The 71,739-nt window shown below is 38.7% G+C and overlaps 5 protein-coding genes across 6 annotated transcripts in view; 1 reads left to right on the top strand and 4 right to left on the bottom strand.

Moving 5' to 3' along the window:
* Positions 1-14,292: 14,292 nt before the first annotated feature.
* LOC145787328 (serine protease HTRA1-like) lies at positions 14,293-27,371 on the bottom strand. Of its 2 annotated transcripts, XR_014291385.1 has the most exons (8): positions 26,918-27,371; positions 25,525-25,639; positions 19,560-19,646; positions 18,576-18,779; positions 18,137-18,272; positions 17,400-17,574; positions 14,531-16,592; positions 14,295-14,417 (listed from the first exon to the last, which is right to left on the bottom strand). XR_014291385.1 is itself a non-coding variant. In XM_082599051.1 (7 exons), the coding sequence occupies exons 1-7, from the start codon at positions 27,319-27,321 to the stop codon at positions 16,424-16,426; spliced, it is 1,290 nt and encodes a 429-aa protein (XP_082455177.1). In that variant the 5' UTR covers positions 27,322-27,371; the 3' UTR covers positions 14,293-16,423. The 2 variants fall into 2 exon arrangements, 1 of the variants encoding a protein (XP_082455177.1); XM_082599051.1 differs by having other exon boundaries at positions 14,293-16,592.
* Positions 27,372-40,591: 13,220 nt separating this feature from the next.
* On the top strand, positions 40,592-42,868 carry LOC145787973 (uncharacterized). The gene is made up of 4 exons (XM_082599812.1): positions 40,592-40,718; positions 41,050-41,256; positions 41,591-41,717; positions 42,318-42,868. Exons 2-4 carry the CDS (start codon positions 41,113-41,115, stop codon positions 42,350-42,352), a joined length of 306 nt encoding a protein of 101 aa, XP_082455938.1. The 5' UTR covers positions 40,592-40,718; positions 41,050-41,112; the 3' UTR covers positions 42,353-42,868.
* A 5,117-nt stretch (positions 42,869-47,985) lies between these two features.
* Positions 47,986-50,618, bottom strand: LOC145787922 (NXPE family member 2-like). The gene is made up of 2 exons (XM_082599759.1): positions 50,074-50,618; positions 47,986-49,332 (listed from the first exon to the last, which is right to left on the bottom strand). The coding sequence occupies exons 1-2, from the start codon at positions 50,616-50,618 to the stop codon at positions 48,369-48,371; spliced, it is 1,509 nt and encodes a 502-aa protein (XP_082455885.1). The 3' UTR covers positions 47,986-48,368.
* An 11,868-nt stretch (positions 50,619-62,486) lies between these two features.
* On the bottom strand, positions 62,487-62,843 carry LOC145787920 (NXPE family member 3-like). Its single transcript, XM_082599757.1, has one exon. It carries the CDS (start codon positions 62,841-62,843, stop codon positions 62,487-62,489), a length of 357 nt encoding a protein of 118 aa, XP_082455883.1.
* Positions 62,844-68,582: 5,739 nt separating this feature from the next.
* The window catches only part of LOC145787919 (NXPE family member 2-like), a 3,348-nt gene continuing 191 nt past the window's right edge, over positions 68,583-71,739 (bottom strand). Inside the window, exons 1-2 of the mRNA XM_082599756.1 lie at positions 71,209-71,739; positions 68,583-69,543 (exon numbers count right to left, since the gene is read on the bottom strand). The exon at positions 71,209-71,739 is cut by the window's right edge and continues 191 nt beyond it. Coding sequence (XP_082455882.1) covers positions 68,583-69,543; positions 71,209-71,739 — 1,492 coding nt within the window. The remainder of the gene's footprint in view (positions 69,544-71,208) is intronic.

Here is a 71,739-nt window from a genome sequence, read left to right as displayed (position 1 = left end):
TCAAAGGCATTATAGGTAAAATATAATAATGGCGTTAAAGATTCGGTACGCTTTTTATTTCCTTTCAAACGGGGACTTGCACAACTTGCCCCGGGCCCGTTGCACAACTTGCCCCGCCTTCCCCTGCGGTATACCATTATGCAAATTTGCAAAACATCAAATTCATCAAAAAACAATTGAAGGGAGTAATGGACACTACACTAACGAACCAGTAGAATGCAGTACTATCGGTACATGGCTCTAAAACTGCAAAACTAAAACTGCAAAACTGAACTAAAAAGTACTGATTAGTGGTAGTCTGGTGGTATAGGCTACACAAATTTAAAAGAAGTATTTGTTTTGCCCACTTCGTTGTCCAAATATATCTACAATGCGATTGACATCCACTTTAATTGTTGTTGGTCTTTCCAAGTGCAACAAAGCTAAGTTTAACAGTCGTGTTTGGCCCATTGTTGATCTCAGATATGTCTTCAATCGTCGTAATCCGGAAAAAGACCTCTCAGCTGAACATGAAGTTGCGGGAACTGTTGCTAGAATTTTTGCTGCTTTGGAAAAGTGGGGCATAGTTTTATCTAATCCATTTGAAATTAGGAATTTTGTACATTGTACAACAGTTTTGATTTCTCTGTTGCGAGTGAGTTGGTGAAAAAGTTGATATTCCTATTCCAAGAAATCCTGTTCCAAGGTCTAGAATTCAGATATCAACTTCAAGCTTTGTTGGTTGGCATTATTTGTATCTTCCGAAAATTCTCCTTTTGAAGACTGAGGAGAGAATTTGGGCAATTTTTCATATTTGGGCAAGATTTCACACCTATCTATTCTCCTTTTAGGATAGATAGGTGTAAAATCTTGCCCAAATATGAAAAATTGCCCAAATTCTCGACAGATTGGGGGTGCGATTGCACCCCCTGCACCTCCGGCTCGTACACCTATGCTCACACGTGTAGGCCTACCAGCCATTTCTTCAGTGTTGTTGAACTACGAAGCCTTGCAAAACACACTTCAAAATTTCAACAATGCGAAATCATTAGGCCTTTATTCCCAATTATTGCAAGGCAACACATAGGTAGGCTACTTTGCATTGCAGCTTTGTCAAGTTTTATTCAAACCACTTGAAAACATAACTGGCCTGTTGCAGATCAAGTCTTATACCATCAGCGAAATGATATAGCTGGTTGAAAACTCAAAAGTTAATTACCAGAGTCCTAGAAATGAAGAACAATTTATGCAGTGATACAAGGAATTTCAGCGGAAAATGGCTAAAGTCCAAATTTCAAGAAAGCCCTGTGAGCAAAGTGCTTCCCATGACCTCGCTTCTCATTACAAAAGGCAGTTCTATGCATCTATTGACAGCATAGTGCAAAGCCCCACCCACCGCTTCAATGGCGAAAAAATTAAAACTCACCAAAAGCATAAAGAAGTTTTAGTATCTGGCACAGTCAACGACAGTGCTGTTACAGCGTTGGAACGATATGGCTTCGACGTGAAAATTTTGGGCCAAGATTTAAGCCACTTCCATCAGAAATTTGGGCCGATCAAGTATGTGTGCGATGTTCGAAACAAGTTAATGGGGCTTATTATTGTCAAAGAGTTTTATGCCAGTGTGGAAAAACTTGTAAAATTGCTATTGGTCAATGGCCCTTCTTCTGCAGAAGCTAAAAGATCGTTTAGCTCGCTACGCCGCTTAAAAACATGGCTCCGAAGCACAATAACTGCTTTAAAGACTCAATTCCATTGCCATGTGCCATGCCAGAAGTCCATGGCCATGCCCTTTTCCATCAAGTGTATTTGGATAAAATATGTGTTGATGAAATCTGCAAAGAATTTCTATTCAACAATGCACAAAAATTTAAAGTCTTTGGCGACTTTTGACTGTTCTGCTTAGAATAGAAGCAGTGTAGCCTACCGGTACACAGTGTTTTGTTTGAGTTGAGGTGTTCGTTTATAATGTTATTTCTTTGTAGTTTTTGTGAGATTTTGGCACAAGATATTACCTGTGTGCAGTGACGTTCGGTGGCTTAAACCGTTGGGAAAACAACTTGGAAATATGCTGCAGCAAGGTAGTAGGCATGAAGGGCGTAACCGTCGGGCGAAGCCCGAAGGCGTGTTGCCGAAGGTAACACTTCCAGCGGGGGGTCTGGGCCGCTGTAAAAAGGACAAAGGCATGACTATGAAAGCTAGTAGGCTAAACATGGCGAGGAGACATCAAAAAACAGCAACAATCTTTTTGCCTTTATGATGCTGTGCTGTGTACCGTAACGAGAGACCATTCCGTGCGTATGACGAGTTAGTCTTGCGAGTGTACGCATTGACGTCACTGGGAAAGCAACTCTAACCATAACGCATCTGATTGGCTAAGCAGCTGGTGACGTTTTGCAAAACGAGTGAGGATTGGATAAAACGAAGGCGTTTTTTGACGTTTTTGAACATGGGAAAAGCAACTTTGAAAGTTGCTTTCCCTGAAGCCTCAGGAGTTGTTTCTGACAGGAGCGTTTGCGTTAATTGGCATTTATAGGCAATACATGCGGTTTGGTGAGGACTTAGACTACTCACAAGTGTTACGAGTAATTCTAGTCACGAACACAGTAATTTTCAAGTTAAAATAGACGTGATAAAAATAATAAGAAGTTAAGTCTAGAATTCAGTCATTATATTTTGCATAGTTTTCGCTCAGGTAAGCACTGCTTTCCCTCACCGATCGTCACTGCCTGGGTGTTATACCTGTGTGTTATAGCATTTTTTGTTTAGTGTTATCACTTACACGGTGCAGATGGTAGACCTTCCTGTAGTATCGATCAAAATGTCTCCTTATTTTCAATTCTTGTAGAAGTTAATGCACTTTAGCTTTTTTTTCTGAGTTGAATGTAGGCCTAGACCCTAGAATTAGATGCTGAAACGTTTCATTTCACTGTGGATGTTATGGCACAATTTGTAGTGCTGTATTCATGTAATTGTAAATTAAGTTATAGACTATAGCTCTGACCTTAAGGCTTTTGACCTTTCAAATCTAGCCTTTTAGCGTCTGAATTGCAAAATTTGGAGGACTTGAGCCAAGGAAGAATACAGAGAGGAATTTTGCGTACGTCCCCTCTTCCAGTCAAAATTGTCTCAAAACCTCAATAAATGTGGCAAATGTTAAAAAGCTTTTGCTCGTGATTTTAGATTCGTTGAAAAAAATTTTCGATTTTAAATCGTGCTGAAAAGCAAAAAGTTTGCGCCCTCGGCGCGAAACATGCAGCCGAAGACGCTGTATAAGAAACTGAAGATTTCAGTAATCGAACGGGGTCTGGGGAGCGACCTTCCAGAAGTATAATGTGTTGCGATAATCCAATATGCCCATGTCGATGTCAAAACATCGTTCCCGCCCGTGCTTAAATTATCCCCCACTCTCAGGAAGTGTCCGGAGCCCCTGATGTCAGCCAGTGGCGTAGCTAGGGAATGTGCCGTCAGGGGCGGATTCAGATTTTGCCGCCCCTTCAAGAAAAAGCATGTGAAAATGAAATGCGTTTTTTATCAGATTTAAATCAAAAATCGTAGTCTGAAAGTGCCGCCCGGGGTGGTCCGCTCCCCCCCCCCCCAGCTACGCCACTGATGTCAGCACTACATGGTGTAGCTGAACCAGCAACGTACACTGTTTGTCGAACAACTTGCATTATCTTCATTATGTTCCTTCCTCGTATTGAGGGTTGGATAGTGGATACAGTGAGCCATTGTCCTTGACCATGAGCTGTTCGCACTGTATTTTGATAATTTTGTCCATTTAGTGATGTTTGTTGTCCAAATCATTCTTGGTCCGCCTTTGTTTCTTTTACCGTTTATCTTCCCTTCTATTAATGATCTTTGTAACGAGTTTTGCCTTAGCCTATTGTGTTTCCGAAATATAGTACAGTCAACTCCGCTTCATTCGGACACTTTGGTTCCGCTCAGTTTTGGCCGAATTAAGCGGAGAAACGGCTTTGTTTGAATTGTATCATGGTCAATTGGTCATGCGTAAAGGTAAATAATAAATGAATTGCAGCTGCCCTATACTGCAGTAATTGGCACTGATCGCATAAAACGCACAAGAATTATACCTTCTCTTTCAGGTTAGTTGAACTGTACAGTATTTCAATACCAAGCGATTCAACAAATATATTGCTGTGTAACTATGTGTGTGTTACTAACACACACATATAGCCTTGGGTTAAAATAGAAATGGTACAATAATTCTTCAAAGACTGTGTCCTGTGTCCAAATTAAGCGGAGAATTGTCCGAATTAACAAGAGTTTTTTATGTGCAATTTTCACTTTTGTTCCGTTCCCGAGCATTTTGGCTGAATAAAACGGTTGTACGAGTTATCCGGTGTCCGAATTAAGCGGAGTTGACTACTTCAATTTTCTTCTTTTGACTGTATTTGTAAGAGAATTTTGCTTGAATTGAATTTGGATAATACGTCATTTTAGGCCATTGAAATTTCGGAACAAGGATATTTCAAACACCTTCAATCTTGCTGCTCAGAAGCAGAACACTTTACTCGAGCAAAGGTAAAATCAACGACCCAAAATAACCTCGCCGAATGCTAAGATTAATGACTTTGTAAGAATGTAGGCTACAGGTTACTGTAGGTTACAATTACAAGACGAAACCAGGAGCCACATACAATCAGTGACGTGCGGTGAGGTTCCCAGATGGTGAGGCACTAATTTTTTCAAGTCACTTTTACAATAAAATTTTTTAACAACAAAAATGGTATCATACTAATGAAAAAAATTAGCAGCATGCTTTCCCATTTATTAAAAATAAAATCCATGCGCCTATCCTTTTGGACTAAAACGTTTGTGACTTTGTTGCATAGACCCTTCTTTAGTCCTAACATTATCACTAGATATTGAAAACAAAGAGACAGGAAAAGCAGAAAAGGCAATTTTTAAAGCATAGCCACACAGCCACTTCTTTTTTGAGCAGCAATCTCTTTGAAAGTTGCAAGTTATTTTTTTTTGTTCCGTTGTCTGATGCAAACCTTATAAATTTAGAACCGGTCTTCCTTTATTTATGACTTCAACTTTGGATTGAAAGTTTATTTTTTTTAAATCTCTCAGATTTGAAACTAAATCTTCCTCCATTTTTTAGTTAAATTTTATAAGAAACAATCCTTTACACTGCAAGAAGTCACATACCACGTACTATGCGGGCATTCCAGCTTGACGAAAAAGGTTTCATAGCTGTGACGTCACATTTGAGGCAAGCCTCAAATCGTAGCTAAATCGTTCTTGATGATTTCTGGGCGACTTGCGAAAGAAAAAGGCACGCATAATGCAGTGTATGGAAGTTTTCTGATCTGTAGTGAGGCACAGCTTGGCGTTGCCTCTCGCGTATTTCAACGATTTTGACCACGTGAACGCTCGATAAGAATATCGCCACAGAAACAGAAAAAATTAAAGCACAGTTTGGGTGTAGAAACATAAAATTTGAGGGAAAGGGGGCACGACTACAGCAATTCACAAAATAAAAGCACCTAAAACGTGCAATATTTACTACTTTTTAACAAATAATATTTATTCTGTGATAACCGTATCTTTGATATAAATTTTGCTTTGCCAGATGTTGGCAGGTGAGGCACTGCCTCACCTGCCTCCCCTGACTGCACGTCCCTGCATACAATGATCTTGGGACGAATATTCGTCTATCGTAAGCCGTTCGTGTTTAAATATTTTGTTTGGGAAGCTTTATGCGACTATTTTGAAATAGAAAGATATTTATTTTAGCAAAATGTTTTACGAACAGTCAAAATTTCTCTAAAATAATTGCACGAGTTAATAAAAAACGATTCAAGTATTTTTGACAAAAAAATCTTCATGTTTGTCTTTGGTTGGTTGGTTTTGAATCTTTATCTTCGGACCAGGGCCTCCGAGAGAAATCATGACTGGTCGGGAAACAATACAAAAAGTGGGCCCTAAAAAAACATTTTTCAGCAAAAATACAAGTGACGAATTTGTATCATGCCTCGCATCATGTGTCTTAAGTGGAACTTGGCTACTTTCCTCATCGCCTCATCGTGAAATTGAATTCCTTTAAAGTTTCGATTTTAAACAGCGTATATATTTATATGAAAAAACTGCTTTCAATCTGAAAATCAACAAAAATCACTCGACTACACTTGGAGCAAAATTGCCATTGTTGCTCAATATTTTCTCTTGAAAGAATTGCAGTGAAGTTATATGATGTTCACATGCACACCTCATACATGGTGCCTTTGGCCATGGCCGTTGGGAGGATAATTTAGGTCCCGTACCAAAACGATTATGGCCCCAAATAAAGACACTTCCAAGAAAAATGCACCATATTCAAAGAATGCATTAGTTTGTGCAAACTCTCTGGTGTTTGGGCAGTGTGGGCGTATTTGCTGATGAATTCTTGTCTGTTTGTTGTGTGGAATCCTGGAAGAATCGCTTTTGGGTGGGCGATAACGTCTCCTCCTTTAACAAGTTTGCGTCACTGCATCTGCGTTGGCTTCAGTCAGGTTGTGAATCGAAATTGTTATAGGTGGTAATTTTAGTATAACTTACCGTAGATAGAGCAATAGGGATTGTAGATCATAGGGATGCGAAACTTCATCCACTTTTGGCTTATCCGCAACACTAGAAGGGTTACGTTTTTTTCTAATTTACAAAATATTTTACTTTTTTTGGGTTATATAAGAAGATTTAAGTTGGTTTTAAAGTAATTTAAGGTTTTTAGTTGAAAGCAAGCCTGCAGTAAAGCGTAAAAAAATGTCAAATTGGCAATTGACCCTTCTAATGTTGAAGGAACAACGGAGTTGCGCGTCCCGTAATGTACCGTCCCTAATAGAGGAAGAATTGGAAACACACAGACACAGTGCGGGCAATGAAAATAGCTCAAAAAGCATTCAATCCATTTTGAACCTTTTGCAATGCAACGTTACGGATCACAGCATCAAATAATAAAGATTTTGAAAGGTCTAATTTGATGCACAACATGCATAAACTGTTCACTCGGTTTTAAGTCGTGGTGGAGCGTAAACAAATCTTACAAATTTCTGTGTGCTAAAACCGCGTTTTCAACCTGCAACCGTTGGAGGTACTGGTTTACGTAACAAATTTTCAGAGCAACAAAAATATTTGGAAAAGTGTTTCGAAAGTTGCAATCAATGATTTCCTTGAGCAGATATCATGAGCCTGAGGTGATGCGTTGCGGTTTGCAGTTCAAGTTTGCTGGGTAGCTTTCTTTTAAAAGTAGCCTACAAACTTATCCAAAATGTCATTGTTGTACAACTTGTTTAAATTTGCTCCACATGCTTGCAACTACACATCAGATATAGGCCTACAATGATATTTCCATAGAACTTCAAACCTATCGATATTTTTGAGTTTGTTGATACATTTGTGAATAAACTACCAACAGCTAGCGAATCCTTTGCAACATAGCGTGCAGTAGAATAAATTTCGTTTGTAAGATTGACCTGGTGAAGCGGAGTTGTTGTAGCGTTCCGTCCCCAGAAAAATAAAATCTTTTTTTTTTAATTCATAGTTCCCATAACAACTTAAGCTTGCGAGTAACCTACTTTCCAGCTTTCTGTAACATTGATTACATCTTCCTTTAACTTCATTAAATCCATCAGCTTATTGTCCATTCGTCGTCGTCGTGTGGGCCTCCTCTGGGGCCGAAAAAACATTGCACAGTTCTTTATCGCTGCATAAATAGGTTAGTAGAGTGAATCTCGCTTAGACCTGTGATCTACATAATGCAGAGAAGCACAGGTTTGAAACTGCTCAGGTAGGCTTCTTGGAAATGGGATAACTTTCTTTAAAATTTCCTATCTGGCTTGGCTGCAATTGAAGATGACATAAGCTTATAGCTTATTAGACTACTCAAAACTGATATAATATTTGGACAACACTGCACACCATGAAGTTCAACTCTAGTGCACTTAAGCAATGACATCCTTAAGCAGAAAATAGGCAAGAAGGGTTTACTTCCTTCAATCTTGCTTGGACACTTTTCCAAATATGTTGGATTCATTATCATATGCCTGGCAAACGCAGTTTTTCATGTCAAGGTACAGTTGGTCAAGCAAACATAATACACGCTTAGCCAAAGCAGCACTAGTTTTCAAGTTAGAACAAGACAAAATGTTCAGTGATACTGAGATCAGCAGGCTTAACAGCAACAGATTTCACGCGCTGAAGCAGTTTAACATAGCCGGACTCAAAAGGAGAATGGTTTGTTCTTGATAAGAAACATCTAAAGCAGCATCTACAATGATCGAAAAATACTTGTAACTACGCATTTCATTCAAAAATTTGTTTATTTTTAAGTTGATAAATTTTTATTTTAGTAGTAAAAATGGGCCCCCCTCAAAAGTGACAAAACGAAAAACTACTCGTTTTTCCTTTACAATGTTATGCTAGGGGGGAAAGTAGCCCGACTTCCCCCCCCTCTCGGAGCCACTGCTTCGGACTGACAAAGCCTTGATAAATAAATAACCTATCTCGATTCACATTGAAATTTATCAATCTAATTTTTTTTATTAATTAACTAGGCTATTTGAGTGAGTAGTGTTTACTTCGAAACATTGCATCATTTTGTCAGCTTGTATAGACACAAAAAAACTTTTCACTCCCTTAATCTCCAACTGCACCGAGTTGAACGAAATGTGGGTGAGCGAGCGAAGCGAACTCAAAATATTAAAAAATGGAAAAAAGTTGTAAAACTACAAGCCGAAAAAGGCTGCACGAATAAATATGAGTGGGTCGTGGGCCCCTAGTTAGAGGTAGGCCCCCATTCGGAGGTTGGGAATGCATACGGCCTTGCATGATTTAATTAGTTATTAATTTGAGCTTGTGTAGTATTTTTTTTAAAGTAAAAAAACATTAGACAGACTAAAATGAGTGGGTAATTTAATCAGGCCTTAATCAGCCGTGCCCCCCCACCGGCCCAGTCAGGGGGTACGGGGGCGGTTAACACGGCCCTGACCATGGTATGCCAAATTACGAATTTTCGTGTTTGAGAAACATCAGTAGCCTATATGGCCCCAGGTCTTCTGTACACTACGACAGGGTTGTCAGACAGCTTTTGAGAAAAAGAGCCAAATAATGTCAAAAAAAGGGCCAAACTGGGTAAAAAAGAGCCAAATTGTTCAATAATGTTAATAACGTTGCTAATAAAACATAATAACGTTAACAACGTCAATAACGTTACAACATTACAACAACACAGTCTACCGTACATTCTAATCTACAAGAACAATTCCAAATCTTCATCTTCTACAGTGTTTCCACTCGAATCTTTGGCATTGGCATAAACATTGTCAGCTAAACACTGTCTAAAAAATCGTAATAACACTTTTCAGTCTCAATTTCCGAAAGACATTTATTTAAATAGCTGGTTTGATAGTATGTGCCAACTGCTTCCAAAAAGAGCCAAATATTGAAAACAAAGGGCCAAGGGGCCAAACAATTTTTTTGGGGGCCAACTACCTCTAAAAAGGGCCAAATTTCACAAATTTGGCCCCAAAAGGGCCAATCTGGCAAGCCTGCACTACGACCAGACGTTCGGAAGCTTCAACGAGGGAAAACACCTTGGTTTAAAATTAGTCAGATCACCAGTTTTGGGTTTACTTCAGGTTACTTGGTTTCGCTTGAGTGACTATAGCTGACCGAATGTAGCTTATCGGGTCTGTCAATCATTAACATTGTTTTTTACGGTAACCTACATTCGTGTTCTATCAGTGTGGTATGAGTCTGTAAATAGTGTTATTTTCGGGCTGAAAAAGTTTTTTTTTTAAACTTAGCCCTGGTGTTTTCGCGTATTTGTGGAGGCTCTCAGCCAATGACGCAGCCTGGTCACCGAGATTGACAGAGTAAAGTGATTAGCTGTTGTTGCGTGAAAATTTGACAATTGTTTCACTGCAAAGTTAACCTTTTCTCCTTTTTGTTTGGTATTCTGGAAGATTTTTTTTTGAAACGGTAATGTTGAAAAACAATACAATATCCTAATCATGACGAAGACGCACGACGGCACAAAAAGACAGTGCGTTATGCGTTGCCAAATCAGACTTTGCTACGCATCCATTTCAATATTGACTGATATCAGTAGACCGTATGGTCGTTTCGTTGTCTCCCTGTCAATATGAGAACTTGTGCCACTTGTGCAGTGTTTCTACAACTTGCATATTTCGAACATGTACTTTTCTGTTTCTGACAAATAAAGCATAAATCGATTGATTGATTGAAATTGCACTATTTTATTATCGCATGGTCTACTTCTACTACACCCAACATTTTAAAAATAGTAATTTTCAAACACTGTTTTATCGATACATATTTTAAGCTTTTTGGGATTGCCATCTTTTTCTTTGATTGGTGCCAAACTCGTGCGTTTGCCTTGTCGTCCTCTTCATGTTCGCGCCAGAATTAAAAATAAAATTGAATTGACCATCATGCTGGCATTGTTTGACATCACTAACATCCTTCGGGTTCATTGCTCTATGACGACATCTCGAGGCGACAACACTCGCAACCACATTTCAAACGCAACTTCCCTGGCAACAGTTGACTTCTGCAACCTGTTGATATGGAAATACCTAAAATGTCTGTTCTGTTTTTTTGTTTTGTTTTTTTTATTTGTTTTTAGTTCTGTTTTTTTATATGTTTTATATATTTCTAGTTCTGTTTATATATATGTGATGATGCTTTAAACTTTTATACAACGCCACATTTAACAGCCACACGTTGTTCTCATCACTTCACACACAGTGTTTGTACACTGGGCGGATCTAGCAAGTAATCTTAACGGGGATGATTTCAACAAAACAAAATGATGTAATCCGACCTTGCAAAGACACTGTAACTTTTCTCTGTTTTAGGGAGAGGGGGTGTTCCCCCAATCGCTTCCCCTGGATCTTCCACTGGTTGTAAAGAAGTAACCTATTTGAATTTAAATATAGGCTAGTCTAGCCTCGGTCAAGTATTTACTTAGTCGGTCAATTATTACTTACAAAGCACCTGGGCTGATTCGTTTATCCTGAGTTCCAGTGAATCTAGATTCCACACCAAAGAACGAAATTAATCAGGTCTCGCCGTTGTCTTTAAAGTTGTTAAGTCTTCTGCTCCCAGTCTTCGTAAGATTGGTAAAAATACTTTCTGCAAAAAAATAGACCATAGAAAAAATGATCGTTGTTTAACCGAAGCATTGTTTTTCAAACTTTTTGTTGTTGCGACGGCTTTGGAAATGTTCACTGGACTTGCTGTGCAGCCAGCGATAAAAAATTCATAAGGTTAACTCTGTTTATTTGTGTCTCCAGCCTTCATTTTATATGTAGGTGTTCTGTTACCGCAACTGAGTTTAGATACGAAACGGAATCATTGTGCGAAGCCATTGGAAAATTGAAACGACGAATGCGCAGGATGTCGCGACGCACAGTTGGCATCAACTGTACATTTTTTTGCGTGAAAGATTATGCGGCAGCACAAGCTGCAATCATACTTCAGTCGATCTCTCCTGATAATTTGTGGCGTTGCGAGCAGGGCCGAATTTAGCTGATGGGGGGCCCGGGCACTTTTAGATCGGGGAGCCCCGTGCAAAAAAATTTGTCGCGCCTTCGGCGCGAAAAGCCACCTCTACATTTACAATAGCATTACTCCACCACTGCAGAGCATTTTGCAGAAACTTTGAAGGCTGAAAGAAAAAGATAGCACAAAATTACATTTTTTCCACTCAAGGGGGCCCTTAAAAAGTCGGGGGGCCCGGAGCACCTGCACCCTCTCTGCCCCCTTAAATCCGGGCCTGGTTGCAAGGTTGAATAATTTCACACTCGAAAGTCACATGGTGGTCTGTTACGTCTAATTTGTTGACTTGTAACTGTATCGCAGATACGGCACAGTAAAGCTCGCAACTCTACTGTATGGTGCACTTTGGCCCACAACACATCTAAGCTTACAACTTGATTGTAACCTAGGTCTACTCCATTTACTGCAAAAATAGCCTATTGTGAGACACTTAGGCTAAGGGTCCATATACTAAAATATGTAGGTTAGAATGGTTTGTCAAGTTTTTTTTTTTAATTTGCAATAGGCTAGGTTAGTTCAGTGGTTAAGTGCCCGAGTCAAGATCACGCGGCGCGCTGGTTCAGTTCTTGGGGTGTCCGTTTGAGCAACGCATTTCAGGACTGCTCCGAACTCAGAGACACCTAGTGCATGGAATAATTCCCCCATAATAACACTTCAACCACAATCGGAAAATTCACTCTGCCAATCTCGGTAACTGGCCCAGCATCAAAAGCCTCTCCAAGTAAGCTTATGTAGGAATAACGACATGTAGGAATAACCAAACTACCAGCAATAAACTATCAGAGGCTTTGTCAGTTCGAAATGAAGATTCAAAACCAACCAATTATTCCTTCGTGAATTTTAAGAATCTTACTTCTGCAAGCACAATAATCGTAGTTACAATCACAATCATTAGAACGATGCCGGAAAAAATTTTTCCTCTTTTTCCCAATAATTTGCAATGTCTATCCGCTGATTGTCTTCCGACAGGGTGTGAGCCTAGTAACAAAATATGAGTCAAAATATTAAGTCTACTGTATTAGCCTACCTAGGCTATAATAACGTATGGTAGGCTACTCTAAAAAGAGTTAAGTTATTAGCGCTGCAATGTAAAATAAGCCTACACTTTGTTTTAGAGTGTTTGAAATTGTCTCATTCGTCTGAGTGGCATAGGCTTAATTAATAGGTCTAAAAAACAAACTGCAGCAGGGACGTAGTTACAAAGACAATTTTAGGGATTAAAAGCAATTGTTGGAGGGGCAAAAGTCATTTAACATAAATTACAATGGTATTAAAACATTGTAAGAGTACTGAAATATTTTTGAAGAGCAAGAAAAAGTGGGGGAGGGACGATTGCCCCCCAAGCCCTCGTGGCTACATCTTTGTAGGAGGAAGAACCAGTAATTTATTATCCGGAAAGCAGGGTCGTAGAGAAGATAATTTGAGCCGTTACCAAAAAGAGGCCCCAAAAATATGGAAACTTTAAAAGCAAAAAATGTGGTGTAGCCTGTTGCTAATGCAAGCTATTACTGCCACAAAAAGATTGCGGAAATATTTATCTTCGGACTGAAAAAGTATATTTGGCAGCTTGATGCTAGCAGTTTTTCATAGGCTAGCCTACTTAGCTATTGTAGCCTATAGTTAATTTGAGTCACTGACGCATGTCTGGTCACTGAAAAAAGTTTAGGGTTTTTGAAGAGTTGTTGCCTGTAAATTATTTCACTCACTATATACATGTATAGGCTATAGCTGGATAGAGATGAGTTTTGTTTGAACGAACATCTCGAAAACTGAACAATCATTGCTTGAAGTTGTCTTTTCTTCGTTCGCAAAATCAGTCGCCGTTTCAACTGTTGGCAGCAACCGTTTGTTTCACTTTGTTAAACCTACCCCACGCTCCCTCTCTCATCAACCTCGCTTCAGAAATCACCTTCCAAAAAGAGTGGCGTCTTCTTTCTAGATTCCTCATCTTCAAAGAAATCTCATCGACACTGCTATCGGTCGTATCACTCCAAGCACCAAAAGAACCAGGTCTTGTTTCTGATTCACTTTGTTCTGATGGTCCAGGTTGCGATAAAGTACTCGAAAGCGCGGTATCAGTTGCCATATTTCATGGATAAAACTATCACTTTAATGTGACACATTGAAAACTAACATTACAACTGCATTTGTAGAATATTCTGAATTGCTACTTGAGCAATTCTGATTTCTATTGAGGCAATTGTGACGTAATAGCTAACTTTGAAGTGTTGTTGCCAGGAAATTATTCCATTTTTCTTGGTGCTGTTGAATAGAGAGCAGCCCGAAATGCGTTGCTCAAGCGCATACCTCAAGAGCCGAACCAGCGTTGCGTGATCTTAAGTAAGCTACGGCGCTTAATCACTGAGCTAACGGGACTGACATTTTTAGGGGGCCGTAGCCTTTTCAAGGGAACTAGGAGCTTGAAGAAGCCACCGCCTTTTATTTGGATATAACTTAGTGCGTTTGTGGGCATGCTAACGTTTGTATAACAATCTAGAGTTGGTGCCACGAAGATCTCATTGGTAGCCTGCTGGGTTAAAATAACCCTTTCAACGGCCTGCGTGCTGGTATATCGCTGCTATCTTTTTTGTTCCGTTGATAACGAAAAATAAAGTGATATGGTAGATAAATTATTCTGTCCGCTAGGTATCGCTGCTGTACACAAGTAGGCTAGATAGTAGATAGTACAACAAATTGTGAATAAGCTGGACGAGGTTATTTAAACACTTTTTATTTTTTCTTTATTGGTGGAATCACGCAACACCAACACAATAGAATGCAAACATATAAAGACATATTTTAATATTTAAAAGCCTGCAGTATTTGAATCAATGCAAACAATTGATGTGCTGGCTGAGGAATGCAGCCTACCTAAAGCGCTGTGCTTTTCAAAAGCAAAGTCGGGGCATATTGGGGGGCAGTTGTTTCTCCACTCCAAAAGCAAGTTCATAGATCAAATGACCATTTAACGACAAGGTAAGCGCGCACCTCAACACGACAGCTCGTAGACAACGTTACTTTGTGAAGTTAAACATTCGCAAAACAGCCTCTTTAAAAATATTGACCGGAGCAAACGAAAAACGATGTTACAGTAACACTATGATCGTAAAACTTTTTTGTAACAAAGTCGGCGTAGAGAAAATTACTTTAAAAAGCTTGTTCAATTTTTTTTTGTACTTCAAGTTCGAACAAAGCACAGACACTGGCTCATTTAGTGATCAAAAAATCTACTGATTAACATATCACTTCGCTACCTACTCTTTCACTATGCACCGACCTTAATCCGGTGATTAGAATCGCCGATTACTGATCTATTGATAAACTTTGCGCAAACTGATTCTTAATTAATTTATCAGACGATTAGCTTAACAGACCGCAATATCAGCTGTTGGTGTAATCAACCACGAATGAATCTTTCACGATGAATGAATGAATCTTTCATGACGAATGAATCTTTCGCGATGAATGAATGAATCTTTCATGACGAATGAATCTTTCGCGATGAATGAATGAATCTTTCACGATAAATGAATGTTTTCTGCGTTATGGTCATTTTCGTTTTGAGGACATAACGAAACAAAATACGCTAGATAGGATTTCGACATTAAACTAAGGCATCGCAACAAACTTTCCCTCAAACCACAGCTCATGAGCGTTGTTTCGGAAATGATAAAATATTTTTGAAGACAACATTCTATAAAACAACAAAAGTATAAGTTCACAAATTAATAAATTGTTGCACCAAAATCATTAATTATTAACTTCAAGTAACATCGTAAGCTGGTTGGTCCACAATCTTCCAACTGACAACAAGAGCTTGCTGTGCACGACAATGTGTTTTGAGGTTGGATCGACTTGAAAAGTGATGGTAAATTTTAAGAGTAATAATAATGTTAAAGTTTTATTTATTGTCGCTCTACAACTGCTAAGGTCTTTCAGCAAATAGAATCATTTTTAATTTTATATCAAATTTACGATGTCACCACATTATTACCCGACTTATCACCACTGTATCATGCAAGAAAGAACACAATCGGTACCGTTTTTAAAGGCTTCGGTTTGACCGGCCTGAAATCGATCTCAGATCTACCAGCACCAGAGCCGAACATTAGGAGTAAAATTTGGAAGTATCGAAATATTAGGCCACACAGCAACATATGTTTCGTCCTTTGCGACAGCATACCGCACGACGAATAGCAAACACAACAGATAACTGAAAGCAACAAAAGACTATTCGCTAGTCATCGAGTCAATTGCCACTATGTTGTCATAACAAAACACAACCGTGTGCTCTCGAGCAGTGTTGAACCTAGGTTCTTTCGAGCCTTGCACAAACGCTCTCACCACTCGGCTGCCGAAACAGAAAGTAATTCACGCTATAGAATGGGGTCTGCGCTGCAGCATCGTAACGAGTAGACTGCACTGTATTACAGAAAGATATACAAAACAAAAAGTACTTAGTAGTGTTTTCAGTATCTTGCAATTGCATCAGACAAAATCAATACATTTCATATTTCAAAGGATTGCTTAACAAAGGGGTCTAGACTTCGACAAAAAATAGTCAAAGAATCATGAGTCGTTGCTTATTTTAACTAAATTATCTAACACAAAATAAGGACAATACAATACATGCTACAAAAACATCGCCAAGGGAGAGATGCAATTAACAAAATTTACCAAAATTTTGTTCGCAGTTCAAGCTTAGCGCCCAGTTAAATCTGCTTAACAAGGTAGCAAGCTAGATTGGCAGAGAAGTGCAACCAGGCCAATAGTTCTGCTCGACAATTATTCCACACGGAGTTGGCTAAGAGATAGACAGTGAAAAAAGTCAACAACAAGTAATATAATAATGAGTTCAATGCACAACTTCTTCCGCAACAACCCGCACCACAAGTGACTCATTCCTTCTTCTTACAGTTATGGTAAGAACTTGGTTTCTCAACAGGCAGTCTGTAACATCCTTCGTTGTTTTAACTGTTCTTCCATTGATGTGGGTGATCACGTCACCGGGTTGCATGCCACTCCTGGTAACCATAGCAATGATGTTATGGGATGCTGTGCGTCAGTTCACTGTGTTTTTATTTCTGACAATCACAGCGAAAAAGCAACACATCTCAAACAGCAGAGGTTTGGAAAAAAGAAGAAGCGACAAAACGCGAAACAGCAAGGTAGGCAAAAAAGACTCACATTTAAAGAAATTCTGCCGCGAAAAAGTCATTTCACAAGGCCTTGCAAGTTTAACGAATGCAATATAGTGGACACTTGGACAGTAATAGTCAAAACGATGCGGAAATATAAACAGGTTGTATACCCAATTTTTTTCGAACACTGAATTAAGTTTACCTCACGCAGATAGTAGTCAGTCGGTTGTGTCCCGCACCATAAATACGGTAGTGAGTTACATGTGCAATTTAGGTTTTTAAATTCAATCCATGAAAAATAAGCTAAGGTACGCAAGTCATACATATCAACTCAGCAATACTGTTACGCGATGCTCATAAACACCTTCTTGCAAATTAGATTTAAATTATTCTTAATAAAAGCGTAAGGAATGGTGACACGACCAAGCCCCAATGATTCGACTCTCGGGGTGTGCGCTCAAGAAATACATTTCAAACCAGATTTCGATTCAGAAGGACCTAGAGAATGGAATAATTCAGACAACATTTCTACACCATACGGGATTTTCACTCTGTCAATTTCGGTAAGCAGGTCTGGGTCAACGATGCAAAGTCTCTACAAGTACGTGAAGGTGCTAGGACTCTTCTAAAGAAGCTGTCTCAGCGAGAAGATGAAAATTTCCTTATGCATTAACATGATGTAGTACTTACATGGCAGCAGGCGAATCTCTTTGTACCCTGTGAACATAGATGCCTTCCGCCACGTCGGGAAAGTTCGGATTTCTCATTCTAAGCTGCATCGCTATATCAGGAGTGATAGTCAACATGGATATGCCTATCCACCTTCTATGGGACTGTGCCGGGGCTGGGTAACCTTGGTGGGAACCTGAGGTGAGAGATTAAGAGAAGTGAGCAAATCTGCAGTAATATTGGAACAATGCTCGGAAATTAGATCGAATGCAGATACCAGTAACTGAAAAGCCTGAGTTAGTGTCTTATCGTGTCATTTGGTTGCCTCCTTTGTACTGAGTCACATCTTATCCGGTACTTGAGTTGCAAAATTTAGACGTGCAAATGTTTAGAGATGACCAGAGGTGCGATATAACTTTTGAAAGAAATGTAACCACTCGAGACGAAATCACAAATAAGACAAAAGCAAACTGCTGGAACGTCTGGTCATTCTGACCAAAAGAATCAAAAACACAAAATGCAGAGAGAGAGAAAGTGTTCGGCTTCTGCATATTGGGCTTTTTATTCTTTTTATCAAATCACAAGTATTTAATTGCGAATGCTCAGTAACAAGGAAATCATTTGGCAACAAAAGTCACACTATCAAAATCAATTAGCAAATAGCAGAGTAACACGCTTCAATCAAGATATTCTACAAACAAACAATCTTAAGACACAACAAAAGGAGTTCTAACCGTGATTTTGAAAAGAACACTCACCTTGTTGAACTTGGTGAAGAAAATCCTTTACACAGTCAATTGGAATGGCAAAGCCAATGCCAGCAGAGGCCATCATTGTATTTATTCCTATAGCCTGTCCATCGAGATTGACCAATGGGCCACCAGAGTTTCCAACCTTCGTTTTCAATAATTCACTTACATTAGTTTGACTTAAGCTAGAGGCCATTTCATAATTTCGAGTTCTACGACAACTCACACTACCAGAGCCGATCAATTACGAAACAACGCACAGTCGGATTCACTTAGTACATTTTTAATCTTTCTCCGCTTCGGGAGACCACCGTCCCAATAGAACCAATTTATCTTGGCCAGTATGTGGTGAAGTACCAAATTAAATGTCGTCACTGTGCTACCGAACCAGTTTTTCTTCCTCTGAACGCAGTATTTTACTGTAAGTGTAGTTGAAGCAAACACTCACATTGATAGTAGCATCAGTTTGAATGTATTCCATATCCCTTCTTTCTTCATTGCGGAGTCCAAGCTCCTTTCCAGGCCGGCACATATTACTGACAATCCCGGCAGTGACGGTATTTTGCAAAGCGAGAGGACTTCCAATAGCAACAACCCACTCTCCAGGCCTCAAATCCCTTGCGGTGCCAAGAGCTATTGTAGGTAGATTTCTCTGTAAAAATTGTGGTGTTAAAAACTAGATATCAGTTCAACTGTAGCGAGTGCCATTCTCTTGTTTTTGAACCCAAACCAAAAGATGCTTCTGTACACAGCTTCTTAATTTTACACATTTTTTTAGTGCACAGATAAAGAGATAAAAATAGGAGTTGATTTTTCTTGTTTTCACAAACATCGCATACATTCTACTATGAAGATTAATATACTTTGTCAGCAATTGCTGTTACTTATTTGTTAAAGCATACTTCCTTTAATTGTGAGGACTGAAGTGCAACTGTGATTGATTTGTGCAGGCCAACGACATATCAGTGCGGTCAATTCAGAGACACCATTGAGATATCCTGTTTAAGAGATGACCGTTTTGGTACCAAGCAGACATTCTCCAAAATGGAGTTTCGGAAATGGTTCTATTTGTTTGGGTAATTTGTAGGGAAAATTTAAGTAGGCAATGCTCCTATTTAAGTCTGAGCTGTGTTTCAGTGAGGTGAATGTACACTAGCTGTTATCTTGCAGCATCAAAACGGTCATCTCCATAGCAGTATTGCTGCACCAAAACATCCCACTCATTTCATGTTGCACTGTCACATGAAATGTAAACCCAATTCACACTGCTACAGTTAATCAAAACATGTACATACAATAGGAAACTACAATTAAGCTATTTTTTACATAGCAATGTTTGAACAATGAATATTTATAACCAAAAATGACAATCAAAGTCAGCAAGATCTGTTTTACAAAAATGTGTTTTAGTTGGTTAGGTTGCATTTCTCACTGCTTCAATCTTGACAGCGGCAATGTCTCTCGCTTCATCGATCCCCACAACTCGACCCCGGAACTCTCTTCCATCAGGCAGTTTAACCTGCAAATTTGAATCGATAACATTTTGTGTCAACTAAAAAAGTCTTTACACAAATTTGATGAAAAGTATGTTTAAGCTGGTGCATTTACACAAACAACAAATGCCATTGTCACCGCATCACATATTTAACAGCACATAGCACGGGTATTAGTAAACAACAAAAATGTGTGAAACCCATGGGTAGGCTACTCATGAAACACAAACGATTAAATCAATTGTAACTAACTGTAAAATTTTTGTGAAAGTTGTGGTGTAGCGCGTGTCGTCACGCACCACATCTCTCTTGCCGACAGCGCAGTGTGGGTTTGCCGATTGCCTGGCTTGGCTTCTCTTGGTTTCTTTCGTGTTGGTTCATTCTCTAGTTTTCAGTTAACAGTGTAGCAGTGCAATCGACAGTTTAAGTAGAGTCTTGTTTTAGTTTGTCATTTAATACTTTCTGTTAACATTCTTTAAAGCTAGTTTTCAACTGCAGGATATTCACGTTTTAAGTTTATTAAAGCCTACTTTACTGAAATGAGTTTGTTGGTTTCAATGTAGGTCATGTCAATTTAATAAACTTATTTAAGCAAGAATCAGAAAGATGGACAGACATATTCCTCGTCCTAAAGACCTTTCAGTTGATCCTAACTCCGCTGACGCTCCTACTATTTTCAAGTTCTGGTTTCAGACTGTCACTGACTACATCGCTACACTTGAAGAGGTTCGCCAGGAAGGAACTCCTAATATCAACAAAACTAGAATAATACGTAGCTTCTTGTCCCCAGAGGTATACCTCTATGTCGAGGAAGTTGACGACTATGATGCGATTGTAGATACTCTCAAGAGAACATACGTAAAGAAGAAGAACAATGTCTACGCCAGGCATTTACTAATCAGCCGAAAGCAAGCCAGTGGAGAAACGGTCTTGGAATACCTTAGAGCGCTGAAATTACTCTCTAAGGACTGCGCTTTTGACGACGTTTCTGCCCAAACGTATAAAGAGCAGCTTATTCGGGATTCTTTCATAAATGGCTTACAGTCTCCTGTCATCCGCCAACGTCTTTTGGAAGAGAATAACATAGACCTTCAACGTGCTTCGGAACTGAGCGACAGTATAGAAAGAGCACAACAACAATCTTGCATCATGGGGAGAGCTGCAAACACTTCGATAGCCTCAACGACAAATTATGCGCGAGAAGGTAACAACATGCGTCCAGAGCACAAGGATCACGACGTTTCTGCAGCCACTTCCAAGTCCAAGGTACAAACCAGAAAATCATGTTACTTTTGTAACGGACCACTCCATGACCGTTGGTCTTGTCCAGCACACAAACAAAAATGCTACAATTGTGGAAAACTAGGGCATTTTTCCAAGGTCTGTCGCAGTAAAAGTTCATCAGTATCTCTGGCTTCTGCTGCAGAAAACCTAGTTGCTAACGCGGATTCTCTTAATTACTCGTCAACGCCTTCCAGGCACAGAGGCCCGTTATATTTTGCTGGAGCTCCTAACTGCCTACATCGCACAGTGGTGGACGCTTTGGTAAATGGACATCCAGTTAAAGCCTTGCTGGATTCAGGTGCCTCGGATAACTTTATTGATAGAAAATTGGTAAACAAGCTGAAGATAAACCTTACGAAACAACCTCATACTGTGACCATGGCGTCGACCCATCACTTGGTCAAGACCGATGGCTGCGCTTGTTTGCATCTTGAACTCCTCGATAGAAGTTATCCAAAGATTTGTTTCGATGTCATTCCAAACTCTTGTGCTGATGTGATTTTAGGCCAAAATTTCTTTCAAAAACACGAGAAAGTCACTTTTCAGTTTTGTGGCCCCGAAAAACCGCTTGTAATTTCCGCAGCAACACCGAAGCTCGTAGCACTTACCTCAGCTCGCGTGGATCCACCAAGTCTTTTTCAATACATGCAACTTAATTATAAACCTGTTGCAGCCCCTTCCCGTTCTTATTCAAAAGATGCCGTCGCATATATTGAAAAGGAGGTGAAAAGACTATTAGCCGAAGACATAATTGAACCTTCAAGATCTCCGTGGAGATCGCAGGTGCTTGTTGTCCGGAATCAACATAAATGCCGCCTTGTGATCGATTATTCACAGACCGTCAACCGTTTTACACTTTTGGATGCGTATCCCCTTCCGCGAATTGAAGACATTGTCAACAAGGTTGCAAAAGATAAAATCTACAGCTCTCTTGATCTGCGGTCCGCTTACCACCAAGTTTCCCTCTTGCAAGAAGAAAGACCATTTACAGCATTCGAAGCTCTCGGCCATTTGTATCAATACAAAAGACTGCCCTTTGGTGTAACAAATGGAGTTGCTGCCTTTCAGAGAGTTATGGATGACTTCATCAAAAGATACAATCTGAAGAAAGTTTACGCCTATTTAGATGATCTGACCGTTACAGGGGAAACTGTACAAGAACATGATGAAAACTTGAATGCCTTGCTTGATGCTGCAGAAAAGAGTGGATTTACTTTTAATAAAGACAAATCGAACATTAGACAATCTACAATCAATTTACTTGGCTACCAAATCTCGCACAACCAAAAGAAACCAGACGCTGAACGACTTCGACCACTGTTGGAAATGCCCCCACCAAAAACTCTGAAAGAATTGAAAAGAATTTGTGGTATGTTTGCATACTATGCCAAATGGATTGAAAGATTTTCATTGAAGGCTGGTCCACTCTTAAAGGCTGTTATACCTTTGGACGAAAATGCTTTGAATTCTTTTAAAACACTAAAGGAAGAATTGGCGGCTGCTAGTCTGGGAACTATTCGTGATGACCTAAGTTTCGACATCGAAAGTGACGCTTCTGACTACGCTATAGCCGCAATCCTCTCCCAAGGCGGTCGCCCTGTCGCTTTTATGTCCCGCACCCTCAGTAACTGCGAACAGAAGTATCCGGCTATCGAAAAAGAAGCTACAGCAATCATTGAAGCCGTTCGAAAATGGGCCCATTTTTTAAAGGGTCGCACCTTTTCACTTGTCACCGATCAGCAATCGATCTCGTATATGTTTGATAGACGCAACCGTGGGAAGATCAAAAATAACAAAATTTTGTTGTGGCGCCTAGAGCTAAGCCAGTTTCATTACGAAATCCGTCACAAGCCCGGAAAAGAAAACATAGCCCCTGATGCACTATCAAGAGTGTCTGCAACTCTGAGCCCTGGAAAAGACTTGCTTTCTTTACATGAATCACTTGGACATCCAGGATATGTTAGATTGTATCACTTTATTCGATCCCGCAACTTGCCGTACACCAGCGAAGAGACTAAAGCAATCTGCAACCAATGCCAAATTTGTGCTGAACTCAAACCACGTTTTTACAAACCACCAAGAGGAACTCTTATCAAAGCGACGCACCCATGGGAACGACTATCTGTTGATTTCAAGGGTCCTGTTAAAGGTTTGAAGCCCTACCTGTTAGTGATTGTAGATGAATATAGTCGCTACCCATTTGTGTTTCCATGCAAAAGAATGTCTTCCGAGTCCGTCATTGATTGTTTAACTAACTTATTTTGCCTGTTTGGTTTCCCTGCTTACATCCACAGCGATCGAGGAACTGCTTTCACTAGCCGAGAGATCAAAGACTTTCTTTCTACGCGTGGAATAGCTACTAGTTGCTCATCACCTTACCATCCTCAAGGAAATGGACAGTGCGAAAGGACAAACCAAACGGTATGGAAAACAATAAAACTTCTTTTGAGAACGCACCATGTTCTGGAGGACGATTGGGAGAAAGTCCTTCCACAAGCTTTGCATTCTATTAGGTCATTGCTATGTGTCGCGACTAATCAAACACCCCACGAGAGGTTATTCTCATTTGCACGACGAGCCATGTATGGCATGGCAATGTCTTCGTGGCTTTTGGACTCCGGTAAAACAGTTTTATTGCGACGCTTTGTGCGTAATAAAGGTGAACCTGTCTGTGATCCAGTAATATTACTCAATGCGAATCCTACTTATGCTCGTGTACGATATCAAAGTGGAAGAGAGGCGACTGTTTCGACCTCGGATTTGGCACCCTCTCCTCAAACTGAGGTTGATGCAGAAGAACGCCTTTCTACAACGACGGATCTTGCCTCAAATGTGCCGGATGAACCTGAAATCCATAACATACTAACAAACGATTATAACACGCCGTCAACAGACGATCCTTCGAATTTAACTACTGACGTTCGCGAAGGCAGTAGGCCTACTTGTGATATTACAAACCCGATCACATCAACTAATGAAGGGTTTACCGACAACAGTACACCTATCTTGAGACGTTCTACTAGAATTCGAAAGTCACCAGAAAGATATGGCTTCTGAGTCAACATCTTGTCTGGTCCTTTTCGAAATTTATTTGGCTGGGGAGAATGTGGTGTAGCGCGTGTCGTCACGCACCACATCTCTCTTGCCGACAGCGCAGTGTGGGTTTGCCGATTGCCTGGCTTGGCTTCTCTTGGTTTCTTTCGTGTTGGTTCATTCTCTAGTTTTCAGTTAACAGTGTAGCAGTGCAATCGACAGTTTAAGTAGAGTCTTGTTTTAGTTTGTCATTTAATACTTTTTGTTAACATTCTTTAAAGCTAGTTTTCAATTGCAGGATATTCAGTATTCACGTTTTAAGTTTATTAAAGCCTACTTTACTGAAATGAGTTTGTTGGTTTCAATGTAGGATTGTAGGTCATGTCAAAAGTAAGGTTTCGAAAATACAGTGTTGGCATAAGTGGATTATGTTTGAATTTAACAAATCTATTAAATGCAATGGGCTTTATAGTAGGCTATGATATAACCTATAAGCTAGTATCTGACATTACTATATATCAGAGTCTATTCTAAAGTGAGTCTCTATATTGCTTTGTATTTAATTGATGGTGCTGCTTTATAGATTGGTATAAATCAGGGGTTCCCAACCTGAGGGCCATGGCCCCCTAGTGGGCAATGGCCCTCATAGTTAGGCATTTTTTTCTTTTTCTCTTTCAAAGCAAAAGACGAGAAGAGTGCCTATATATATAAGTTCTAAATTCAACACTTATGTTTAACTGTTTCTGTGGCGCGTAGGATACGTATCGCGCTGGTGCTCCAGAGAGAATGAGTTTGATACTTCGCGGAAGCGCTTTTTTTTAATTTTTAACTAAACTTGGCCCGAAGTGACTCAATCGTTAGGTTTCTGCAGTTTTGCGGTCAATTTTTAATTTGAGTAGCCTACAGCCCAATTTATTATGTCTTTTTATATATGAGTAATAAAGTTAGAGTTTTTTAATTTTTTTGCATTTAAGAATTCAAGAAAATTAAAAAATAAAATTAAGTAATAAAGTTAGAGTTTTTAATTTTCTGGAATTTGAGAATTTCTCTGGGTAATTTTCCGTTTGTCATTACATTTTTGCGTCGTTCGGCAAACACGGTCACATCCTCTTATGACGAACGGAATATTATCCAGAAAATTCTTAAATGCAAGAAAATTAAAAAACTAACTTTATTACTCATATTTGAAAAGACATAAAAAATTGGGCTGTAGGCTACTCAAATTAAAAATTGACCACAAAAATGCAGAAGCTTAACGATTGAGTCACTTCGGGTCAAAATTTAGTTAAAAATTAAAAAAAAAAACGCTTCCGCGTAGTATTGAACTCATTCCTTCTGGAGCATCAGCCCGATACGTATCCTACGCGCCACAGAATCAGTTGAACATAAGTGTTGAATTTAGAACTTATATTGGCACTCTTCTCATCTTTTGCTTTGAAAGAAAAAGAAAAAAATGCCTATATAATGACGTCATGACTGGTCAAATAGTGTTTCAGATTCAAAGACCGGCGCCGGTCAAGTAGCCACTGCCTATAATACGGCTCTACTTTTGTAACAGCCTAAGGAATATATTTGTGCAACACAAACCTTTAAATTTGATTGATTGCCAACCACATGAGCGTTAGTGATGATAATGCCATTGCCATCAACAATAAATCCAGAACCGTTTCCCACAGGAACAGAGTGACGAGTGAAAGGTATACTGAACAACACAACAAGTGAGGCTGAATTAGATTTAAAAACAATTTTTGCAGGAGAGCAAATATTCTGTCTAATACCATCTATCCATAACAAATTAATTACGGCATATTATTAGACTTAGACAACATTGCATTTTCTCATGCATTGCATAATATATTGGCAGTGGCTATTTGACCGGCTCCGGTCTTTGAATCTGAAACACTATTTGACCGGTCATGACGTCACTACATAAGCACTTTTTTCTTTTTCTCTTTCAAAGCAAAAGACGATAAGCGCATTAAGTTTTAAATTCAACACGTTTTCTTCAACTGAGTCCGTGGCGCATACGTAACGTCTCGGGCTGCCATTCTAGAGGGAAAGAGTTCGATACTATCCGGAAGCGTTCTTTTTTTTTTTTATTAACTAAATTTTGACCCAAAGTGCATTTTTGTCGTCAATTTTTAATTTGAGTAGCCTACAGCCTATTTTTTTAAATCTTTCCAAATGTGAGTAATAAAGTTAAGTTTTTTTAATTTGTGAATAAAAGAATAACAGTTAACCTCTCAAGTACATGTAGCTCCACACAGAGTGAAATTTACATGCCTTTTGACTCCTTTTTATTTCTTTAAAAGTAATATCTAAAAAGACATTATTGACCCAAAAAGAATGTCTAAAAAGACAATTATGAAAAGCAACTACGGACAAAGGCCAGTGTTTCGATCTCCCGACCTCTTCAGCGTAGCGTAGTAAAGTGAAAGTGGAAAGTTGTCTTGAAGGGTTGGTTGAGATGATGATTTGAAACTTGACTGATTGTTGTGCGACAATGAGACTGGATTTAATTTTTAACTTTGGACTTCAGCGAAACGTAATCTTACAGCCTATTAGAAGGAGTGATTTTTTCAGAGAATTTGTGCTAAGAAATGAAAGGAATTTGTTAAAAATAAAGACTAGAAAAAACTTTTTTAATTCGTTTTGAAACTTTTTTATTCACCTGTTGATTCATTCATATCAGTTTGTATCCTTTTGTAGTTAAAAAAAAGAAAAAAAAAAAGAACGCTTCCGAATAGTATCGAACTCATTCCCTCTAGAATGGCAGCCGGAGACGTTACGTATGCGCCACGGACTCAGTTGAAGAAAACGTGTTGAATTTAAAACTTAAGGCGCTTATCGTCTTTTGCTTTGAAAGAAAAAAGTGCTTATGTAGTGACGTCATGGCCGGTCAAATAGTGTTTCAGATTCAAAGACCGGAGCCGGTCAAATAGCCACTGCCTAATATATTTTAATCAAACCATTCGCTTACTTTTGTAGTTTCTCAATGTATACTACAGCTCTGCCAACAATATTTACAACATCAGCTATAAAATTGTTTGTTGATCTCCTGGAAGACCCATCACTAGAAGGTCGCCTTGTGGAACCCCTGAAAGGGGATTGTGGATCCAGTTCAGCAGCATAAGCTGTAAATTGTCTTTTACTTTTTCTTAGTGCTGCTGTTGTTAAAACGCCAACAAATAATCCACATATTGGCATTGAATAAAACTTCCAAAACTGACTTTTCCTGCTTCCATTGGAATAATGGTGACGTCTCTGAACACTAAAGCAAGCTATAGGTGCCGCTTGCCTTATAGAACTCAACTGAGATAATGTAGGCTTGCTTAAAACAGTTTTAACTTTGAAGAAAAACGCAGACAAACTTTTTGGCAGCATTTTATGTGCTACAACAGCATATGGTCCAAAATTCAGACTAATTTTTATGTTAGTTAACTTTCTAGAAAAAATAAAAGAGAGTGTAGTAACATAATCTTGAGCAGTAATAAACACTAAGTACTTCAAAAACTTCAAACATTCAGCAGAATGATTAGACAATGAACTGGTTGACTTTTATTTCCAATAGAGCAACTGGCAAAATCTAACTCTGAGGGTTAGGCTAACAGAAGTGCAAAGCTACAGTACACAGGAAATGTGATGAAACCAGCCGCAATTGAAAAACTCAGCTGCCCCAATAGCTTAGTTGGTTACGTTGCAGAGTTTACAAACAAAGAATCTACAAAATTAAGTGGCACTGGTCCGACTCTCGGTCTATGTGCTTGAGCTAATCCCAAAATACTGTGAGTCTGTGACAATGCTCAGAATTCAGTTCAGTCAGTGACTTAGTCTTGAGCAGGGTTGCCAGATTGATAAAACAAAAAAGGCCAAATGCATCCCCAAAAAAGGCCAAATTATAGAAAAAAAGGCCAAACCTGAGGTTTTGTTCTCTTTGTTGAAATCAGTGGTGTTTTTGCACTTACTTTCAACAATAAATTAGATAATATTTACCCAGTTTCTATTGTTCTACATGTTATCTGTTAAAGAAGAATTGCTTAGTAAAATTCCTGAAAAAATGCAATCCATAAAACCATAAAATACAAACAGATAGGTATGGAAACAATTACAATACAACTGAAATATGTATATAACATTAGGCTAAGCATCATCCTGTAGACTAAAAAGCCAATAACGTCCACCAGTGAGACCCTGGTGACTAGTGAGCAGAGGAAAAGGAGTTAATATTGGCATATCACTTAATGCAATATGAAATAGTATATATACCGGTATATAATATTTAGACACATTACAATTACTTGTAGGCTACATTAAACACCCAATACTGCAAAATCAGAGAAGTCAATTGCATTTATGTCCAACATCCTTCCACAATGAACACTCTTTATTCTAGGAATGTTAGCGCCTCTGCCATTTCGTTACTGCTAGTTTCACTATAAACAACATCAGATGTGAAACGCCTTGTCATTATGGCACTAGCATCAAAGTTTGTGCAACATTTTCCATTCAGCAGCATGTCCGTTCGTATTCGCAAAATCACTTCCAAAAGCTCAGTCTGCATTTTGTTTCGTGGTTTTGTTTTCACTGCAGTAAGTAATGAAAAAATCCTCTCTACTACTGCATTACTGACAGGGATGCAGAGACATGTTAAAGCATAGCTAGCAAGGTCTTTGAAATGGGCATGATGTAAAAAGCTACACCAAAACTTTTCACTGTTGCTAAGGATAACCAAAAGAACTATGAAAACCAAGTAAAAAAAGGCCAAACAAATGCCAATCAGGAAACTACAAAAGGCCAAAAAAAGGCCAAGCGGCCAAACAAAAATTGTCCGGCCAAACACTTTTCAAAAAGGCCAAATTTCTGAAATTTGGCCGTAAAAAAGCCAATCTGGCAACCCTGGTCTTGAGCAGTCAGTCTCAATCAATCAGCCAGCAACTACTTAGGTTTTTGTTTCAAACAACTGTGCATTAGAGTTGCCAAGTGGCCTAAAATTTAATTTTGGAACTTGTGACGTAAATTCACCAGGGAGTCGAACCGAACCCGATTTTTGTAAACCGGTTTTGGTGCGATTTTGTCTGAACCTTAACCGGAACTGAACCGAAAATTTGAGTTAGCTTAAACCCTAACCGAACCCGAACCGGTTGAAAAAAGCGGTTCACTCCAGCATTACGTCATTGTTCGCATTGTGGTAAGTGAAGTTGTACGTAGCATGTTGTTATCTTGGAGGCCACATTGTACGGATGAATTATAGCCTATTCCGTAACACACGATCCCCTATCATCGATGCTTTGGAGAGGAATTTTGAGGTAAACAACTTCTGTTCTGTGACTTCATAGACAATATAGTTTGATTGTAACTTGTGCAACAAACAACAAAGGCAAGTTAATTGAGCAAAGCGGTAGGCACTTTTACGTATTGCACTGCCCGAAGAGGTAACCGCAACCATGCGTATCGTATATGACATTACTGGTGTTTTAGTCACAACTGTTCTCATAAACTCCATTGTTTGCAGTCACTACGATTCTTCTTGCACTCAGTTCAGTTCAGTTGAAGAAAAAATAGTATTAGCAGAGGGTGGGAATCGAACCCATGCAATCGAAATTACTACTGCTCTGCCCTAACCATTAGGCAACGTTGGTTGTGGCGATGCATTCAGTTAAATTTCTTTGTATCAAAATCTTTCGATAAAGACGACCAGTTAATCACGTGTTGAGTCATGTCACGCATGATAGCGCTACCAACGTCAGCGATGTCGTATGTCACGCATGGTTGCGGTTACCTTTTTGGGCAGTACAATACGTAAAAGTGCCTACCGAGCAAAGCAGTGTTGAGATCAGTGTTGCCAACCTTGCGGTTTTCACGCCCAATTGGGCTAGTTAGTAGTTGGGCAATAGTAGGCCTAGGCCTAATTTTATCGGACCCGAACCGGAACTTATAAAACCGGATTTAAGTTTCTTCGAACCTGAACCGGAACTGAACCCAATTTTGAAACAATCTTTGAACCAGAACCGGACCCGAACCGGAAAAATCAAACGGTTCGACTCCCTGAAATTCACTGTAAGTGTAATCTACAAGACAAAGGACCGCTGCGGGGTCTACAAGACAAAGGACCGCAAGGCATCCCGCCTTGTTGCCAAGGAAGTATCTGCCCTTTGGCGAGTGGAAACACCACAAGAGGACGTAATCTCTGGAGACTTCACCCCGAAGGAATTCGCCACCGCGCTCCGCCTAGTGAAACCACACAAGTCTCCTGGGCCCGATAAGATCTGCCCTGAGCTTGTGCTCTATGATGGCCATGCCCTAAAGTCCTGGTTACGTAGATTCTTCTCTTCCTGCCTGCACCACTTCACAATCCCAAAAATCTGGAGAAGAGCTTTTGCGATCCCTAAGCCTCACAAGCCACCAGAGGACCCAAAGAGTTATCGTCCGATATCCCACCTCTGTGTTCCTTTCAAGATCCTCGAAAGACTCATCTACGCACGGGTCAACCCAATCATTGACCCGCTCCTTCCAAAAGAGCAAGCTGGATTTTGGCGCGGAAAATCCACCGTAGATCAGGTCACACTCTTAACTCAATTAAGACATCGAGGATTGCTTTGAGGCAAAAAAGAAGACCGGCGCTGTCTTTCTAGATCTTACAGCTGCCAATGACACCGTATGGCATCGCGGCCTTACTTGCAAGCTGCTTCGCCTGCTTCCTGACCAACATATGGTTCATATGATTATGGAACTTGTCAGGAATCGAAGCTTCACCCTCACCACCGGTAGCTCACGGCAAAGCAGACTGAGACGCCTGAAAAACGGCGTCCCACAGGGATCAGTCCTGGCTCCACTTCTTTTCAATATCTACACCCACGACCTGCCAACTGTCTCCGGTCTCCGCAACATAACCTATGCTTATGCGGACAACCTGGCAATTCTCCACTCCACAACGTCGTGGGAAAATCTAGAAGACACCTTGAGTCAGGACATGAAAACTCTCTCAGCCTATCTCCAGAATTGGCGACTAAAACTCAGCGAAACCAAAACTGTGGCAGCAGCTTTCCACCTCCATAATCGGGAAGCTGATCGTGAGCTACACGTTCAGAACAACGGAAAATCTCTGTCCTTCTGCCCAGAACCAAGATATCTTGGGGTGACACTGGACAGCTCGCTCACATACCGCCACCATTTGGTGTCACTGCGCAAGAAACTCACATCTCGCGCTGCGCTACTCAAGCGCTTGGTAGGCTCTAGCTGGGTGGCGAGGGCTGACACTTTGCATATAGTAGCTTTAGCCCTTGTCTACTCTTCAGCAGAGTACTGTGCACCTGTTTGGTGCCGCAGTGCTCACTGCCATAACATCGACACTGCCATAAACAGCGCCCTGCGCACAGTGACCGGATGCCTGCGTCCCACACCATTGGACAATCTCCCCATTCTCGCTGGCATCCAACCCGCTGAGCTTCGTCGCGAATAAGCCACTCTTGTCCCTCGGTCGACGGGCACTGGAGCCTAACCACCTTCTCCACCACAAGATTTCTGCTCTCCCAAACGAGCACCCCCGTCGACTGAAATCAGGACAACCATTCGTGCCAGCCGCTCAACTTCTTATCAACGAAGCTGATGTACAAGACATCTCTGCGGCTGCTTGGGCGGACCATAAATGGAGTTCTGAATGGAAGTCAACCACCACCAAACTCTATTCGTTCATCCCCGACGCCGACACACGCCCCATCGGTCTAACACTACCAAGACAGGCATGGGTGCGCCTCAACCGTCTCCGTACGGGCGTCGGGCTTTTCCGCTCAACCATGCACCAATGGAGAATGGCCTATTCCTCCTCCTGTGAATGTGGTGCCGAGGAACAGACCGCAGACCACATCATCAATGACTGCTCCATATTCAAGCCACCTAACGGAGTGGAAGGTCTGCGTGTCATGGATAATGAAACCAAAGACTGGCTGCTCTCTAGTAACCTTCCAGTGTAGTCCGGGAACATCGTAAATCTGGGGTGGTAAAAGGATAGACCCTCGGCCCCAGACACTCACACGACGACGACGACTGTAGTCTGGATCTTGTAAATTTTCAAAACTATCGTATTAGGACTGAGTCGGTTTTTCTACATGTCGGATTAGGATCTTCACAAAGGTGGAAGATGTATTCGAACCTGAAGTGTACAGGAACCGGAGTTTTGAAGTATGTTAGAGCTGAAGGTTTTGGTTGTAGTAGAGTGGGACTGGGAGGCTGCAATTCTTATCAACAACAGGAGCAGGAGTCAGATTTTTGGGCCATTTGATACATTTAGTGTAAAAATATTATCACTAAAAACTTTCAAGTACCCTATTTAATATGGCCTACTTTTATGGTTTTTTTTTCTAAGCAGTAATTTTATATTTAGAAATATTTAAGAAAATGTTTTTATTTATTTATTTGCATCAGACACAAATCCACAGAATTCAAATTTTTAACAGTCATCACACAAAATATCAGACTAAAACAGTAGGTTACCATGCAGCCATGCAGGTTACATCAAATAACATACAAAATATTGTTGTAGTGATTATAAAATGTAGAATTGAAATAGTAATGAGAAGACATGATGGCGCAAAACATAGGTGTACGGGAAGCATATTTTTTGGGGGTGCAAAAGAATTCTTGCCCAAATATAATCAACTGGCCTAAACAAAAGTACTACACATGTAAGAAAAAGCAATAATATAGCCTTAAAAAAAAACAGCATGAGGCATCAACTGACAAGCCTTCTACAAAGCCACTGGTATGATAAGTAGGGGAAGGCGGGGCAAGTTGAGCAGGTTTTTTTAAATCTTTTTTTTTTTATTTCACTAACTTTTTCGAAGACTCAAGTACAGTAGGCTATTGCATTTCAAAAACATGCTAATAAGCCAAGTTTTTAGACAAAAACTGGTTGGTTTTATTTATTATTTTGCACTGTATTCAAGTTTAAGTAACGATTGCACAACTTGCCCCGGATTATTTTTCCGGGGCAAGTTGTGCAGCACCATGGGGTAAGCTGTGTAGCACATGGGGTAAGTTGAGCAACAACAATCGTTCGTTTTGACTAGGGGCAAGTTGAGCAACATATTACGGCCAGCAAAAGTACAGACAATTAATTTAACAAATCAGCTATTTTTACATTCATTCACTAGTCATTTTTTACATTCATTCACGTGGAAGACTTTGAAACTATGTAAAAATGGCTAATAGGCTAGAACATTTGTAAATTAACAAAGGCGGTTTACAGGAACAGTTGCACAACTTGCCCCGTCATCAATTGCACAACTCGCCCCATTCACACTTTTTTTAAAGAACAAAAAATTTCAAGAAAACTAACAAATAAACGAAAAAATTTTACCTGCGAAAATACAACTACATCATATGTCTACTGACCCCTACTGCTAAAGTTTGACTAGTTCTACTGTGCATCCAAAAAATCAAAATTTCGTTTGCATCCAAATTTAGATCCTAAGACCTAAACACCTTATATCGTTGATCAAGCCTAACCTGCCCAAAAAACTGATGACTGCGATTCACGTGCTTCAAAGGCATTATAGGTAAAATATAATAATGGCGTTAAAGATTCATTACGCTATTTATTTCCTTTCAAACGGGGACTTGCACAACTTGCTCCGGGCCCGTTGCACAACTTGCCCCGCCTTCCCCTACGGTATACCATTATGCAAATTTGCAAAACAACAAATTCATCAAAAGACAATTGAAGGGAGTAGGCTAATTGACACTACACTAACGAACCAGTAGAATGCAGTACTACCGGTACATGGCTCTAAAACTGCAAAACTAAAACTGCAAACTGAACTAAAAAGTACTGATTAGTGGTAGTCTGGTGGTATAGGCTACACAAATTTAAAAGAAGTATTTGTTTTGCCCACTTCGTTGTCCAAATATATCTACAATGCGATTGACATCCACTTTAATTGTTGTTGGTCTTTCCAAGTGCAACAAAGCTAAGTTTGACAGTCGTGTTTGGCCCATTGTTGATCTCAGATATGTCTTCAATCGTCGTAATCCGGAAAAAGACCTCTCAGCTGAACATGAAGTTGCAGGAACTGTTGCTAGAATTTTTGCTGCTTTGGAAAAGTGGGGCATAGTTTTATCTAATCCATTTGAAATTAGGAATTTTGTACATTGTACAGCAGTTTTGATTTCTCTGTTGCGAGTGAGTTGGTAAAAAAGTTGATATTCCGATTCCAGGAAATCCTGTTCCAAGGTCTAGAATTCAGATATCAACTTCAAGCTTTGTTGGTTGGCATTATTTGTATCTTCCGAAAATTCTCCTTTTGAAGACTGAGGAGAGAATTTGGGCAATTTTTCATATTTGGGCAAGATTTCACACCTATCTATTCTCCTTTTAGGATAGATAGGTGTAAAATCTTGCCCAAATATGAAAAATTGCCCAAATTCTCGACAGATTGGGGGTGCGATTGCACCCCCTGCACCCCCGGCTCGTACACCTATGGCGCAAAAGTAGATTAATAGAACTTTAGCAGCGTTCTACAAATGCATAGCCATTTTTCTAAATTGAGCATTAACAGTTAAAACGTCCTTCTGTACCTGATGCACTCTAGCGCTACCGCATCCCAACAAATTGTGAATAAATTTGTATGAGTTGTTGTAAGCAACTCGTATGCGATTTAAAGTAGCCTGTAAGTTTTATAATTACACCATACCTGAGTAGCCTACCATGCATTGGCATACAATTATACCAATGGACTCCACTATCATGACAGGAGAATGGAAAGGTATAATTTATAGCCTATTATTATTATTATTACCGGCAGTGATGTACGCGTATACAAAAAATATTGACGCCGTCAGCGTAAACGCAAACGTTCGAAAAACCATACGCCGTAGGCTATGCGTGAACGTAACATTGTAAAAAAAAGTCGGCGGCGTCAGCGCATACACTAGCGTAAACTCGTTTTGTTTGCTAGGTGCCAAACATTCACACGGTATAAACCACGCGAAACAAACAAGTTTTATTTTGAATTTCCACGAAGAAACTCAAGCATCTGAAAGTGTTCATTTGACATTTTGTTGCGTTTTGGTTTCAAAATGTCTTTGCCCATTGAAAACATTCTGTCAACATTTCGCAGTTTGATAAAAAAAATGCAAACACCAGCTAAGACATTAAAAAGTATATCTTGACGCTATACGCTAAAAAACTGTGAAAACTTTACAGCGTAGCCTCAAGCGACAACTATCCAAAAAAATGTGGCCGTAAGCGTTAGCGTAAACAAAAAGTCTACGCCGCAAGTCTACGGCGTATAGCCTACATACATGTCTGATTACCGGTATATATTTGCATCAGACAAAGCTGTCTATTTCCACAACAACAACATATAATACAAATTGCAAATGCACAAAAAACACTTTTGAAGTCGTCAGTTTAAGTCAAGAGCTTACTAAACAACTTGGTTTACAGTTAAAAATTCAAATAGCCTACGTTACAATGAGCGATGGAAGAATTGAAAATATTTAAAACAATAAGACATCAGGTCTGATACCTAAAGGTAAAGCGATTTGAGAAGTGAATGCAACAGCTAATAAACGAAAACATAAGATTCAAAAATCCATAGACTGCGAATGGACTCTCAACTGAATAAGCTACTGTACAAATCCTTATGCAAGTTGACTAATCCGAAAGCCACTGAACTGAACGATCACTCAAACATTAATTAAGACAATTCTGTTCTGAATACTTTTTTGCACATTTTCAAACAATAATGACTGTTGCAAGACAGGTCCTCACACATAGCCTATAATAATTAAAGTTTCCAAAGTTCAAAATAAGTAGCGATATTCTTCTTCGTCGTCGTCGTGGGAGCCTCTGGGTGGGGCCGAGGGCAGTGGCGTAGCTAGGGAATGTGCCGCCCGGGGCGGATTCAGATTTTGCCGCCCCTTCAAGAAAAAGCATGTGAAAATGAAGTGCGTTTTTTTTTTTTATCAGCACTGCAATACGCAACGTGCTTTTTTCAATTTGCGGTGTAAAGTCAGACGAACGAACGTACCATTATAATTTAGTAATATACTGAATGCAAAAGCACAAAAACTGCTGCAGAATTAAAATAATCAATTTATAACCTTTTACAAGGCTACCCAAATTTGAAGAGTATGTTTCCGCCTCTGCTTAATAAAGGCTAGTAGGAATTTTGTAACGTATTAAAAACATAACGGCAGAAAAATTCATTTAATTCATTTCTACTAGACTGTGTAGCCTAATATAGTGTAATATGAATAGTCAGGCCCGGATTTAGGTGGGAGCAGAGGGTGCAGGTGCCCCGCGCCCCTCGACTTTTGAAGGGCCTCCCTACATGGAAAAAATATGGTTGTTGTGTTTTTTGTTTTATTTCAGCCTTTGAAGTTTCTGCAAAATGCTGTGCAGTGCTGGATTAATGCTACTGCAGACGTACAGTAGAGGTGGTTTTTCGCGCCATAGGCGCGAAAGATTTTTTTGCACGGGGCCCCCGATCTAAAAGTGCCCCGGGCTCCACATCAGCTAAATCCGACTCTGTTAATAGTTGCTTACCAATGTAATGATACAGACGTTTTCTTCTTTTGTTCATTAAACTTTACTTATTCGCAGCGTAAGTTTAATAAATTTTCCATTAATTTTTATATAGCCTATTTACAATACTTTAAAATAAAATATGGATAGAATCATATAGATAGAAGCTTATTCCTATCAACTGTAAAACGAATACAAAATGAGCAAGCGCACAAATTACAAAGTTGCAAATGCAGTAAAATCATCTATAGGCTAAGTAAGACTTTAAATGAGACTTTAAGTAAGACTTTAAGTAAGACTATAAATAAGACTTTAGCCATGCTAATGCGCAATGTTTTCACTTTTCGCAATCTAACAGCCACATTCTAGTGACGGTAGCAAAGTTATTTATTACAACAGTTAATAAACATAGTGTTGTGCTCCCCCTCTCCCTGTATTTAAAATATATAATTCAGGATACAAGGCCGGTTTATGTGGCCAAAAGTGAAATCCAGTGCGGCATGGCATCAGTAACAATAGTTTCAAGACATTTGCAATAGATAATTTCATTTTCTTAACTGACTTAACGTGGAATTATTTTATGTTTTGAACGTTGCCATTCTGTTTGCTTTCATTTTTCGTGTACTTTTGCATTATCAACAAAAAGAAAAAAAAACGTCCTGTCTGAAAGTGCCGCCCCTAGACGTGCCGCTCGGGGCGGTCCTCCCCCTCCGCCACCCCCCTCCCCTAGCTACGCCACTAGCCGAGGGTCTATCCTTTTACCATCCCAGATTCACGATATTCCTGGAATACACCGGAAGGCTACTATGGAGAATAGCCAGTCTTTTGTGTCATCATCCAAGCAAACCTTCCACTCCGTTAGGTCGCTTAGAGATAACGATAACAATTCATCAGCCTATTTCTGTTTGGGCTTCAATCAGTTCAATTAACCCAAATATTATGTAGAAAATGTGTAGAAAACAATAGAGACTTAGCACCGGGTCTCTACACTAGTATAAAAAACCTAAGTTGTGATTTATGGTTTGCGCTTGTAGTTGGCGAGTGGAGTTTGGCTGGCGTTGCCATTGCATTCATTAGGATCTTACGTGGAATTGACCTGTTTTAGTGGCTACGGTACCCTTTGTTTAAAAGCTGTTTTTTGCTGAATAAGGTTTCAGATACTTTTCCAAAGAAATTTCTAAAAGTCTGGACCTCACTTTAAATCTTTTTTTTTTTAATTTTAACTTGACTTCTCACAAAACAAAGTCTTCGACCTAACTTATATCAAACGTCTGTCTTACGATCGAGGTTTCCAGTCACGTAAGCAAAGCTACTTTTCCGCCATTTCTTTTCGGAGCCTAAAAATGTCCCAACGACAATTTTTCTTCTTGAAATTATTCAAATTGAAGACAAGTATATTCTCTTCCGGCAAAGCTGTTACCAGTAGACCGCTGAGCCGCAAACCACCAATAGGCAATGAGTTGCTATAATGAACCGAAACATTTTTATTTAGCAGATTTCCTCACACGAATATTGTAAACAAATGCCAAGAGAATATTGTAGTTAAATTTCCAATAATGTTAACCATTATCACCAGCATGTAGACCTGCAAGGCAGTCAAATTTCAGTTGAGAGTGGGCTATTAGCCTATAACAATGTTTCCCAACCCGAGTTCGCGGACTCAAATGAGTCCGCGGAAGGCCCTGGGTGAGCCCGCAAGCACATCAACTAAGATCATATGTGTAAGCAATATGTGTTTTAATGCAACTTTGATGTAACTCAACGGAATTGTTTGTTTAGCGGAGCACACTGGGCTTTTATTTTATTCAAACATCCGTTGATTGTCAAGAGGAAAAGTGTTAGAGAAAGTGGCTACACTGTAAATGAAAAAGGTTCGTTTAGGGTTCTTTTAGGGTTCTTTTTTCAAGAAAAACCCTAAGCTTAGGGTTCTTTTAACAAAAAAGGTTCTTTATTGCAAAAAGAACCCTTTGCTTGCCAAAAGAACCCTAAGCCTAGGGTTCTTTTTCGGAACTTGTTTCGAAAAAGGTTCGTTTAGGGTTCTTTTTTCGAGAAAAACCCTAGGCTTAAGGTTCTTTTAACAAAAAAGGTTCTTTATTGCAAAAAGAACTCTTTGCTTGCCAAAAGAACCCTAAGCCTAGGGTTCTTTTTCGGAACTTGTTTCGAAAAAGGTTCGTTTAGGGTTCTTTTTTCGAGAAAAACCCTAGGCTTAGGGTTCTTTTAACAACAAAGGTTCTTTATTGCAAAAAGAACCCTTTGCTTGCCAAAAGAACCCTAAGCCTAGGGTTCTTTTTCGGAACTTGTTTCGAAAAAGGTTTGTTTAGGGTTCTTTTTTCGAGAAAAACCCTAGGCTTAGGGTTCTTTTAACAAAAAAGGTTCTTTATTGCAAAAAGAACTCTTTGCTTGCCAAAAGAACCCTAAGCCTAGGGTTCTTTTTCGGAACTTGTTTCGAAAAAGGTTCGTTTAGGGTTCTTTTTTCGAGAAAAACCCTAGGCTTAGGGTTCTTTTAACAACAAAGGTTCTTTATTGCAAAAAGAACCCTTTGCTTGCCAAAAGAACCCTAAGCCTAGGGTTCTTTTTCGGAACTTGTTTCGAAAAGAACCCTGCAGAAAGGTTCTTTTCGAAACGTTTTTTTTTTAACCTTTTTTTGAGATTCTTTTAGCAACAACACTGTAAAGGAAGAAGGCTCGAAAAAGAAACTATTAGGGAGCTACTGGGAATGGGGGTTCTTTTTAAGGAAAAAAAACCTTTGGGGGTTCTTGAAAGAACCAATACAGGGTTCTTTCAATAACTTTTTGAGGTACTATTATGAACATTCGATAAAATACCTTTCAGGTGTTTTCTTATTTAATACCTTTTTGAGGTACTATTATGAACCTTCCGAACGTTCGATAAAATACCTTTCAGGATTTTTTTCTTATTTAATACCTTTTTGAGGTACCAACCTTAGAAAACGAAAAACGATGAAGCATCTTTATTCTTTACATAGGACGATAAAAAAATACAGACCACAACAACTACAAAAATTACATAGGATGATCGATAGCGTTTAAAGAGCACAGAAAACATGCTTGTAACAACGAGATACCGGTACACGTTTTCTGATCTCCTAAAAATCTTCCGAGCATCCTGTATAATCACTGCCCATTACAATTTATTCACAAAACGCAATACCTTGTTTGTTACCTCCACATCTAAATGTAAAGTGTGGGTAGAGAAAAAAGACAAGGTATGCTTAGTGGATTTGGGGTACTGGATGTTAAACACCCAGTAAGTACTCAACAGCACGGCCACAGCATCCACTAAATTATCCATGCCAATTACTTGACACCCGTCAACCATGACAGTGAAGCCATCTTCTTCTTCAAACTGTATAACCGGATATGTTGATTCTGATTTTGGTGCATTACATTTTGGTAAAGGCAAGACTGTACAGTTTGTGCATGGACAATCCGATATTGATGCAGTAAGGTTTGATAAACGCAAAACTGTACAGCTGTGAAGAGAGAAGGCATATTGCGTGACCGACAATTCCAATTGACTGAACGAATGATGATGATGATTAAAACATAGTCTACAACATTTGTAAAATGAGATGAAACGACACACGATTTTTGATTTGGTTTTTGTTTGTGCTTTTAATATGCTTGATGTGCATTAATTTAGGCTACTTTAATGTGCGTGTTAGACAATTTCACTTGCGCTGTAACTTTTGAGCTTTCGATTTGTGACTGTCTTTGAAATTATGAAATATTGAAATAAGCAATTTTAGAACGAATGTAATACAAACCGATTTGCCAATTACGAATCCTTTTTTCTTTTGGCGATCAGTGCAAGAGAGTGCAAAACAATAAAGAACGCATGACGAAATAAAGGAACACAAGTAGGCAATACAAAAAACTAACGTAAAATTATCAAAACAACCTTGTGTTTTTATCGTTTTGTGTCGCTGTTCAGTCAAGCTTGAAGTCGTCGTTTAGAAAACTTTTTTTTCGTTTTCGTAAGCTGAAGGAAGCATTTGTGCGTCTCTTGACGTAATTTCTACTAGTTATCGTACGTTTACGGGTCAGACCAGTTTACCGGTCAAGCCAGTGTATGTGGTGACTACAACGCATTTCACAGTTTAGGATAGTTAGATTAGTGTATAGACATAGAGTCAAGACATCTGCTGCTGCATATATAAGATAGTATCAGTAATTATGCCAACTATCGAAGTGCAGAAATCAACTCGTGAAGATCTGTATGCTACAATTAGTTGGTAAGATACTGTTCTTTATATTATTAATTATGTCGTACTTTGGCGATATACTGGTTAAAAGTTTGTATTCTAAGGATCCTCTCACGTCAGATTAATGTTCTCGTCTGTTGTTTTGTGATTACGCAACGTGGTCTTCTTTATACAATAACAACAACTTTATACTTTGTAAAACAACAGTTAATCCTCTGTTTCTATTTACAATTTATAATATTGTCTTCAGAAACCATCGCATCAGGATACCGTCAACTGTCAATGTCTACTCTACTATAAACCTTATTACTGCAAACCTTGTATCTATGGTTGTGTGCGTGCTAATTGTTGTGTTTTACAGTTGGTTGGCGAGGTAGAAGATGCTTTCAACATTGAGCGTCATTTGAAACAATTGAGAGGGGAGATGGCGAAGGGGGAGAGCTGTCGCAACAACGGCTTGATTCGCGACCGAATGTTGTGCACTCGATCCACGTGTTTGCACAATGGGAACGAAATGTCGGTTGCGGATCTGCAAGCGAAATATCTGTCGTTGGGAACCGCTGTTTGGGTATGTTGAACATTACGTTCATTTTTATATATATACGGCACTATTTAAAGACTAAAGCCAGTGTGACGTACTGGTTAGTAAGATGACTGGGATCTAGCTGACATCAGATATATCAGGCGACAACTATCAGGCGATCGCTGCTGGAACTTGTTAGCTCAGTGCAGTAAACTCACAGTATAAACACAGAAGCCTGATTAATTGACAAATATATTTCGCCTTTAAGCATTATTATCCAACTGACCCTGTGTTTATACTATGAGTTTTAATATATCCTATATAGTGACAGAAATCGTGGATGTATGTGAAGGTTAATTTGAGGTTTTTGTCTTTGCAGATGATCGAAGAAATGAACAGTCTGGTGCAAAAAGATTGTGTTGAACTGCTCTCAGAAACTAGCCACCACCGTTTTTATCAGGACGTTAAAAAGCAGAAATTGCCGGCGGACATTCTGAACTTAACAGGTAACATAACTAAACTTGCATTCTCATTATATCAAGTTAAGTTTAAACTATCTTTTTTTGCTTGAGGAGAAGGGTTTACAATTGACGTCACCCAGCTTTTCACCCCCTCCTCCAATATCAACTTTCAGGTACCCTCCCCAGTTACCGCTTGACGTTGAACGCTCCCTAATTTGTAGTTCGTACAGTATGTATAGCAACTATTAATTAATACATAATAATAGATCATTTTTTAGAGAAGAACTAGTTTAATCCAAGCTGGCTATACTCACGGTACCGTCACTCTTTCATGAGAGTTATCATGGCTACATCACAACCAATGCTATAAGCATCAATTTTCAATGCATGCTTTGTTACGGAAATTGGTGGTTATAATTAAGTTAATTAAGAATGTAAAAGTTGATTAAGAACATTACTGATGTCCTGCATGGCGAGCCATCGCACTTGATTGATAATCGCTAAATGTGATACCAAGTAAAAGGCTCTTGGTTGTGTGTCTCCCACCCATTGTAGGCTATTTGTTTGGTGAAGTGAATGTTGCTCAATGCCCGCACTTGTGCTGGCCATCGAGTTGATATATAATATGCTCATTGTTTGTTATAGAATCCAGAATCAACATATCCGGTTATACAGTTTGAAGAAGAAGATGGCTTCACTGTCATGGTTGATGGGTGTCAAGTAATTGGCATGGATAATTTAGTGGATGCTGTGGCCGTGCTGATGAGTACTTACTGGGTGTTTAACATCCAGTACCCCAAATCCATTAAGCATACCTTGTCTTTTTTCTCTACCCACATTTTACATTTAGATGTGGAGGTAACAAGCAAGGTATTGCGTTTTGTAAATAAATTGTAATGGGCAGTGATTATACAGGATGCTCGGAAGGTATTTAGGAGATCAGAAAACGTGTACCGGTATCTCGTTGTTGCAAGTACGTTTTCTGCGCTCTTTAAAAGCTATCGATCATCCTATATAATTTTTGTAGTTGTTGTGGTCTGTATTTTTTTATCGTCCTATATGTAAAGAATAAAGATGCTTCACTGTTTTTCGTTTTCTTTACACTTGTTCATTTCTACAAAACACGATTTCTTGATAATCGTGTTTTGTGAAGGTATTTGCTTTGTAACCGTCTTTTTCAATAAAACCTTAAGCATCAGTTATAGCACTGTAAGTTTATCTAAAGGTGTCTATTGGAACCATAGGAAGGTTGGTACCTCAAAAAAGTATTAAATACGAAAAAAACCGTGAAAGGTATTTTATCGAACCTTCAGAAGGTTCATAATAATACCTCAAAAAGGTACTAAATAAGAAAAAACCTAAAAGGTATTTTATCGAGAGTTCATAATAGTACCTCAAAAAGGTACTAAATAAGAAAAAAACCCTGAAAGATATTTTATCGAACGTTCAGAAGGTTCAGAATAGTACATCAAAAAGGTACTAAATAAGAAAAAAAATCTGAAAGGTATTTTATCGAACCTTCAGAAGGTTCAGAATAGTACCTCAAAAAGGTACTAAATAAAAAAAAACCCTGAAAGGTATTTTATCAAAGGTTCATAATAGTACCTCAAAAAGGTACTAAATAAGAAAAAAACCTGAAAGGTATTTTATCGAACGTTCAGAAGGTTCATAATAGTACCTCAAAAAGGTTCTTTTTAAGAAAAAAAACCCGTTGGGGGTTATTGAAAGAACCCTGTATTGGTTCTTTCAAGAACCCCCTAAAGGGTTCTTTTCTTAAAAAGAACCCCATTCGCAGTAGCTCCCTTATAGGTTCTTTCAAGAACCCCTAAAGGGTTCTTTTCTTAAAAAGAACCCCATTCGCAGTAGCTCCCTTATAGGTTCTTTTAAGAACCCCCTAAAAGGTTCTTTTCTTAAAAAGAACCCCATTCGCAGTAGCTCCCTTATAGGTTCTTTCAAGAACCCCCTAAAGGGTTCTTTTCTTAAAAAGAACCCCATTCGCAGTAGCTCCCTTATAGGTTCTTTTAAGAACCCCCTAAAAGGTTCTTTTCTTAAAAAGAACCCCATTCGCAGTAGCTCCCTTATAGGTTCTTTCAAGAACCCCCTAAAGGGTTCTTTTCTTAAAAAGAACCCCATTCGCAGTAGCTCCCTTATAGGTTCTTTTTCGAGCCTTTTTCGTTTACAGTGTAGCCTACGCAATGAAACCGGTGCTTTTTCAAAAGAGCAGAATTATAAACTTGCCAAGCGATTTAGCGACAACGAGTGGATTGCCAAATTGCTGTTCTTATGTGATTTTTTCAGCCATTTAAACCAGCTGAACACTACTATGCAAGAAAAAAATAAAATCTTTTTGGATGTATCGGAAGACATTGTCGCATTTAAAGGTAAAATGAAACTGTGGATGCATCGAATGGAAAGTGGGAAGCTTTTCCTGCTTTAAACACAGTTTTGGAAGAAGAAGAATTTAATTCAAAAAGCATCGGGGGAATCTTTCTTGAGCACCTTACTTCATTTCTGTTCGAGCTGGACAGATATATTCCTTCCCACAATTTCAATAAAGAGTTTAAGTGGGTGCGAAATCCCTTCGAGGTTTTAGCGCTACTGGTTCATCCTGAAATAGATTGCATTGGTGAATAACTAATTGTGCTGCAAAGTCGACAGCTGTGGAAAGAGAAATACAAAAGTGTTTCTCTGACTCAATTCTGGGCCAACGTCCAAGTAATGGAACCCAATCTAGCCTATCTAAACTCTGTTTGCAGGCAACAAAAGCTCTTTTGCCCTTTCTGAAAACACATCTTTGTGAAGCTGGTTTTTCAGCACTAGCTATATGATTAAAACCAAGTAGGCTACCGCAACCAACTACAACCAGAAGACGACATCAGATGTGCCTTAACGACCGTCAACCCGCAAAAGTTTGGGTTATTGCAAAAATAGTCGGTGCATTGAAAAGGTCGGGAAACACTGGCCTATAAGCTAGTATAGCCTATGCTCTGTAAATTAGACCATTGGCGGTAGCTTGGTTGTTGTCTGTAAATTATTGTAAATTATCTGTAATGATCTGTTGTCCATATTTCATCCACTAGGTGCCTGAATGGAAAGCAGTCCTAAAATGCATTGCTCAAACGCACCATCGCTGCTTGATCTTGAGATTTCTTTCTGTAGCCTACAAAGTTGGGCGCTTAACCACTGAGCTTAACTGCTTTTTGCAAAGGCTTTGTCCGCCCCGTTAGCTCAGTGGTTACGCGCCTGGCTCCAAATCACGCGGCGCTGGTTCGACTCTCGGGGTGTGCGCTTGAGCAGCGCATTTCAGGACTGCTCTCTATTCAGCGGCACCTAGTGAATGGAATAATTCCCGGCAACAACACTTCAACAATCGGAAAACTTCACTCTGCCAATCTCGGTAACCGGCCCTGGGTCAAGACCCTCTACAACAGGGCTACTCAACTGGCGGACCTCGGTCCGAATCCGGACCTTCTGGGTGTTGATGGTGGACCTTGAGCTTTTGAAAGAATAACCTCATTGCCACGTTTCGGGGCTTCTTTAAACAGCTTTCTACTGGGAGGAAACAGTTTTTACTGTGATTATCCTAGTTGCTGAGGGGCTTCGACTCCCAGACTCCCCAACACTTTCTCAGAAATCCAATTCGAGTTACATTTTACGTAAAAATGTGGTTTGGTACAGATAGTTTAACTTTCGTGGTTGCGTGTGAAATAACTTATTTACCGGACCACTAAAAATGTTGAACTTGTCAAGCTGGACCTTTGTAGAGTTTAAACCCTAACTACAGGTTAACTCCACGAGTTGCCAACAAGTGGCCAAAGTTTTCGTCTACTGCCTGAACTGAATTGCAGATCACTTCTCAAAGTCTGGTCGCTTAAGTGCTAGTTGCCCTATACTCCACTCTACTTCAAATACCACTAGGTTAGCAAAAGTATAATGACACAACTAAAGACACAATAAGACACACACACAAACTATGAGAAACAATTACAATAAAAATGGCAGCTCTTACCTCCACAATAGACGAAGCAAAAAGAAAGAGCTACCAACAAAATGCGAATATCGTGTGCTCGAAAATCAACCGAGCGTGAAACAAGTTAATCATTTAAGAAAGGGAGTCGAGTTTCTAACAACCTTTGTTTAGATTAGTTGAGTAACCCTGCTCTACAAGTATGCGAAACTACCAACATAGTAGTACGTAACTACAAGTAGTACGTGGCATACAGGAATGAGCTATCAAGGCTTTGTCAGTCCGTGGATAAAGATTCAAAACCAAACCAACTTTGCTCATCTCTAACATTGCTTTCCCACTAAAGGGTTCAAACAGAATATAACGCTTAAAGCTGTATTTTTTTAATTTCAAACCTAATTTTGTTGACCGAACTAAGTACGCAGGTGAAGTGTCTTGCATGATGATATCACTTGATCCTACTATGTAGTAAAATTTTGTGTTCTATTAGTATGCATCATTTTCGGGTGGTGTATAACAATTCGTTTTGTGGGGACGAAAGCAAGTACCTCCACGTGGTCGCCCCCGCAAGTACCGACTTTGGGAAACTAAACTTGCTACAACTGTCGCTATAAAGTTATCATGTGATTGCCGGCTATACAGACCTCCTCATGGTATGGAAGGCCTAGTTTCTATCGATGACGACACCAGGCAGTGGTTAACCAACGGATGCCCTGACATATAGAGACAACACGAGAGAAGAAAATTCGTTTTGTGATTTATATGGACTGCCTGGTCACATGAAAATCAGTGAGCATCAAATATCTTGTGGTATAACTAATTAACTACATTTGAGGCCTTGATAAGAAAGGTTTTTTTGCGTTTGTCAAAGTTTGCGAAATCTCATCAAATAGTTTAATTTCGTCACTCATAAAATCGAATTGAATTCTTTTTGCCATCGTTTCATGAACACTACTAACAAACAATGTACCGTATTTCTTATAACCTTATTCTGAATGTGTCTACTTATTTGTTTATACTGGCATAGTGGCATATACCATCGCTTTTGTCTTATAGTGCATGTTGATGTTGAATGCAAGTAAAATTTATAAAGTTGTTCTTTTGGCTTCATATGGATCGCAAGGTGTGAAATAAACGTTTAATAATAATAATAATATTGATCACTACAGGCTTAATGATTGTTTGGATTTAAATGAACAGTAGGTTGCTTCTATAGGTCTACTAGCGATATAGACTATTATAGGCCGCGAGTTCAGCGTGCAACCTATTTACTGAAATCAGTTGTTTTCTCGTAATGGTTTCATGTCGCCTTAGATTAAATTTAAACTACCATAAATAGCCTATAATTTAACGTAATCTTTTTATGATTTTATTGTGAAGGGGTGTTCTACACGTGTAAACCATTTAAATACGAGTGGCTGTAGTTGGGAGGATAATTTATGATCGTTGCAATGAGACTACTTAAAAATGAGGCATTTCTGCAAAAACGAAAAACTTGAGAAGAAAGTATTACGGTAACAGTAAAATCAAAGATAAAGGGGATATTTGTATAGGCCTCTCTCTCTGTAGGTATCATGGCTGATGCAGCCCTCTATGTACCAACCATGATGTTCCAGTTTGATCGACCTCGTGCGCCTTGCCAAATTTTAGTAGGGTTTTTGATATGTGGTTGAAAATTGTGCAAAAATGTGAATCTTTGAGCTCCTCTCGACCATTTTCCTAGTATTTTTCCACTTAAAGATAAATCTTCAAATTTGCCTTTCCTTGTGATGTGACCCAAGAACTTCAGCTGACGCATTTCTATAGATCTCATTATCTGCTGCTCCTGGCCCATCTGTTGGAGAACTGCTTTGTTGGTTTGAAAAGCTGTCCATGGAATTTTAAGAATTCTTCGGTAAAACCACATTTCTGCAGCTTCAAGCTTTTTTCGAGTTTTTGCCGTTAGTGTCCAAGTTTCACATCCGTAGGCTACATCAAAATTGACCAAACAAAGCATTTTAACAAACGAATTTTTAAGGTTTTGGAGAGCTTTCAATTTTTGAAGATTTTTGCTTTGGTGTTGAAACTTAACTTTGATAATGCAATGCGTCGTCTTATTTCTTCTTCACATCTGGTGCTTGGATTCAGTATTGAGCCCAAATAATTGAATTTTTGAACCTGTTCAATTTTGTTATCATTGCAGTACACGCAAATTGTTGGTTCAGGAAGACGTTTCGAGACTGCCAGTGTTTTAGTTTTGTTAATGTTTATTTTTAGTCCATATTTTTCACTAGATGTTTGAACTGCATCTAGTAAAATTTGCAAACCATATTGTGACGTTGCAAGCAAGACTGTGTCTTCTGCATATCGAATGTTATTTATAAGTTTTTTGTTTATATAGTATTAATTCCTTCATCAATTTCAATTTCATTGTATAGGCCTAGTTTTTCCTTAAAAACTAAGAGTTGTCTCTCAAAGTGAGTTTTTGCAAATGCACCATTTATAGCTTATCCAAGCCCCGACTGGCGCGAACACATATACGGTATAATAGACTATAGTTGCACTACACTGCAGACCCATTTTCACACCAACAAGGCTAGAAGTAAAATAACACATCAAATTAAAAAAAACTACACAGTGAAGTTGGAGAAAGCGTTATGGTGCAGGTTTTTGCTACAGTCTGCTGAAGCTACAATAAGCGTTCATATTACGTAATACAACATTGATGACATGCAATACAAATTTTAATACTATACAATGTAGCTCAACATCAACATAGCTTGTTGGTCAAGCGTCTCCAAGGTGGGGTGGTAATCACTGAGCGGCCAAACTGTTGTTATGTCCCAAACGGATAAGTAGACAACATTTTTTAATCCCGAGAACGTTTTTCTGAACATAATTTCAAAGCGATAAATGTTCCATTCCCAAACATATTCAACCACGTTCTGACTTCGTACGATAAATTTTGTCTCAGGAAATTTTTTATGATGTTTTGCAATTGCATCTTTGATTCCTTTAATCCGATGCAGAAAAACAGATGGGTCATAGTTCAACAGGTGCGCCCCAATATTGAACACAACCACAACATCTTCTCCCCCGATAGGTATGTTAACAATTGTATCGCTGATGTATGGTCGCGAACTCGGGGGCCCAGGATTTTGCAAAGGTGGACCATGGGCTCGATAAAACAGTGTTAAATTTTTTCGATCGAAAAGAAATGATTTTGATATTCGCGGTTGCTGCCAAACATGTGAACTGTCAGGTCCAAAGTCTTTGAGCACAAACTTTTCTTGAAACCAGTAATAAAATTGCCTTATTGTTGAGTCTCCAAGAAAATACACTACTTTGTTATTTACATTTGAAATCCTTTCCAAGTTGTTACATTGAAATGACTTCCAAGTACTGTTTTCAAAATATCCTGTGATTTGATCCGGAGACAGATTTTCAGAAAACATTTGGTTACATTTTGGCATACTAGCTCTTGAGTCTTGGTTATTTCCATTTGAGGAAACTGTAATTGTAACATTTGTACTTATAGACAACTGACATTGATAGAGTTTGCAATGGCTGATCAAATCTAAAGTCATTCCTCTTCCTGGGCCTTGGTAAGCGATGTTTTTCAACGGAGTGCACCGTTTTGAAGGTGGCATGAGGCAAAGCCAAGGTTCCTTGTTCCGTGGATTAGTGAAGTCACACTTTGGAAGAGGTCTCAATCTGAAAAAACGACACATTTGTAATTATTTTCAATTTGAAAAAACAAAATAAAACTAAGAATGAAACAACTAACCCAAAAGTAAAGTTTAACGATATTTTGTTGTGTTGCATTATATGTAATGTATAATGCTGTCGCAATGGGCGCAAAATGACACTGGATTATTTTTCATTATTTAAAAGCTTGCCCGGTAAATTTAGTTTCATTTGTATTCAGGTATTCAGAAAATATTTTTGCGGGGTGAGCTATCTTTACAAAATCACTGCCAAAATAGGTGAAAATATACATTTATAGAGAGTAGCCTAGGCCAAGTCTTCAACATCATAACGTGGCTAATTGAAATAAAACTTTTAAGTATTTGCAATAACACGTTTTAACATTCAACATTACATATAGGCTACCCGTATTAATATTTACACTTTACACGCTATAACCAAAATTACTTCATTGGAAGTACCCTACTTTTTGTATTTTTATTTATGATGTTTCCACAAAATTGTCGGTTTCAAGCAGCGTTTTGAAAGAATGTTCTGATTTTAAAGCGTTAAAGTCAATCTATTTTCCCTAAATTACAGTTTTTTCATAACAATGAAAATTTAACAAGAATATAAGCTTTGCATTTTCCTAAGCCAAGTAAGTAATTGGACCAAAGCATTTCAAAAGTGCAACTATACAACCAAAATGATCAATTTGTCACCTCAGAAAATACATTAACCTACTTGAAGCCGACAGAATTGACTTACGTCTTGTCTGTGTCAAGATTCACATTGCAAACCAGTGACTCTCCAGATTCATACGTTCCAACATAAACGTGTCCCCATGAGCCCAGGGAAGTTTGTTGGGCATTGAGTTCGTATGCTCCTTCAACTGACAAAACAAGTTTGATGTCCAGGATTAGTCTTCCTTGCATAGGAAGAGGCGCTTCAATCGTGTATGTTCCGTCTGTGTTGTCTATGACACGACAAGGAGTTCCATCCGGGAACTTTGTCTTATCACGGATCAGCCTTGCCCGGAAATAATCACCACCGAATTTTTTAAGTTCTCCTTTACTGTCTCTTGCTTGCAGTGTTGCCTTGAAAGTTTCTCCCACTTTGTAGCCTTGCTTTGATATAACAACACTGGCTGACGTTGTAAATCTATCTTGGTTTTTATTAGGACTTTGAGACTCATATTTTTTAAATGACTTGATTAAAGTAGAAAAGTATTGAGTCCAGTCTTCATACTTTGATTCTATGGACTGGTTCGTAAACCAACTTAACGGCAGTCCATACTTATCTATGTGTTGCATTCCATAATAAGCTGAATCTGGAGAAAGTAATGTTTCTGGAGTCCCCGGAATGCTTGTTGAACTTATCGCAGAACTTAGAAATTTCCAGTAGCAAATAAAAGCCAAAATTGCAAGCCCATACGCCAAAAATTTGAATTTTTTCCTTATCAATGTCATCTTCAACAGGTTGAAACTACTTGGTTAAGAAAAAGATATGAAGCGTTAAAAAAGTTTTCCTGCAATGTACAATTTTTCGTTTCGTCTGTATGTTATGTGTGCATTCGAAACAAGCAATTATGTTAGCACTGATCAATTGCTTGCGGTAGGCTACTCTAATACTAACCAGAAATTTGTTAGAGATGAGTGTCCGGTGTACCACAAAGTAAAGAGCTTTCCAAGTGTTTATGTCAGGCAGGGATGCAGTTAATAGAGGAAAGCGACCCCTTACAACCAAAGAAATAAACTGAAACCTCATTAAGTCATATTTCATTTCCATTATAGCCTGAGCTACGACAATTGAAGTAGTATGTAATATGTAAGCCGCAACAAGCAAGTCAATATATGCTACATATTGGTTCTGTGCATTACGCAGGTTGTTAAAGTAACACGCAGCATGGAGCGACAATGTAGGCTAATTGGTAGCCTATAACTATATATCAAATAGCCATATATCATATATCACCATATATCAAAATTGTTTGTTTTCTGTTTTTAATTTTTTTAACCTTTCGCTATATTTTATAGGCTATGTCCAACGCGCGGACAGCATGCAGGCAGTTCAAAAATTTGTGTGGTCTGTTCCTATGACTTGTATTTGGTTTCATGTTGAAGTGGATGCAAATTATTAGTTTTGCATTTTATCAGTTAGGCTATTTTTTCAAACTTTCAAAACGTTAATACGCATTTTGTTCTTGACGTTCTTGTCTCACTCCAGTTTACTGATGTTTTTTGTTCTACACTAAAAGGCAGCTACACTACAGTAGCATACATCAAAAAGCAGATAATATTTAGTGTTGTCATGGAAAACACGCAAACCTTCCTTTCCGTCTGATGGACGGAGGAGGCTACACCGTCGTCGTCAACGACATGGTGGTCACGCGGCATGCGGCGTGTTGTCGGCGGTAGCGTTGACAAACGGTCCAAGGAGTACATTAGGACAGAAGTGAAAAGTAGCGCGCAATTTTTTTGGTAGTAGTAGCGCCACTACATTTGTTGGAGTAGCGGCTGTTGCTACTTTTTGTTTCAATGTAGTGGTGGCAGAGAGGCGCTACATTTCTTTCAGTTGCACTCTCGCTACCGGTTTACTTTTCAATTTAGTGAAAATAATGACTCGTTTTTGAAGATTTTTTGGAAGCAATGCGTGAAAAAATCAAAGCAGAAAGCATTCGATTATTGCGAAAAACATCAAGCCAAGTTAAAACCAATAAGAGTGACACCAACACCAATCACGACTCTGAGGATAAATTTTTTTGTGTGTTGGTGTTATCGCATGAAACGTTGGTGGGCTTCTGAAAGAAAAGTTAATTGTGGAAGCCTTTCGTTCAGACAGAAGCAAGTTTTTGACCTATCCTAGTGCCCATTTATAACATCTCTTTATTGAATACAACATCCCATTTCTTCCAGTGCTGCGGGGAAAATTTTTTCTCTATTAGAATAGAAGTGCTGAAATTAAAGCGGGCAGGACTCGGAATTTTTTGACGCAGTAATTCTTTTAGTCGTGATTTAGTTGCCGTATGCAGTCCTTTCTAAAATAAAAAAGTTTGGGCTAGAGACGGGTTTTGACTGGACTCGGCTTGGCCTAATGTTTCTGCTACAGCGTTATAATCTATAAGTTAGCTTACATTTAAGGAAACCAAGCAACCAACCTTGGATAAAATATTGAATCACAACGTAGTCAATACGGTAAGCAAAAAAATGCAGCTGAATTTACATCACGGTAGCCTACAAAAGTTTGATCAAGTATTGCAGGTATTCAATTAATCTGTTCATGTCACCGGCCATAACTGTGAGAGTTGCTCGCACTGTAGCCGCCATATCCACTTTCTGCTAAACACCTCGCCGCAGTTAATATACAAGATCTGAGTGATTACAGGAAAACTTTCATACTCAGGTATAACTTCTATGTAAATTAATGTCACTTAAAAATATTAATTATACTAAAGTCTAAAACTTTGTTTGTCGGAAAACTTGGATATGATTTTTTGCCTACATGTAGATTTAAGTGTCGCCTATGTTGCTTCACGTACCATACTTATGCTGACCACTTACAGTTTGGCTATCCAAGCGTAGCACAAAGCTACTATCACAAAAGTAAATGTGCTTTGCCTTTGTATGAAAACAAGAGGCTTTGTTTTCAAGATACAAAGTGTGACTCGGGTTTCTTTAAGACGTAAACGTTGCCAAACTCGAAGGCTTTATAAACAAAGACAATAGAAATAGCTCTTAGACTTAGAGTAAACATGAGCCTAATAAGAAAAGATTTGAAACACTCCATGAGAAAGGTTTTGGACTAAAGTAAAATAAATTTGATTCCAAGTGTTGAAATTCTTGAGTTTTTGCCAATGGCCTTTCTTAGCCGTGATACCCCTCCCATGCCGGAACGATTTTTGACTGGGGGCAGGATTATGAAAAAAGGGCACTTTTGTTGCTGAAAGGTCAATTTTTTTTAAGTTTTAAAATAAGATACGTAGCGATAATGCTTGGCATCGTTTTGCACCTTGATAGGCTACTGTGTTTAATTATAGCAATACGGTATTCTGAACCTTGAACTCAAAATATATAATTGATTGTGAAGCCTCCAAAATAATATTTTATTGAGCCTACCACGCAAAGCTATCATTTCTTCACCTTTCCTAATTTGACCCTATATCATAACGGCTTACTTACACTTTTCCTTCTAAGAACTTCCAGGTTCTCACACTCTTTGCTATGTTAAGATGTTTTGACCATTCCTTAACTTTCCTACAATTTTGTACCACTCAAATCTTTACCAAGACCACGAGGACCATTTTCTTTTCTCATAAGCAGGAGCGCCGGAACTATTTTTGACAGGAATATGGAAAAAGGGCACTTTTGTTGCTGAAAGACCAGTTTTTTTAAGTTTTAAGATAAGATATAGCGATAATGCTGGGCAGTTCGTTAATCGTTTTCCCCCCCTATTAGCTACAGTATATACATTGAAATGTGAGACAGATGAAGATAAATGAAAGAAATATAATTATTGAAATAGCTTGAACAAGAAGAAGCGAAAGATAAATTTCATGGTCATAGCGTCACAATCTGCTGCAAAGTATAAAATGTGTACACGGGATAATCTGTATATAGGCTACTGTATATGCAGTAGACAAATATCAAACCAATCCGAAGACATTTTACGCGTGTCGGTTGCTCGAATGAACTCATCAACAGCTTCTAAGTCATTGGTGTCCATCACTTGTTTGTGAATAGTCGCAAAGATGACTTACAGTAGCTTACATTACCTTAAAAGGGCACCATTGCCCCCCGGCCCCATCCAGAGAAAATTTGAGAGCAAGGGAAGCATTCACCCACCTGCCTCCTGCTTCCGGCGCCCTTGCCTCAATAAATAGTAGGCAAGACTTATCATTGAATGTTATTGCCACCAGGCAATATTGAACCATATTCATGGCTAGAATTAAGTCCATAGTGATAAGTCGTAGCTTAACTATATCACAGTGTGAATGTCCCTCAAAAATAACAACCATTTCAATTGATATTCGAAGGCAGTCTATGGTAAAAAGTGTAATCCATAGTCTATCGTAACTTCAGGGACATTACAGTATTAACTTCAACCAAGCTAAACAAAAACATGCCAGTTTTACCCAACACATTATTATTTTCACATTACCGGCATGCACATTGCACATAACATCGAGGTCCAAATATCACAGTTTTACTTTATAAAAACGAAGCATTACGTTTTATTAAAGTTTTATAAAAACCAATGAACAGCAGGTTTTTCGAAGCTAAACAGTGGTAAAAACACTTTGGACTTTTGGAAGAGCGATTCAGCTTGAAAAAATCAGCAGATCGAAGCATTCAACGTTTTTAAGTTAAAGTAGCAGATTCAAACGTTTGATATCGATAAAGCAGTGAATAGCGGCTATAGGGGCGACAGTGGTGTACGCCAGGGTCTCCGAGAGAAGTCAGCACTGGTCGGGAAACAATGCGAAAAATGGGCCCCATAATATTTTTTAGCAAATATTGCGTTGCATCATGCATGTTCGTGTTAAGCTGAAATTAGCCTACTTTCCTTAGCATGAAAAGAACTTCGTTCAATGTAAAAATCATCAATAATAATTATTCACTAGATTAGGCTACACTTGCAGCCAGGGCCTGATTAAGGCTCACGGGGGCCCGAGGCACAGCTAATTTTAGGGGCCCCTATTGGCAATCGGTTTCGATGCAGAGTAGCAGTGCTCAACTTTTGCCTAGCATTGCCAGTAACTTTGCCAAAGCTTGACGATTCGGAATCGTTATTCTATTTAGCAATCGTTACACAATTTGAAATCGTTTCTCAAAAATAACAACTGTGCTCACACTGGCACAACAACTTTCACTACCTACTCCTACGGTAGGCTACTAGCCTAATGTAAAAAAAATCTGGGGGCCCCCAAAACCAGGGGGCCTGAGGCCTGTGCTTCGTGTGCCTCATGGTTAATCGGGCCCTGCTTGCAGCAAAAATGCCATTGAGGCTAACTAAATTGTCTAGAAAGCTTTGTAAACACACAATAGGCCTACAGGCAACGAAAATAATTCAACCAAGCATTTAATTCAAGAGTGTCCAAACGTTTTCCCACGCAAGCCAGATTTGATAATAAGTGTTCGCGGGCCAACAGCCACAATAATTTTTCTAAAAACTGCAAGTTGAATTTATATGATTTTTGTGTGATTGCAGGCCAAAAATAACACATTGTACAACAATAGGCGCGAGCCATACAAAAACGTCTCGTGGGCCGGAGTTGGCCCGCGGGCCGAAGTTTGGACATCCCTGATTAATTTAACCCTTTCTGGACTTTTTGCAATGCAAAGTTACGGATCACAGCATCAAATGATAAAATTTTGTAACGTCTGAATTGCTGCACCTCGTGTAAGTTAGGCTTCAATCGGTTTTGAGTCACAGGCCTACTGGAGCGCAAACAATTCTTTACAAATTTCAGTAATTGCTATAACCACGTTCTCAAAGCGCAACCGTTGGAGGTAGCTACCGGAACACAAAAAAATCATAACAAAACTATTTGGAAAAACCTTTCGAAAGTTGCAATCAATGATTCCTTGTGCAGAGATTATGGGGTGGTTCGTTCTGGTTTGCAGCTGAAGTTTCCTGTGTGGCTCTCTGTCAAAAGTACCAACTCACCCAAAATGTCTTGAAAAATGCCATTGTTGTAGCCTACAAATGGTTTAAATTTGTCCCACATGCCCGCAACTGCACAACAGACATACGATGAAATTTTCATGGAACTTCAAACTCATCGACGATATGTTTGAGTTTGTTGATACATTTGTCAATTCCAACAACTATCGAATCCTTTGCAATGTACGGTAGAATACATTTCCTTCGAATGATTCAGCTAGTTAAGTGGAGTTGTAAAAGCGTTCAGTCTTTAGGAAAAGAAAATCATTTTCTTTTAGATTTATAATTGCCACTGCAACTTTAGCTTGCGAGTAGTAGCCTACTATTCTCAGCTTTCTCTTACTTAGATTACATCTTCCTTTAATTTCATTAAATTCATCAGTGAATCTTGTTTAGGACCGTATAATCCACATAATGCAAAGCAGTCACAAATTTAAAACTGCTAGTTGTATGCTACTTTAGCACTGACTCAGCTTCCGATCAAGCTCTTGTTGGTTCCAACTTGAAGCATTTAAGAAACGTCTTTAGAGCTTCAATTGCAAAAGGGTAATGTAAAGCATTGGGTTTGACTGCACCACGCCTGGATTACTTTCTCGAAGTCAATTTTCTTTGCAAGATGATAAGACAGCTTTTTTTAGATTTTTCAGAATTTTTCCTCTGACTGGGCTATAACTTTGATGATGCCACTAGCTTACAGATAATCAATTACTCCAAAAAGAATAAGACATTTGAACAACGCTGTCTGTAGGCAACATTATGAATTCCAACTAGATTTAAGCAACAACATCCAAAAACAAAAAACTCAAATAAAGAAAAAACTCACAACCTTCCAAAATCACATCATGAGAAGCATGACCAACAAAAGGCTACTTGACCACACGAAAACAGAAGATCTTTTAACTATGACAAATTACATCCAATTGCAGCAATAAGTTAATAAAATCAAAAGTTTTAAAACTGTTCGGCCACACTAAAAGATCAGAATTAGGAATCAGCAAAGTTTGCACAGAAGGAAAAGTAGAAGGAAAAAGAAAACGTGGCAGACAACCAAAACGATGGCAAGACAACATCCAATCATGGACCGGACTCAATTTGGCGACACTGGGCGAGCTGGCTCAAAATCGCCACTCTTGGAAGCAAATAAATCATGTTGAGGCGCAATCTGCTGCAGGCGGAGATGATGACTGATGATGATGATGATGATCCATAAACAAAAAATATACAGGATTTACTTTCTTTAATCGTGCTTGGACTGATACCTTTAACTTTCACAGATAACTTATGTTGAATACAACATCCTATGCCTGGCCAACGCAGATTTTGAAGTTAAGGTTCAGTTGTCAAGCAAAAATAGTTCCCGCTTAGCTAAAACAGCACCAGTTTTCAAGTTGACACTATCAATACAATCGAAACCGTTCAGTGATACAGAAATCATTTCAGCTTCAGATTTTACGTCTTGAAGCTATTCAACATCGCCTACCTTAACACGAAAATGATTTGTTCTTTGATGAGAAGCATCGAGAGTGACATTTACAATGATTGAGAAATAATTGGAACTACGCGCTTCATTTAAGAATTTGTTGATTATTTAGTTAGTACATTTTTACTTTAGTACTAAAAATAGGCCCCCCTCAAAAGCGTAAAAATAAAAAACTACTCGTTTTTCCTTTACAATGTTTTGCTAGTGGGGAAACTGGCCCGACTTCCCCCCTCTCGGAGCCACTGGTGTACGCAAAAAGTTTTCATGGGAAGGGGTTTTAGATTACTTATTAGATTACTTTAGATTACTTTACATTGTCAATTACGATACAGTAGCCTATTATTTTTGCTCCACGAAACACACAAATGGAAATTAGAAAATAATCTTAAAGAAACAGCAATAGGCTTACAGTTCAAAACACCAATGTTGCTCAATGCTTTATTTACTTAATTTGTTGATAATCTTTTCTGTGTAAGAAGTGTAGATTTGTCGAGGTTTCAGTGTTTTCAAAAACAAAATTCATATTAACGATTTATGTACATATAGGCAACTGTCCTTTTACTGTATTACAGTACAATTTAAATGGTTATGTCAAACTTAAAGATTGTCTCTTATATTGTAAATGGCTTTGGGGATACGATGAAGCAAAAAATTGTTTTTAATTATTGGAAAAATAAAGCTTCTGACATAGTTCTCCTTCAAGAAACCCACAGCACACCGGACGTTGAAAAGCCTTGACAAATGGAATGGGGGGGGGGGGGGGGGTTAGGTGTTGTTTAGCCACGGTACTTCAGCCAGTGGAGGTGTCGCAATTCTACTTTCGAAACGCTTTTCAGACAAATTGGATAGCATTACGGACAAACCTATAAATACAAGTGGAAGAAATGTACTCTGCAATATAAAGTTTGGGGAGTGCAAGCTCACATTATTCAACATTTATGGCCCAAACCTTGACCAACCGCAATTTTATGATAACATGTATTCAATTCTTAACAGCATTGAACACGAAAATTTAATCGTGGGTGGAGACTTCAGTCTCGTTTTAAACGAAAATTTGGATAAGCAAGGAGGTGCCCGAAAACATAATAACTTCCGTTCCAGTCAAACACTCCTTCACCACATGGAGCATTTACAACTGCTTGACATATTTTGATTCCGGAATCCAAACAAAAAGCTTTTTACGTAAATACAAGCAAATCCCTTCACTGCCTCTAGATTAGACTTTTTCATGGTATCAAAGAATGGTATCAACCTGGTATCAAAGAACACAAGATGTTAATCCCAACACACTGTGGGACGCCTTAAAATGCGGTCTGCGTGGCCATATTATCAAATATAGTGCTGATAAATCAAAACAATTAAAGGCAAAGCAAACCGACATTGAAAGACGACTTGAAGACATCAAACAACGAATCACTGACGCAAGCCCTGACGATGAGTTGTTGATAAATTTGCAGAAGCTCGCACCCGCGCAGCAATTGTGTGAAGTCGAGCCAGGTGGGCCGGAGAAGCAGAAAAAATACTGCGCATTTTCTTAATTTGGAAAACGCCAAGGAGTAAAAAAACGATAACCTGTCTAAAATCGAATGATTCACACGTGACTAACCCAAAATAAATTCTTAAAAACAACTTAAAAGTTGTTTTTCTATCGAATTCTAAAAGGTTTTGTGGCCAAAAATTAAGCAAGTGTTCAAGAAATCTATCTGTTTCACAAAACAACAATCTCAATTAACGTCTACTCAGCCCGAAGGAGTAATCGACACTTTCGCTCAACCCAAACAAATATACACTATTGCCAGATAGTTACAGACCTATCACCCTCCTGAATGCTGATTACAAAATTCTTAACAAAGTAATCAAGAACAGATTAAACCGGCATCTAAATGCTCTTGTCGCTCGCCGCCAATCAGGCTTCAATCCTGGTCGATATAGAGTGGGTCAAAATCTTTTATAAAAATCCTACATGCGTAATTACCAACAATGGTTTTATCTCCGAAAAGTTTGATGTCCAACGAGGCGTGAGACAAGACGGTCTTTTTAGCGCCGACAATTTTTGCCCTTTGCATAGAGATGCTTGCAATAACCGTGCGATCCAGCGACGATACAAAGGCGATTAAACTGCTAAACAATGAGATAAAAATTTCTTTACTGGCTGATGACACATTATTGTAAACTGATGGCAACAAAGAAACGATAAGTAATGCGTTAATATTGTTTGACAAATTCGGCTCACTTTCCGGGTGTAAAATAAATCAAATAAAGTCTAGGCTACAGGTTTTCACATTGGTACAAACTTAAGAAATAGCAAGCCATTAGCTTGCCCAAATCTAATTTGGGAAAAAAATAATTTTACTTACTTTGGCATTATTGCCCCAGTCAGACCGGCATCATCGACAACAATTGGCATTCAAAATTTTGACCCTTCTCTACAAAAAATTTCAACTTTAATAAACATATGGTCTTCGCGAGGCTAAAAATTATTGGGGAAAAAAATAATCATTAAAAGTTTGTTGACGTTCACGTTGATGTATAAACTTTACGCTTTTCCTTTTTTGATGCCTAAAAAACTTTTGTCTGACATCAACCTAAAACCTTTTCAGTGACTGTGGCCTGGGGTTCGTCTTGGAAAAGAGTAGGTCGCATGACTCTTTGCTGTGATATACATGACGGAGGCATAGGAATGCCAGACATACAGTCTTACATCTATGCGTTCCAATCTTGATGGATAAGCAAACTGCTGGATGAAGATTACTTTGCTTCTTGGAAAATTGTTGAACAAGCTTTGGTATCCTCAACCATGCGCATGTGTCTAGCAACTAGCACCTTTACTGGCATTACTTCAATAAACAAAAACATCAAAATTATTACCCCTTCCAGTCAACCTCTGCTTGCATGAAGTCTTTACAAATACGGTATTATACTGCCACTCCAACGCATCACACGCCGAGACTTTGCATCAGCCCTTGTGGTTTAAGTCAATACAGCTCAATAGGAAATCCCTGTAATAAAGAATTAGCTGAGGCAGAAATTCTCTTTTTTGGTCAATTGCTAGACCATAACGGACAGTACCAGTGTTATGATGACATATGCTCAGCTTTCAACTTGACACCCAGCAATGAAAGATTTATTAAATTTATCAAGCTCATCTGATCATGATCACCTCCTTCCTGGGGTAGAGACAACGGCAATTTAAATCGTCCAAACTACACCAACAACATTACCACACTCACATCAAACCTAAACTCAATATGCGAATCAACAAAAACCGCATATCACATTTACCTTGACAAAGTCAAATTAATACCTATAAAGCAGGGGTTCCCAACCTTTTTTACACCGTGGCCCCCTTTGAAAATTTTGAAAAATCAATGGCCCCCCTATTTTCTTCAATCTTTTGAAAAAATTAAGAAACGTTAAATTTTAATTAAAAAAATTGTTTATACAGTAACCGGTACTAGTATTTTTATTAAATTTTAATTTATTCCTTTTGTTATATAGTGTTGGAGTGGACTTAGAAATGATAAATCAAAAAAATAATATTGTTCAAATTTTTCCATGGCTCCCTTGAAAAAGGCTCATGGCCCACTAGGGGGCCTATGGCTCCCAGGTTGGGAACCCCTGTTATAAAGCAACAAAACAGATGGCAGCACATTGCAGGGATGAATTGGAACCTGACGCTGTGGGAAAACATTTACCAATCTGTACACTACAGCACGCTAGAGAGCAAACTACGAGCATTCCAAATAAAGTTGAACCTCAGAGCAATTGTGACCAATGACGCGTTGTTTGCGTTTGGTCTGAAGGAAAGCAACCTCTGTACATTTTGCAAAATTGCTACGGAGAATGCTACTCATTTGTTTTGCGAATGTCATCTTGTAAAAAATTATTGGGAAGATCGAAGATGTTTTTTCTTGATTATCAGCAAAACTGAGATACCCTGTGATAGTAAATGACCAGTTGATTCTGTTTGGAACTGCGAACTCTAATTTGTTAAGCGGTTTACTTTTATGCACACGCTATGTCGTTTGATCGTCCTAAAATCTGAGAATTTGAAAAAACACCGATTGAAATGGAACTACATGGCATAGTCATAGATGGTAAACTCGAACTTGCATGTATCTTGCTGATGAGTAGGCTACAATATCTGTATATCTTTGTGTTTGTTATCTGTGTTTTGTTATTGCTGTAAAAAAAAAACAAAAAAAAAACGCCTTTTCCATTTGTGAGATTTTGTGGCAGACAGAGCTCTCAGACGTTGGTGTCTGAGCCCAGCAGCCAGCACCTGCTTTATTGCCAAACAGAACACAGGCTACACCGGCGAAGCACGCGGTGAACGCACGGCAGACAAATTTTGTAACATTGAATGAAAAAAAGTAAAAGTCAAGCAGATAGGACATAAATAACATGAAATACGTTCTTCTGGCGCAAACTAAGCTGAACTATCACAAGATGTATAAGGAGATTGACGAAACGTATGAACAAAAGCAGATTATCACCTTACACATCTTGTAATGGTCCAGCTTAGTTTACATCAGAAGAACGCATTTCATGTTATTTGAACGAAGTTTTGTTGCCTCCCTTTTGCTGATGCGTCATGATCACAATCTTATTTGTAAATGAAAAAAGTGTTGTAGGATTTTGACATTGTCCATGCATTTATTTGTGTACAGAACGTATTTCTGATGTAGGCTATAAATCCATCATTTTATTATTCAGCTGATATCACGCACATCGGGCGAAATCAATACAGTATTTGTTCTCCCTGGCCAGTTGTTGCTTTCCATTTCGGGTGACAAAGAGAATTAACAGATATTTATGCCCAAAAGATGTGCTGATGAAATGATTTTATATATATATTTTTTTAAACATTTTAAAGATATGGAGGAGGGAGGGTTGTAACCCCCCACCCCCACCTTGAGTATCCCACCGAGAGAGACAAGCAACCTAGTGTAATGTCGAATGTCTGTTTCTGTAAAACATGCTCAACGAAGACATGAATTTCCAAACTCTTATAAATAAACCAATTATTACTACTCGTCTATATCATGTAACTGAGCATCAACATAGCTTGTTGGCGCAACGTTTTTGGAGCGGGGTGAAAATCATTCATCAACCATACCTCTGATATGTCCCAGACTGACAGGTAAACTACATTTTGCATACTTGAAAATATTTTTCTCAAAATGATTTCGAATCTATATATGTTCCATTCGTACGCATATTCGACCACATTCTGACTTCGTACGATGAACTTTGTGCCTGGAAATTTTTGATGATGCTTCACTATCGCATCTCTGATTCCTTTAATTCGATGAATATAAACAGACGGATCAAACAGCAGCAGATGTGCCCCGATGTTGAACACCACCATAACACCTTCTCCTCCAACTGGCATATCAATAATAATATCGCTGATGTATGGCCGGGAACTCGGAGGCCCAGGATTTTGTAAAGGTGGGCCGTGTACCCGATAATACAGTGTTAAGTTTATTTGTTTAAGACTTTTCGATCTTGATATTCGCAGTTGCTGCAAAATATGTGAATTGTCAGGTCCAGAGTCCTCGAAAGTAAATCTTTTATAAAATAAATAATAAAATTGCCTTATTGTTGATTCCCCAAGAAAATACACTACAGTAGAATTCGCCTATAACGGCACCTCTAGAAAATTGCAAAAACTGACGTAATAGCCGAATTGACGTTATTGACGAACTACCGCAAACTATTCCAAAAGTGTCTTTTTATTAAAGAGGTGTACAGAATAATCCAGTCAGGTTTACTGTGCAGTGGCTCCGAGAGGGGGGGAATTCGGGCCAGTTTCCCCCCTAGCAAAACATTGTAAAGGAAAAACGAGTAGTTTTTTGTTTTTGCACTTTTGAGGGGGGCCCGTTTTTAGTACTAAAGTAAAAATGTACCAACTAAATAATCAACAAATTATTAAATGAAGTGCGTAGTTCCAAGTATTTCTCAATCATTGTAAATGTCACTCTCGATGTTTCTCATCAAGAACAAATCATTTTCGTGTTAAGGTAGGCGATATTGAACAGCTTCAAGACGTAAAATCTGAAGCTGAAATGATTTCTGTATCACTGAACGGTTTCGATTGTATTAATAGTGTCAACTTGAAAACTGGTGCTGTTTTAGCTAAGCGGGAACTATTTTTGCTTGACAACTGAACCTTAACTTCAAAATCTGCGTTGGCCAGGCATAGGATGTTGTATCCAACATAAGTTACCTGGGAAAGTTAAAGGTATCAGTCCAAGCACGATTAAAGAAAGTAAATCCTGTATATTTTTTTGTTTATGGATCATCAGTCATCATCTCCGCTTGTACCAGATTGCGCATCAACATGAGTTATTTGCTTCCAAGAGTGGCGATTTTGAGCCAGCTCGCCCAGTGTCGCCAAGTTGAGTCCGGTCCATGATGGGATGTTGTCTTGCCATCGTTTTGGTTGTCTGCCACGTTTTCTTTTTCCTTCTTCTTTGCCTTCTGTGCAAACTTTGCTGATTCCGAATTGTGATCTTTTACTGTGGCCGAACAGTTTTAAAACTTTTGAGTTTATTAACTTATTGCTGCAATTGGATGTAATTTTGCCATAGTTAAAAGATTTTCTGTTTTCGTGTGGTCAAGTAGCCTTTTGTTGGTCATGCTTCTCATGATGTGATTTTGGAAGGAAGTGAGTTGTTTCTTTATTTGAGTTTTTTGTTTAAGGATGTTGTTGCTTAAATCTAGTTGGAATTCTTAATGTTGCCTACAGACAGCGTTGTTCAAATGTAATTGATGTAAATTTTCAAATGTAAAAATGTAAATGTAATTTGATGCAAATGTAAATTTTTGGAGTAATTGATTATCTGTAAGCTAGTGGCATCTTTAAAGTTATAGCCCAGTCAGAGCTAAAGAAAGCTGTCCTATCATCTTGCAAAGAAAATTGACTTCGAGAGGGTAATCAAGTCGCGGTGCAGTCAAACCCAATGCTTTACATTACCCTTTTGCAATTGAAGCTCTAAAGACGTTTCTTAAATGCATCAAGTTGGAACCAACAAGAGTTTGATCAGAAGCTGAGTCAATGCTAAAGTAGCATACAACTAGCAGTTTTAAATTTGTGACTGCTTTGCATTAAGTTGATTACGGTCCTAAACAAGATTCACTGATGAATTTAATGAAATTAAAGGAAGATGTAATCTAAGTCAGAGAAAGCTGAGAAGAGTAGGCTACTACTCGCAAGCTAAAGTTGCAGTGGCAATTATCAATTAAAAGAAAATGATTTTCTTTTCCTGAGGACAGAACGCTTTTATAACTCCACTTAACTAGCTGAATCATTCGAACGAAATGTATTCTACCGTACATTGCAAAGGATTCGATAGTTGTTGGAATTGACAAATGTATCAACAAACTCAAACATATCGTCGATGAGTTTGAAGTTCAATGAAAATTTCATCGTATGTCTGTTGTGCAGTTGCGGGCATTTGGGACAAATTTAAACCATTTGTAGGCTACAACAATGACATTTTTCAAGACATTTTGGATGAGTTGGTACTTTTGACAGAAAGCCACACAGCAAACTTCAGCTGCAAACCAGAACGAACCACCCCATAATCTCTACACAAGGAATCATTAATTGCAACTTTCGAACTGTTTTTCCAAATAGTTTTGTTATGATTTTTTTTGTGTTCCGGTAGCTACCTCCAACGGTTGCGCTTTGAGAAAGTGGTTTTAGCTATTACTGAAATTTGTAAAGAATTGTTTGCGCTCCAGTAGGCCTATGACTTAAAACCGATTGAAAAGCCTAACTATACATGTTGTGCATCAATTCAGACGTCGCAAAATCTTATCATTTGATGCTGTGATCCGTAACTTTGCATTGCAAAAAGTCCAGAAAGGGTTGAATTAAATCAGGGATGTCCAAAGTCTGGCCCGCGGGCCAACTCCGGCCCACGAGACGTTTTTGTATTGCACGCGCCTGTTGTTGTACAATGTGTTATATTTGGCCTGCAGACACACAAAAATCATATAAATTCAACTTGCAGTTTTCAGAAAAATTATTGTGGCTGTTGGTCCGCGAACACTTATTATCAAATCTGGCTCGCGTGGGAAAAAGTTTGGACACTCCTGAATTAAATGCTTGCTGGTTGAACTATTTTCGTTGCCTGTAGGCCTATTGTGTGTTTACAAAGCTTTCGAGACAAAATAGTTAGCCTCAATGGCATTTTTGCTGCAAGTGTAATCCAGTGATTATTATGATTTTTACATTGAACGAAGTTCTTTTCATGCTCAGGAAAGTAGGCTAATTTCAGCTTAACACGAACATGCAACGCAATATTTGCTAAAAATTATTATGGGGCCCATTTTTCGTATTGTTTCCCGACCAGTGCTGACTTCTCTCGGAGGCCCTGTTACTGTGTACCACCAAAGTGACAAAAGTCACGAAGAAAATACAGTAAACAAAGAAATTGTTAAAAAAAATAACCTACAGCGAAAGGTACAGGAAATTTGCGCAATACAGCTCGTTACATACAGTAGTAGAGAAGTTCATTGTTTATTAGCAAAAAAGGCATTGATCTTCAGTTGTTTCGGTTTTGACACGGATTTTTCTGCCGCATAGCGTTCAGCTTTTGCTAAATAATGTAGGATTTTCTCGCTATCGTCGTGACTTCGGAAGTATCAGTCTAGTTGTCTGATTGACTTCAGGGCTTCTACTGGGGTTAAAACGACTTCTACAGGATCGTCGCCATCATCATCGGCCTCCTCTTGTGCGACATCTTCTGCGGCAGTTTGTACATGTCATCATCATTGTCAGCCATTGTTGTTCCACTGCAGAATGAAGGCCTTCCCCATATCTTTATAATTTTGTCTGTCTTTGCACGTTTGTGTCCAGTGTTTGTCGAATTGGTAGAGTTCGTCTCGCCATCTTGTTTTCTGTTTCCCTCTTTTGCGTTTATTGTCAAGCGGTATCCAGTCAGTAGCTCTTCTTGTCCATCTGTTGTCAGTTGTTCGCATGATATGTCCTGCCCAATTCCACTTGAAACTTTTTATTGTTTGAATGATATCTTTGATTTGTGTTTGTTTGTTTTTTCAGTCATTTTCAGTCACATTCCATGTTCACTTTGCTTGAGTTTCATTTAAACAAATTTGATACAGTAGATCTGTCTGGTAAGTAGCCTACTGGCGAATCAGTTTAGTTTACTTTTTGGTATCTCATTGGCATTATGCGAATGCCTTGATAAAAAACCCTTACTTTATTTGAATCTTTTCTGTCCTTTTTTAACGTCATATCCCGTTACTAGGCAACAATGCCCTATTAAATGGTAACGACTAGAACATCACACAACTAAGGCGAAAGAGCCATGTCCATTGAGTCCTGTTTTTGTCATGAGTTACCAAGTGGGGTGGGGGACTTATATACAAGTCCCAGGTATACAAGTCCCCCCACCCCCCTTGGTAACTCATGACAAAGGCAGGGCTCAAGCTGCGTGGCTCTTTCACCTTAGTTGTGTGATGTTCTAGTCGTTACCCTATTAATTTATTTGGACATGTATTAAAGCTTACAAAATTGTCCAGTGGACATAGGCTGCTCTCTAGATATCACTTTCGCGAAGGTTAGAGACCTGCTAGGAAATGTTAAAGGAAACAAACAGTTTATTCAGAATGTTTGATCAGCTAGCACTATTGACCAGTTATTCAAAGATATAAACTAGAATAAGTAGGCTACGTAGCCTACTGTAGCCTACATGTCTGATGGTGAACAAGTATAAAAAATCCATTGAAATGAAAGAACTGAGTTTTCTGTTCTAATCAATGCATTTTTTGGTGTGTTTGTGCTGGTTTACGACTGTAAAAACGATTTTCAGAAACTATTTTCTTGAACGTTCTGTGATTTTGATCGTTTTTTGTTTTTCTTTCTTTTTTTAGCACGTGCTGCATGGGCGCTTTAATACTGGTAGGCTACCATTTTAAAATACGCTCCTTCGTAACTGATATTATTGTAAAGCAACCCAGACGCTGTGGTTTTCCATTGCTGTGACCATAGTTAATTTATTAACTATGCTGTGACGAAATATCTCTCCTACTAGTTTGAACTAAACACTCTGTTTTTTGCTGACGATTTTGCCTCTCAATTTTTTTTTAAACATTGCACTTGACCAAGTTTTCTTCAACAATCCACACCTGCTAAGCTATCTTACAACTGAAGTAGCCTACGGAACTAAATTTAGGAGTCCATATGGCTTGACATTGCAACAAAGGCCGAACATCAACATAGATCTGTGTCGTCACAAAGTATGAAAATGATATGTTACCTTACCACACAGTGTGACAGCTAAAGAACAAGCAGCTGTGTCAGTAGCAAATCAAGAAATGACATTCATTGTGGACACAAAGATTGGCTAACTTTTCTTCCAGTCTGCTTAACCTAAATTTTCAACCACCAGTCGCAAGCCTAAATATGACAAAAAACAATAACACACACACTTAAGGCGACAGTCGACAGTCGACAGTAAATAATATTAAAATGTTTGCCCCTTAACAGCGGTTTTTGCCCCCCTAAAAGTTCCTTTCTAGCCACGTCAATGCTTACTGCAATATTTTTTTAAACTTTTTTTGAGCGACGAAACACTATGCATTAAAACATTCTTGCGTAACACGAACCAAAATTTCATAATGATGCAATAGAATAAACAACACAGCAACAATTTCATAATTTTTTTAAGGTTTTCTCAGAGCGATATATGGGCCTGTTTGGATGAACATAAAGTTGGTATTCGAGCAGGAATTGCAAAAAGACAAATGCAAAGCTGCTGTGATTTTGATTTTCGACCTGTATTTCATAGTCCATACAGCACTAGTCAAACTAACAATATTCTTGAGAAACACCCGACGATCTTACATGGAACAACCGATTGAAAATTATTGACATACGGGTTAAACTCAGAACATGACCATAGAATTGACAAGGAGAAAAAAAAGTCACAAGTTGCAAAAAAAAACCAGAATGGGTCTGAAAAGATAAACCCGATTTACAAAGAAAAAAGAGAAGCATGAGCTGTAAAAAGGTGTGGGTTTCGAAAACGAGAAAATAAATTTACTTTTTGTTCATTTTATAATCATGTTCTTGAGTTCAAATTAAGCTACTACTTCTGGTCTATATCATGTAGCTGATCATCAACATAGCTTGTTGATCCAAAGTTTCTGGAGTGGGGTGAAGATCATTCATCACCCATACCCCTGATATGTCCCAGACTGACAGGTAAACCACATTGTGCATACTTGAAAATATTATTCTCAAAATGATCTCAAATCTATATATATTCCATTCGTACGCATGTTCGACCACATTTTGACTTCGTACGATGAACTTTGTGCCTGGAAATTTTTGATGATGCTTCACTATCGCATCTTTGATTCCTTTAATTCGATGAATATAAACAGACGGATCATATAGCTGCAGATGTGCCCCGATGTTGAAAACCACTATAACACCTTCTCCCCCAACTGGTAATTCAAAGATGATATCGCTGATGTATGGCCGGGAACTCGGAGGGCCAGGATTTTGTAAAGGTGGGCCGTGTGACCGATAATACAGTGTTAAGTTTTTTGGATTGAGACTTTTCGATTTTGATATTCGCGGCTGTTGCCAAACATGTGAATTGTCAGGTCCGGAGTCTTCGAGGTTAAACTTTTTTTGAAACAAATAATAAAATTGCCTTATTGTTGAGTCCCCAAGAAAATATACTACTTTATTATCCAAAATCGGAAATCTGTTTACATTGTTACATTGAAAGGACTTCCATGTACTGTGTTCGAAATATCCTGTGATTTGGTCCGGAGACAAGTTTTCAGAAAACATCTGGTTGCATTTTGGCATACTATTTCTCGAGTCTTGTTGTTTGTCACTTTTGGCAACTATAATTTCAAGGCTAGTGTTGACAGACACATGGCACCCATGAATTTTACAAAGCTTCATCACATCCAAATGTCCGTTTGTAGGGTTTTTAGCAATAATGTTTTTTAACGGAGTGCAGCGCTTTGAAGGTGGCATGAGGCAAAACCAAGGTTCCTTGTTGCGTGGATTAGTAAAGTCACACTTTGGAAGAGTCTCCAATCTGGAAGACAAAATCCTAATCAAGCACAAAATTTTTGTGAAGTATTAAAGACATTAATCAATCAACTTCAAACTTCTTATTCATGGTCAAGAAATTGAAATATCTTCTGACAGGTAGGCTATCAAACCCACAACAATGCTTGATATGAACGACTCGGTTAGGCCTACATGTCTTGTTATAAGTTGTAATACAAACAAATTTATTTTCACACGAGTCAGTTCAAACATATACTGCTAAAAATTGATTTCGATCAGCTAACAGCTTATTCTATTCGAATAAGCTTAACTGAAGATGATCTAGCTGTTACCTGATCGAAATCGATTTTTAGCTGTTTATTTTTGTGGGTTTGACACCTGTCAGGAGGCACTAATGGGTCACAGCGGAAAACCATAATAGGCCCATCTCCGTGGGAAAGTTGTAACATAAAATTCCCGAATCCTTTCGTCTGTATGCGATGACACAGAAAAACTACTCTTCTGAAAACGTCTTTTCACGAATTGTATTTTAGCAAAGAATAGCCACAGGCTGTTGACAAGGGAGCGCAACACGGTACGCACTAAAACTTGTTAACACAATACAGATTTCTGGGATAAAAGAAGGAAATTTCGTCTAGTTGGTAAGCACAAGTAAAACAGTTTTAATATTTGATCAACCTTTCCAGTGACACTTCAAAAATGACAAAACTGACTTGGGATATTTCAAACCACATAACTTGTTTCTGTGACGTAACAGTGATAGTATTGTTGTCACGGGGTAAATTTGGCTTATGCAACATTTCTTAATTCAAGATTTAAGATGATGAAATATTTCACAGGTATTACAAAGGCTGATGAAATCTCTGCTCATTTTTTAGCAATATTCCATGACGTAAGACGCCAGGTTAAGTGGACCTTAACGGTTTTATGTGACGTTTTTTGTATTTTTGTAATAAAGAATGATTAATTGATACTTGATGGAGAATCGCTGGCGTGCTGCTTCTTAGTCAGGAGATCCCCTATCATTTGTGGAAATCAATATATGCACACCAGCCAGGAGGTATTTCATTATCTTGATAAATACTATTAATACTGTTCTACAAAAATGCCTAATGCCAAGCAAAAAAAGCCAAGCGGAGCAAATTACGTCACATGCACTTAATAGTCTCTAAAAACCTTTCTAAGTTGTTTCATCCTTATTTGAGATTTTCAGAAGGTTTTTATTCAAATAGAGTCTGAGTATATCTAAATCAAGATTCTATTTAAATAAACTCTTCTAAGAATGAAACAGCCTGTAATAGTACGTATTTAGAGACTAGTAGCCTAATAGGCATAATTATTGTTTTAAAATTGCTGCGAAACTGTGTTAAAAGTTTTAAATTTATTGTTTCAGAAAAATTATTTGATGAAAACTTACATTTTGTTTGTATTAAGGTGTAACAGTGCATTTGGCCATTGTAACTTAAAATGCAATTTGAATGCAGTCGGCCTGTTAGAATTGGCCTGCTAAATGTGACAAATCAGGCCGTATTCTTGAGTCGGCCGTGCATGAATATAAGCTTTGCATTTTCCTATGCCAAGGAGGTAATTGGACCAATACATTTCAAAAGTGCAACTATACAACCAAAATCATCAATTTGTTACCTCAGAAAATACATTAACCTACTTGAAGCCGACAGAATTGACTTACGTCTTGTCTGTGTCAAGATTCACATTGCAAACCAGTGACTCTCCAGATTCATACGTTCCTACATAAACGTGTCCCCATGAGCCCAGGGAAGTTTGTTGGGCATTGAGTTCGTATGCTCCTTCAACTGACAAAACAAGTTTGATGTCCAGGATTAGTCTTCCTTGCATAGGAAGAGGCGCTTCAATCGTGTATGTTCCGTCTGTGTTGTCTATGACACGACAAGAAATTCCATCCGGGAACTTTGTCTTATCACGGATCAGTCTTGCCCGGAAATAATCACCACCGAATTTTTTAATTTCTCCTTTACTGTCTCTTGCTTGCAGTGTTGCCTTGAAAGTATCTCCCACTTTGTAGCCTTGCTTTGATATAACAACACTGGCTGACGTTGTAAATCTATCTTGGTTTTTATTAGGATTTTGAGACTCACATTTTTTAAATGACTTGATTAAAGTAGAAAAGTATTGAGTCCAGTCTTCATATGTTGATTCAATGGACTGGTTTGTAAACCAACTTAACGGCAAACCATACTTA

The sequence above is a fragment of the Aplidium turbinatum genome, chromosome 18 (genome assembly GCF_918807975.1).
Source record: "Aplidium turbinatum chromosome 18, kaAplTurb1.1, whole genome shotgun sequence".
Classification (NCBI taxonomy): Eukaryota; Metazoa; Chordata; class Ascidiacea; order Aplousobranchia; family Polyclinidae; genus Aplidium; species Aplidium turbinatum.
This window is presented reverse-complemented; position numbering and strand designations above follow the sequence as displayed.

Bases quoted from the DNA above. Each gene is read 5' to 3' on its own strand.
- LOC145787328 (XM_082599051.1), bottom strand. From the start codon at position 27,321: ATGCTGCCAAAAAGTTTGTCTGCGTTTTTCTTCAAAGTTAAAACTGTT. The intron at 18,780-19,559 runs GTGAGAAATGCA...CAATTTTTACAG, and splicing joins CCGCTGTCAAGATTGAAGCA to AGAAATCTACCTACAATAGC. The intron at 18,273-18,575 runs GTGAGTGTTTGC...TTGAAAACGAAG, and splicing joins AAACTGATGCTACTATCAAT to GTTGGAAACTCTGGTGGCCC.
- LOC145787973 (XM_082599812.1), top strand. From the start codon at position 41,113: ATGGCGAAGGGGGAGAGCTGTCGCAACAACGGCTTGATTCGCGACCGA. The intron at 41,257-41,590 runs GTATGTTGAACA...TTGTCTTTGCAG, and splicing joins CGTTGGGAACCGCTGTTTGG to ATGATCGAAGAAATGAACAG. The intron at 41,718-42,317 runs GTAACATAACTA...TGTTTGTTATAG, and splicing joins GGACATTCTGAACTTAACAG to AATCCAGAATCAACATATCC.
- LOC145787922 (XM_082599759.1), bottom strand. From the start codon at position 50,618: ATGCAACACATAGATAAGTATGGACTGCCGTTAAGTTGGTTTACGAAC. The intron at 49,333-50,073 runs GTAAGTCAATTC...TCGTTTTTTCAG, and splicing joins AATCTTGACACAGACAAGAC to ATTGAGACCTCTTCCAAAGT.
- LOC145787920 (XM_082599757.1), bottom strand. From the start codon at position 62,843: ATGCCAGTTGGAGGAGAAGGTGTTATGGTGGTGTTCAACATCGGGGCA.